The sequence below is a fragment of the Xyrauchen texanus genome, chromosome 27, assembly GCF_025860055.1.
Source record: "Xyrauchen texanus isolate HMW12.3.18 chromosome 27, RBS_HiC_50CHRs, whole genome shotgun sequence".
Taxonomy (NCBI): domain Eukaryota; kingdom Metazoa; phylum Chordata; class Actinopteri; order Cypriniformes; family Catostomidae; genus Xyrauchen; species Xyrauchen texanus.
In genome coordinates this window covers 23,308,809-23,374,208 of record NC_068302.1, presented here as the reverse complement: position 1 = coordinate 23,374,208, position 65,400 = coordinate 23,308,809, and the positions used below count along the sequence as shown (strand labels likewise).

General features: G+C 38.7%; 2 protein-coding genes across 2 annotated transcripts; one reads left to right on the top strand and one right to left on the bottom strand.

Annotated features, from left to right (window-relative positions):
- Positions 1 to 4,862: 4,862 nt before the first annotated feature.
- rimkla (ribosomal modification protein rimK-like family member A) lies at positions 4,863 to 32,957 on the top strand. Its single transcript, XM_052093971.1, has 5 exons — positions 4,863 to 5,483; positions 17,777 to 18,007; positions 21,431 to 21,517; positions 24,878 to 25,081; positions 29,518 to 32,957. The coding sequence occupies exons 1-5, from the start codon at positions 5,321 to 5,323 to the stop codon at positions 30,030 to 30,032; spliced, it is 1,200 nt and encodes a 399-aa protein (XP_051949931.1). The 5' UTR covers positions 4,863 to 5,320; the 3' UTR covers positions 30,033 to 32,957.
- Positions 32,958 to 33,240: 283 nt separating this feature from the next.
- Positions 33,241 to 62,799, bottom strand: zmynd12 (zinc finger, MYND-type containing 12). Its single transcript, XM_052093972.1, has 8 exons — positions 62,492 to 62,799; positions 61,613 to 61,754; positions 61,348 to 61,519; positions 59,330 to 59,499; positions 59,082 to 59,204; positions 58,921 to 59,002; positions 35,200 to 35,345; positions 33,241 to 34,207 (listed from the first exon to the last, which is right to left on the bottom strand). Exons 1-8 carry the CDS (start codon positions 62,602 to 62,604, stop codon positions 34,094 to 34,096), a joined length of 1,062 nt encoding a protein of 353 aa, XP_051949932.1. The 5' UTR covers positions 62,605 to 62,799; the 3' UTR covers positions 33,241 to 34,093.
- Between the last annotated feature and the right edge of the window lie 2,601 nt (positions 62,800 to 65,400).

Genomic DNA, 65,400 nt, shown 5'->3' with positions numbered 1-65,400 from the left:
AAGAAAATTGCAAAAATCAGAACTTGTATGACTATACTATGTGGTCATTAATCTTCCCGCTCATAGAGCTTATATTTAAACATGAGTTCAACATGCTGCTCTAACAGCTCCATTGCAGTTCCAATAGACTTTTATAAACATGTGATGTAATATTTGTCACATTCTTTAAACATATGAAGAATTAATCTTTAAATGATTGTAGGCCTACTCTTAAATCTTTTTTCTTACATTTGAAATAAGCAAAACAGTAACAATGTTCATAATTATTTATTCAGACACTTATCTACTGTCAAAGAGGTTGCTTTAGGGCAATCATATTCTAGAGCTGCAATCTTCGTTTACAGTTTCGAAAAAGCCTTTAAGTGGCTTCAGATAGGCCTTCTTTAATGTGAAATATGTATGGCAATGGTTCAATACTACGGTGTTCAATATCTCCCAGGTTATATTCCATCAAATTTGACTTTGCTCATGAATGACTGAATAAATTGCTATGTTTTAAAGTTCTCTGCAGTGTTTGCTGTTTTATGCCTAATTGAATGATGTACAAGACACAAGCCAAAACCACTAGAAAACACACATTTATTCATAAATATTTTTAAAAGAAATTGTATGAAAGTTAAAGATCCAAATCAGTTTTTTTTTATACACAAATAATTATGGACTCCAAGAGTCAAGGATGTCAGTGGCACTTCAGATGCATGAAGAGCACCACTCACATGCCCACAAACTGAACATTTACAAAATGTTCAAATTAAGGGCCAGATGTGAAATGGAGGCAAGGGTGTAGATATGGCTTGAACTTTGGGGTGGGGGGTGGCTGTACTTGCTTGTTTTGAGAATCCAAAGTTCAAGCCATATCTATTCCCCAGAATGTAGGTAAAGCAGAACTATGACCTGTAACCTCTCAGTTAATGGCTCAGTCCACTATCAGAATAGGTATTTCAGATTTAAGGTCAAGGCTACTCTGACCACCCTGAAGACAAAAATGCTACACAAACAGGTGTTTGTGTCATATTCAGAGATGGTGTGCCAAACAGAGCACCTTGACTTTTCCCAGTGAGCAGCTTGAAATATAGGAAAGCTATCAAAACTGAAATATTTAAAGGATCAATACATTCTGACATTGCCAGGCCAATCCATTTGGGAAGCATGAGGCGCTTCCCGGCACACAGCACTTAGATGTACATTCCAATTCTCATTTGTATATTCACAGAAGTTTTACAGGATTACACCAGCTCAATTCCACCCACCCCTCTCAGAAAAAAAATTGTTCAATTTAATTATGATGCATTTGCATTGAATTAAGCTACTTCAGACATATCAGGATACAATGAAAATCTACATAAATGAATCAGATTACGGAGTGGAAAATACTTTGTATCAGGCTGTAAGTCCCAATCCATGGTCATATTCTTTACAATAATTTAAGAATGTATAATAAAACATAGATGTTAGAGGACAAGGTTTATTAAAAAAATTATTTACAGTTAAATGCTAATGACCCATGGGCCGTGAGGACCAAGTATTTAAAGGGATTTTCACCCAAAAATGTGAAAGTCACATGTGGTGCCTGTTTAGTTTCACTTTCACAACTGAAAGTGAAAGTGGAGATTTTTAGTAGGCTAACAAATGACTTAATTTAATTAATTTAATTTAATTTGACCAATTGTCACACATTATACATACATTTCTGCATATACATGGTGAAATTATTTATTTTTCACATATCCCAGCTAAGCTGGGGTCAGAGTGCAGGGTCAGCCATGATACGGCGCCCCTGGAGCAGATAGGTTCAAGGGCCTTGCTCAAGGGCCCAACAGTGGTGTCTTGGTGGTGTTGGGGCTTGAACCCACGACCTTCTGATCAGTAACCCAGAGCCTTAACCGCTGAGCCACCACTGCCCCAGATTCTTTAAGACTTAAAGATTGTTGTTTCTCACAGACACCTATCATATCACTTCAGAGGTTATGGATTTAACCAGTAATGTAGTCTAGGGCATACGCTGCATGCCCACTTATCTTTCTTCTGTGATGCTGCTGTACTGTTGAGCAAATGTTGTTTTATTTTTAATAAGTGTATGAAGGTTCTCTCTAAATATGCACGGAGTTGTGGGAAGCGGGAACGCAAATGATGGCACAGACAAGACAGTCCAACTCAGCTGATCCAACAATCAGAACGATCATTTCAGACACGATTGGATGTTTGCTAACCAAACATATTTGACATTTCAGTAAGGGCGGGACATTTCCAGCCACTCATGCTGATGCACAAGCATCCCTGGAGTAACCATAATTTGCGTGGAAAATGTATTTCACTGCTAAACGTTTATATATATTTATATACTGTACTGTGCAAAAGTTTTAGGCACTTGTGAAAACTGTTGCATTGTAAGGATGCCTTCAAAAATAATCACTTTCTTTTATTAAAGTCGAGCTAAAAAAAAAAAACTAAATCAATATTTGGTGTGACCACCTTTGCCTTTAAAACAGCACCAATTCTCCTAGGTACACCTAGACAGTTTTTCTTGGTTGTTGGCAGATAGGATGTTCCAAGTTTCTTGGAGAATTCTCCACAGTTCTTCTACCTGTTTAAGCTGTCTCTTTCTGTAATCTCAGACTGTCCCGCTGTTCAGTGGGGGGCATTGACATCTGTTGCAGGGCACCCTGTTCTTGTATTCTAATATTTTCTATTTGCAAAAGAAATGTTTGGAAGTCTAAAATATATATTTTCTATTGACACACTAAAGCTGAAGATATAAATATCCATCTTAAGACAAATGCTTTTGTGAAAGACTTTTGCACAGTACTGTATATTTACATTTAAATTGAACTTATGCAGGTAAACTTTGTGGACATACTGCATGTTATTGCACCCATGCAAGTTTTTGATGCTCTTCAACTGTCTCTTGTAATTATATCAAATTTATTTTTCTTGCCCTTTTTTCTTTTCCCTTTTACTGCTGTCAGTGGTGCCTTTTTCTCATGATATTGGAGTGTTGGGCTTCATAAATTCACAGTATGCCCACCTCTTCAGACACTACACCACTGGATTTAACCACTGGAGTCATATGGACTACTTTTGTGTTTTCTTTATGTGCTTTTTAGACCTTCAGATTTCAAAACTAACTTGCATTGTATGGGCCTACAGAGAGTAAGTCATATCTGGGATGGCGTAAGGGTAAATGAGAGTATTTTCCTTTTTGGGTGAACTATCCTTTAAATACAGAATTGGTTACTTTGGAAGAATGACAATTAAAACGTGATTTTTCATTCTTGATAATTAATTTTATTTTGGGCGAATGTTTATTGTTACTTATACTTTGGTAATGTAAAGATTGCCAATAAAGTTTCTTTGATCCTAATCTAGGAGGCTTTTAACACTGCAGTGGTATGCTGCTGTAAAGCGTTTGTTGTTTTAATTATAATATCCACTGGATGGCAGCATTGACTACCCGCATAATCACACACACAAAGAAATTCACATCAAATCAACGGCGCCCACCGCATCAATTGAGTCTATTAGTTTTCATTATTTAAAAATAATGGTACTGTATTTATATAAACTTTCATTTGACCATAACATTAAAATTATTTAGTCAAAGGAGGAACTCACAATTTTAACCGCATTAATTAGGCTATGTAATGTGTATTGTATTGGCATTCACAAGAAATAACGACGAGTATCACGCCATGGAGGCACCGCCCCGTAAACATTTTGTGAGAGCTGATTGGCAGAGAATTTTGGCGCTGGGGGTTGATGGACTTGGTGAGTCGAAATTGGCGCGGGGCCAATCAGTCATTTACGTTAAAATTCTAATATATTGCGTCGTCTTTATGTGCAGCCTCATGTTATCCCAGTGAACTTTACAGATCAAAATACAAGACGAATTCTATAGAATTAATTTGAAATTACGCATGGTTTGCTTTACTTATAGGCATCCTCCATCTACGAGCCTGTATAATCGTGCCTATCCTATAATATTTTTATACGAGAGAAGTGAACCACAATCAGCCTGTTAGATGCTCGAAAATCACATCTAATGCCTCTTTTCATCCGCCCCCTCTTTCTGGGTATAAGCAAAGCCAAAGTGGGTCATTTGCCGCATCCTTGACGCATCGGGTGAATTCACCGATGCAATTTATTTTTCTCGTTAGAACAAAAGAATTAAAGAAATACTTCAGTTAAAGCTATAAACATTGCATTCGTGCCTCAAAGACTTTAATTTCTAAACTGACCAGATATACATATGGGGCATCTGCCTTTCCAAGAACACAATATTCAGCGTTTTGTTGTTATTAGGTTGCCACGATACTAAGAAAGAAGGCCGTTGGGCTACACAAAAGGATGCGCCAGCAGACGCGCTCATTTCCCCCGCCTTCCCAGTGCGCATATACTTATTCTGTCTCTTCTCAGGATGTGGGGGGAGATTCTTCACTGAATCATTTTTTTCTACCGTTTCAACACGTAGCATGAGCGAGACAGAGGCGTTGGTATCCAAACCAAACCTCCCTACGCCCGGTCTGAACCGGTTCAGCGGCAGTGCGCGCTCTAGGAGTCTCCCTCCCTTCTGCCTTGCAGCAATTCCTGCCACGCGCTCACACACAAAAAAACAAATCCTAACAGAGCGCGAGAACGCGCGTATACGTCACCCCCTCACCCTATGCCTTGTTCTCCTGCGTCTTCCATTGGCTAACGCGGACCTCTCGAGCCTCCCCTTGTTCTCTCCTCCGATTGGTTCTAAGAGCTGCCGCGGTGAGGGCCATGGACTACGATTGGTCGGTGTGAGTGCGAGCCCTTCTCTCCCATTGGCTCTTGCGGGCCGTGCATGTGCGCGAGGGAAATAGTTGTAAACGCGAAGCGCGTGCTGGAAAGCCGAGGCGTAGGGCTGCGAGCGGCGCGAGCACCGGAGATCAGCAGGGGCATCACTCGTCACAACATTCAGCCTCTCATCCGCCCTCACTCCATTTTGTCGCGATTTTCCGTTTTTATCGTTGAAGTCTGAATCGTGGTGAGCGATTGGAGCCGGGCTCACTAGCGAGGCTTTTGTTAGCCCGTGTTGGGGGCAGTTACTGTTGCCAGTCGGTGGGGGGCCGCATTATCATCTTTCGGTCATTTGGGAGGCAAAACAGCAGCCTCTCACCGCGTGTTAGTTAAAATCGATTTGAGGTGTCTTTGGTCTTATTCAAGTGGGATACTGGATCTGGTTAGACTGGAATAACGGCGTTTTTTAAATAACGGTGTAAAATTACTGCCGCTCTTTGTGTGGCTTCAGCTTCGTGTCCCCGTTACCCGAAGTTCCGTACTCCGACCTCCAAAAAACATGTGCTCCCGGGTGTGGTTTATCACAGACCGGCGGATCTGCCAGGAGTACCCGCAGGTCCAGATCCTGCGAGCTCTGAAGGAGCGCTGCGTCGAGGACGATGTTGAATTCCGCTATCTGCTAATGGATGAGATCGTCCTGACCATAACGGACGGGCAGCTCGGTAAATACCATACACGCATACACTCACTCCGTTTGTTTCCTCAACAAACACGGAAAATTATTATTTTGTGTTGTTTAAACTGTTGACTTGGCCAAATAACTGGCCATGGTGGTTGGTAAGCGCGCTTGCTTTGATTGTGTGTGTGAGAGAGAACGTTTTGTGTAGCTGGACGTGTGGGTGCCCACCTAACCCACTTTCAGCCTGCCAGCCTTCATAGCAAAGCCAATGGATGGGAGAGGGAGGCTGTTTTTAAATCTGTTATCATCATAAAACCGGCTTTACTGACGATAGTGTACGGATAGCGCTATTTAATTTTGCAACATGTGCGCGCGAATGAGTGAACGATCGCTGCGCCGAGTGAAAACAGTCACGAGTGTGCGGCGCGTTCATTATCAACATAAAGCCTCGACTTTCACAAATAGCGGTTATTCAGGTTTTCATCATTACACACGTGGACATTTGGGACATCTTACCGTTTTGGGAGTACATCTTTACCATGCAAACTTTGGTCGAAATCAATTAAATTAATTATATTACCGTGTCGCATTCGCGCGAAACTTCACAGATGGCTTTAATCGAAGTAATCGATTGTTCACGTGCAAATCTCGTCTGGAAGTGTGATTTTAAATCAGGCGGAAGAGTTTTGTTTGACCATGTCTTAGATATTTACAGATGTGATGGTATCACGGTCCAGTCATATTAGAAACATAATTGAAGGCTTTAGATAATGTATTGTCGTTTGTAATAGCAAAATAAACCGGGGTCCTGGTTCATACGGTTTATTTTGTGTTAACAACGGGGTGACTGTGTATTATCCTGCTTATTGCACGGCTACTAATCAAATAAATATAAGGATATGAAATATTGTTTTGGGTTGAAATTATTTTTTTTATTATATGAGAAGACTGAAGTCACTGAACAGCTAAATTCCACCTATTAGACATTTTCATCTGGAAAGCATCACAATCTTAACACCTCCTAAACATCTTAAAATATATGATTTACAAACATTCTAAACCATAAATGATGTCTCAAAGACATCTGCTGAATATCATATGGATATCCAAGACACACTTATTGACATAGCCTTATACACATTTTGCAGATGAGCAAACAACATAAAAATATGTCCTCCAGATGTAAACACACATCAAATAGATGTCTTGGTGATGTACATGTGCTATCAGGGTATCCAGCATATTACAAGACTTTTGCTAAAAACCCAAGAGAATTCGTCATGTTTTCCTCTATTTATTTATTGATTTATTTTAATAATAGGATTTTTCAACTACTTAGTAAACCAAGGACTGTGGTACACGTAACTTGACAATACCTGGACGTTTTGCTCTACAAAATAAATTACACACAGCCATACCATTTTAAAGCAGTATTGAATTCTAAATTCACGTTTGAGGTGTGTAATTTATGATGTAGAACAAAATGTCCAGATATTGTTAAGTAATGTTTACCACAGACCTTATTTATGCAGTAGTTGAAAAAAGCCATAGGAAAATCCAGGGTAACCCATGGGGAATTTACCTTTCTGGGTTCGTCAACAAATTGATGTTGCTGAACGGCTCTAATACAACACTCTGTAATTCTTGATTCTGAGTGGTCAATGGCCCTATCTGATATGTCTGAGTAACAACTACACATCTGGGGATTAAGTCATATCAGACTGATTATTTTGACTTTTGAGAGTCATCTTTCCTACTTCTTGTATTGCTCTACGATCTGTACAAGTAAACTAATAAAATAACTTCAACACAGCAGTGCATAAAATCATGCAGATACGGATCAGGAGCTTCAGTTAAAAGGGTGATCTCATTGATTTCGACCGTGGCATGATTGTTGGTACCAGGCAGGCTGGTTTGAGTATTTCTGTAACTGCTGATCTCCAGGGATTTTCATGCACAACAGTCTCACTTATCAGTGTTTCATGTCCATTCATTTATTTGGCAAGAAGTATTGTAATAAGCTAGATAATGAGCAGTCATATATATTCACAATATAAACACCATAACTCCGCTAGATGCCGCCATTGACCAATCATAATCGAGTATTCAATAGAGACATGTAATAATGTCTAATAGACTTGTGCTGTACATTCTGATATACTTTTCTCCCCTATCTCATTTGAATACAGAATCCTCTTATTCATGGATTGCTGCACCTTGTTTTCACAGCCATGTGCTTCACATTTCAAATCTAACAACTGAAACTTTGTTGAACAGACATTTCCTAAAGTTATTGTTTCTTTCAGATTTAAAGTAGTTTGCCACACCTTTAAGCATGTGCGGTAATTACTAAGCAGCTAGTTATTAACCACTTATTAACAATAATTTGACAGCTATTTGATGGTTTGAAAGTGTTATATAAAAAAAAAAATTATCGGCCCTATGATGACGTTATGCCATCTTGTATGTTGGGGTGGGTGGGGCTGTTTTTGATGTTGTCTTAAGGTGACAGCAATTTCTTGGGGGGAGGGGGGCGGATTTCGCATAGACTTGAGGTAAAGGGAGTGGCTATGCACCAATGCAGCTCTGCTTTGAATCGGCTGGTATGGGTCTGTAACCTAACGGACAGTCAATCTAAAAGGAAGACTCAAACAGATAAGTAAACTGAAAACATGTTGACCTGTTTTAATAAAAAAGTAGACGTCTAACTGCAGAGCATGACAGCATTACAACTGGAGGTTGTTGGCTTGGTGTGTTTTTTGTGTGTAATCTGCTGGACTGCATACTGTCTTGGTCTGATTAAGAGTTGCTGAACAGTTGGTCAGCTCTAGGATTTAAACCCCACGAGATTGCTACATTCTGCTGAGTTACATCATCAATGTGAGACATGCGGAGCAGAGTGGGTCAGCACATATTCATGATACACAGGGATGGAAGCTGTCTCTCTCCCACACAAATTAGATCAAGCACTTCACTTGCTTATGCTGTGATTTTACAGATAGACAGTTGTGTCAGTAAAACGCACTTCAGTTTAAAAGACAATATCTTTAGAATCTTTCAGGATTTAAAATTCTTGAACAACATTTTAAAATGATTTAATTACATTTTTATTTGTAAATCTGTTAACAGGCACTGCAGTGGTGTGTGTATGGTTATTGTATCGCTAACCAAATATAATGATCAATCAGTGGTCAGGACTTGTGATCCTGTGATTTTCACATCTTGGGATGCATCAAGTGGTGTGTGTGTCACTTTTTGATGTCTAGTGTCCATTCCTCTAAGAGATGAGAAATGTAACACCAATTTACTGTCTCACACATATAGAAACTGCCAGAGTGCTCAATTATACAAAAACATGCAGGTATTGCACATGTGACTTCATCTTTAGTTCAAGGTGTAGCGAGTTTGGCTGGAGGTAAGTGAATCTGCAGATCGATCGTTAAATGGTCTATTTAATCAACTACTTCCCAGGACATTCTTTTTATCTTATGAAATCCTATTACATGTGTGTGTGCTATCACAACAAGAGGAGGCTTGAAAGGTGTTGTGTTAAAATAGCTGTGTGTGGAGAATTCGATCTGTTTTGTCACTTCTAGATTGAAGAAGTTCCCTTTTGATTATCTTAAAGACAGGCAGAATGTAAGTATATACATGCATAAAATAGCTCTGCAAAATTGCTTGATACATTTCTATTGATATTTACTGGCCAAAGCGCTGTGTAGAACAAAAAGCACATTGTAATTTGGAAGGTCTGCCATTACTTTGGAGATTATTTTCAGATGTTTTTAAATCACTATTCATTTAAAGGGTAACTAAACCCTAAATCAACTTTTTTTAGTTAATGATCTGTAAGCATGGGGCTTTATTAGTACTGGTCATTGATTCAAGTAATTTTTTTGACATTTGTGTATAAAGTGTTTTAATTCTACAATATATGGTGTAAAAACGTGTGAGTGCTGCCCTCTTCAGGTTGAACGGTGGCTACTGCAGTTGAATTTTCCTATTGGCTGTTGCGGTACTTCGTGACGTAAGCGGTGACAGCTGACGTAAGCAGGTTCCAGCTCACCACGCCAGATTCATGTACATGTCGTCTTGCGACTGTGTGAGGAATAATAATAACATAGAGTCTGACAGCAGCTGTCAATTAATCCTTCACTACGAGTCTCAGGTGCCCCCGCTCAGCCCCGCACTCGGTTCGTTCCCTCTATCCCCGCCGGGGTCTGCCCACTTTTCCTGCATTTTCAAATATTTCTAGTGGGTGGAGTCAGACTCTGAGCAGGTGTTTAGTTACCCTTTAACCTTTTCATATAGTATGGTCTAAATTCCCCTGCAGTGCCCCCCAGAGTGAGTTATTTCTGCGTGCAACACTGCACAGCCGCTAGATGGGGGTGGAGTGTAGACAAATTATTTGTTGAATTCTTGATTTCTTGTCATTAAAAAAAAAAGGAATACTGTATATATCATGGTAAACATATGTCTACTGTATTTTTTGCATCGACGTCATCAATGACGTCGCCGCGTTGTCCCAGCCTAATATATATATATATATATATATATATATATATATATATATATATATATATATATATATATATATATATATATATATATAGCTATAAAAATAGACAAATGCCTGTGCATTGTTTGAAACTTAAGACAATGTGTGTGTGCGTGTCAAACGCATCGGACGATCGTGTTTGATGTGTTGACTGTGCGTATATGAGCTGTAACATTTTTATCATGGTACTTTGGTGACCATTTGGATGTATGAGTATAAAAGAAAATTATTATGTGCTTGAAAAGACTGTATGATTCAATATTTGTGCGAATACGGGGCTCGACATTAATGCTTGTCTGGAACAAGTGGATTTTTAAAGGGGCATGTGAAAGAGAACTTTACTTGCCCGACCGGACAAGTTGCCTGATTAAAATGTCAGTAACGAAAAATAAATGGTTATATTTGTAATATTACATAGGCCTGTGTCAATCATTACAAAGTTTATATTCTTATTCTGTAGAAAAAAATGTAACGCACTTAATTTTATCATTTCCTAGCGATTTAGTAGCTTCGTGCTGTTTGACTGACAGGCGGCTTCAGTGTGTGGTGGGCTTTACATCCACTTGTGCTACGAGAATGCTCGCACGAACGCACCTACCACAAGCCTAAAACTCAAATACATTTCAAAATTCTGGCAAAATGCCTGTCCTGAGGTGTTCATGGAAACACAGAGCGTTATGTCTAAAGTGAATGTAAACATTGGGAGAAAAGCGGATGTGTATCAAAATATAGGACATGTAAGTTTAAATGTAACCTAATAGACCTGACGCTGTCCAGTGTGTCCTTAATATTAATCAAACAACAATAATGAGAACCTCTAACTGCTCTTAGCTGGTTACCTTTGTACTATAACTAGTATAATAGTATTAATGTATTATTCATACAGGGAGGATCAGTAGTAGTTTTTTGATAAATTCATTCTGAATTTGAGTATTTGATACTGTAATTTTTTAAATAGTTAAAAAGCACTGTTTTCCAAATTTGTATTATTTTTGTTCTATAGTGTTTAAAAAAAGTTATATTCATATCTTTTCTATTGTTATTTTATTACTGAAGGTTAACTACTCTTGAACCTAATTCTTATATAATTAACAAATTAGAGATGGGCTATTGTTGTGGTATTGAAGCTGGTGTAAAATATAATCACATTTCTCTACAAACTACTGAATGTTTAGTATTGTGACTAATGTATATATTGTGTATGATAGATCTTGCTGAAATAACATGATTAAAAAGTAGGTCTAATTCCATAGAAATGTGAGCACCCCTGCTGTAAATGATGGCGATGGATGCTTTCCTTTATTTGACTACCATGCATACATGTAACACAAAATAACTACCATGTGACAATAGCCCCCACCCAGCACAGTTTACATTTCTTACATTGATTGTATAGGTATAAAACTATTAGGTTGGACATCTGTCAACATTTTTGAAAACATACAACAGAAAATTTTAAATGTTACTACTTGAGCATGTAACCAGTACATGTCCTTTTTCTCTGTGGACAAGTAACTTTTTTACTTGGACAAGTGATTGACCAATTTACTTGTCCAAAGTACAAGGACATCACAATGCTTAATGTCGAGCCTTGGAATATGAACGACAGGAGCGCTTTGTCAGCGCTAAAGCTGATTTGAATCTGGCAGCTTGTAACGTAACTGGCTTTTGCAGAAACACATATGTGTGATGCTACTTTGTGGGGGCCAGTTACATATGAATGTGTAGGTCTATATTGTGATTTATATTGTTATCAACCAAACAAATGCAAGAATATTGCAATATATATATATATATATATTTTTTTTATTTTTATTTTTCTTATATTGCCCACCCCTTGCAGAAAGTGTTTTATTTGGTTAGGATGAAGACATGCATTGGTTGTCTTGTGTGTCTTTTTCAGTGTTTGATTACACTGATGTGAATTTAGGTAACAGCATGGGTAATAATTTCAGCTCCAGCCTCACAGTATTTGTGAGAATCCTCTACCAGTCTGCAGATTTAAGATTACCAAAATTATGTGGCAGCTTAGTTTGATGGGTTGAGGTCTGTATTTTCACATGCACACATTAAAGAAAGCAACAAAGCTTAAGAGTGAATTACAAAGGAATAGAGACCAAATTCTAGCCCTTACACATACAAATTTGGGTATCACTAAATACTTTATTATGAACACCTACTTATTCATGTGGTTATTTAATTAGCCAATCATGTGGCTGCAGTATAATGTGTAAAATCATGCAAATACAGTTCAGGAGCGACAGATAAAAATGATATTTTCGACTGCCAGACGTTCTTGTATTACTCTACGATCTGTACAAGTAAACTAATAAAATAACTTCAACACAGCAGTGCATAAAATCATGCAGATACGGATCAGGAGCTTCAGTTAAAAGGGTGATCTCATTGATTTCGACCGTGGCATGATTGTTGGTGCCAGATGGGCTGGTTTGAGTATTTCTGTAACTGCTGATCTCCTGGGATTTTCACACACAACAGTCTCTAGAGTTTACTCATAATGGTGCCAAAAACAAAAAACATCCAGTGAGCGACAGTTCTGATGATGGAAACGCTTGTTGATGAGAGAAGTCAATGAAGAATGACCAGACTGGTTCGAGCTAACAGAAAGGCTTCTAATTCAGATAACCACTACAATTGTAGTGAGTAAAATAGCATCTGAGAATGCACAACATGTTCAACATTGAGGTGGATGGTCTAAAACAGAAGATGACCACGTTGGGCACTTTATTAGGACCATAGTGTTCTTAATAAAGTGCTCATTGAGTGGTTTTTTGTTTTTGACTGCAATCCAGGCTAGTGTGGAATAAGGGTGGGAATCACAAGGTAACCGGCGATTCGATAAAATATTGATATTTAGGTCATTATACGATATTATTGTGATTTTTATTTTTCGTGTATTGCGATTCAAAACAATGTTGCAGTATTTCACTCAATGTGTCTCATTTGTTTTCATCAGACTTTAGGTTTAATCGATTTCCCTAAAAGGCCTATTTTATATGATACTAAAATACCTCAGTTAATGTTACTACTGTAAAACCTTGATACATTTTGGTAAGGAAAGGTGATTGTGTAAAGCATGATAACCGCACCTTCCAAGGGACTGTTGTTGAATTTCTTGATCAATTTGGTAAAGAGAAATGTTATTCCCATCACCACAATGTTAATGTGAAAAAATATAAATAATATTGATATTGGTGTGCAAATATCGAAACAATATCATGAAGAAAAATATCTCTATACTTTAACATTTTGATATTTTTTCCTACCTTTAGTGTGGAATTGCCACTTTTTCAGATTTTCTGTATTGAATGTGGGTGAGAAAATGTATTTACCAAATATGGTAATGGACTTGGGGTAATACAGTCTTGTTGGTAGCTGAAAGATATGAAAACTCTTTCAAAATCAGGGTTCAACAATATGGATTATTTATTTTTTGTCAACTGTGTAGATTTTACTTTCCCTGCCAATGTTTTCACCAAAAATTATCAATGTTATTTTTAGCAAAAATATTTATGCTTCAATTTAGTTTTTTTTTAATACTTTTTTTTTAAATTATTTTTTATAAATCAATTCAATCAATTAATCACAATCATATATCAATATTTACAGGGATAGACACTGAAATAAAGGTAATTTAGGATATAATTAAATATTTATAAATATCATAAATAAATATTAACGGGTAAGTTCACCCCAAAAATGAAAATGATCATCATTTACTCACCCTCATGCCATCCGAGATGTGTATGACTTTTTTTCTTTAGCAGAATACAAGGAAAGATTTTTAGAAGAATATCTCAGCTCTGTAGGTCCATACAAGGCAAGTGGTTGGTGATAAACACTTTAAATCTCCAAAAAGCACAGACAATCATAAAAAAAATATATTCATATGGCTCCAGTGGTGGCTCCAGTGGTTAAAGGTGCTCTCAGTAACTTTTGTCTTTGTGTCATCTTGGACTTACACTGACTCCTTGCGACTTGGATGCAGCATCATTTAAAATCAATACTTTTCAATTTCAGATGCCATTGTAGAAATTTAGTATTCACAGTCACACAAGATTACTTTAATCAATGAGTGAAAATGTCAACTTACAGGACAGTTACTGAGATTAAGTGCGAGTAGTATACTGCTATTCATGTGATTCTAATATGGCAGCCCCCATGTGTGGATCCTCTCCATGTAGAATAAAACTGCTTTTATAAGGTTACTGATATGACTGGAGTGTACATTTTAAAGTTTAGGAGATCAACTTGTTTAATAAGGAAAAAATTACTGAGTGCACCTTTAAATTAATGGCTTTTTAAGCAAAAAAATTGCCTTGTGTGAGAAACAGATCAGTATTCAAGTCCTTTTCAGTATAATTGTTTACTTTCGCTCTCCGATGCACGTCTACAATGGGACTCTGTTAACGCTGCCTCTCGTGTGATGTAAGCGCGTTGGCATCTTCACGCAAGAACTGACTTGATACAGCTGGAAGTGCAGTTTGATTTGTTTACAAGGGAATGCTGTTCTCAACCTTTTTTGGGTTTGCTTTCATTTAAACCTGCCAGCACACTTGTGTAGGACAGAGTCCCCTCGTGAACGTGCATCGGAGAGTGATTGGCAGTAAACGATTATAGTGAAAAGGACTTAAACATCGATCTGTTTCTCACACAAAGTGATCACATAAATTTAGAAGCCATTGATTTAACTGGAGTCATATCGATTACTTTCATTATGATTGTCTGTGCTTTTTGGAGATTTAAAGTGTTTATCACCATCCACTTGCCTTGTATGGACCTACAGAGCTGAGATATTCTTCTAAAAATCTCTGTGTTCCGCTGAAGAAAAGTCATACGCATATGGGATTACATGATAGTAAATGACACTTTATATTTGGGTGGACTATCCTTTTAATTTAGATAATTCAAATCCATTATATTGTGGTAACAGACAAGCTAAGCATTTATACAATACACAATGTGGTTTTTAAAGGTCATAATATTATTTGTTTTTATTTCCGTATCATTGCACACAACCCTATTATTGGCCTACCTCCCTCTGCTCTATTTTTAATTGTGTTCTCGTGTCAGACGGATGCTTCTTGAGTGTTTCAATTTGGCTGCATCTCCCGATTTAAATTATATATATATATATATATATATATATATATATATATATATATATATATATATATATATATATATATATATATATACACACACACACACACACACACAGCACAACATTATTTTTTATTTGTATAAATTATGAAAGGGGTGTGAACATTTATGAGTCAAAAGGGGAATCCAAATTTATCTTCTGAACTATACATACTGTATATTAAACCTCAGATTAATGGGTTATTATATACAGTTTTCCTTTTCTTTGGCTTTTTTTTTTTGTTTCTGAACGGCAATCTAAATAGAGCAATTCTGTGATTTGGTGACTAAAAACAGACATTTGTCTACTTTAATGTTTCTGTTTAGGAACCAATGGCTCTCCAAGTAATTTTTTTTAGTCTTTAGCCCTGTACCTGTAAAATGGGACTTCCTTTCTAAATCTGTTGACCGTTTCAATTTCTCCCATTCATTTTTATAGAAGTGACCAGACTCTGCTAAATAGTCTCTGGTCCAGCTGCCTGCTCATTGGTTTGACAAGGCATGTTGCCTGAACAGCTAGAGCTGACTGCCCCCTTCTACATCAAGGAGGTACATGCCTTGATGGCAGGAGCATTCCTTATTACAGAATTTAAGTACAGTTCGGGAGTACAATTTGTTAATTCTGTGTGTTTTTTTTTTATTTTATGCAAGTAATTCTGATTGACAACCCTAATTTTTACATTTAACATTGTTTTCTTATAAAAACATTTGCAACAGACATTATGTTAGGTTTTAAATGTACAATTATTGTAAGTGTATGCAAATTATGAAATGCATGCATGACATATGAAAAGCATAAATCAACAGTCACTTGACATTGTGAAAACATAATACTGGCCTTATTGGGCATGTGACCATTTCGTCAACTGTTCCAAAACTTTTCTAACTGGCCCTGGGCCATTCTTTATTTTGTATTTATTTTTTAGCTGTGGTATCCCTTGATGAGTATAATTGTTGCATCTGTTGGCCACCTGTATTTAATACCAGTTCACCCCATTCTCAGAATTACCTCTGAAGTATGTTAAGCCCATGTGTATGTTTCAGTGAAAAACATGGTCAGTCTGGATTTGATGCTGGTGTTGTTAGTGTATGAGACAATATTTCTTAACCCAAAGTAAGACAGCCGCAGCAGAGGAAGTAAGGGAGATAGACAGCAAGTGAAGTATTTGTTTTGAGGCCATAGATAGATTTACCAACTGAACCTCAAGCTGAAAAACCTGACTGACATAGTTATCTTTTGCTTTCTTTTTTCATTACAGACCCATATAATAAAACAAGAAAACATATCTTATTGAGGGCTGATTTTCTGTGCTGCAGTGACCGTATGAATGTCATTTCCTCCGGATATCAGTGAGACTGGTTTGAACATCTGATTCTTCAGTTGGCCTTTCAGTTACAGCCTATATAAAACAACGTACTACCTTAAAATGTTAATTAAATTCCGGATTAATTCCTTTTCCCAGTACATTGTGCTGCTGATGTCAGTGAAATAGCTTACAAAAGTGCCATATTTGTCAGTCTTGCGAAATGTAGAGGGTGAATTATCACGCTTGGTTTTTAAACTAGAATAAGAGCATTGGGGGATTTCTGCTCTGGTGGTATACACAAAAAATGTGTTCTATTTTTTTTTCTTCTTTTAGATCAATAAAAGTCTTGTCTTTTATCTAACATTTTATACATGCACGTTTTCATGTCTTGCACTTTTAACTGCATGCATTGAAGTCTCATCTGCCTTGATCCATGAGAAAAGAGAGAGTGCTGAGGTAGCAGTTGCTAGTGAAGATGCCAAGTCCTTCATTTGTGTTGCTCCTTCCTGAGATGGTGGAGAAGCAGAGAGAGAGAGAGAGCACTTACAAATGCATTCATGTTTTGTCTTTTTTGCCTTCATGGCTCCTTTTCTGTGCACTTTATTACACTTCCTGTTATTTTTTTTTCTGTTGCTTAAAATGCTCAATCACGTGCTTGGCTTTATGCAGTCTTCTCTGAAATCCTTTCTCGATTAATTCTGCTGTTGCTTGTGTTTTGTTTCATCTAAACAGCAAAATGGTGTGTTCATTAAAATCAATGTTTCATAATCGGAGTCGAAATGCGATATTTAAAGTCTAATCTCATGAGTGCCTATTTTAAAAACTGATTTTAGTAAGTGATAAGGTTAGTGTTAAGTGAGCATTCAACGAAACTGCCACCTTAATTAAAAACAGAGCAGTGAAACTGGGTTAGTGGGTCAGCATAAACGCCATGATAGAGAAGCAAAGAAAGCAGGCAAACATCCTTATGTGTTGTGTAATGCCTCTCAGGAGGAGATTGATCTCAGCTACTTTGTATTATAGAGATAATGTCAAGTGTGTGTGTGTGTGTGTTTGTCTGTGTGTGTGTGTGTGTGTGTGGTGTTTTTGCGAACCAAGGCTAGCTCATCTGTCATATGTCGAGTGTGTTAGTGCGACAGAAGGGTTGACGCATCAGAATGAAAGACTGGTTCTCATTGGTTACCTGGTTACATGAAAGTAATCCCTCCACATATTACTGCGGTGGCTGAAATACAGACTGCTGTTCAAAGTCCCAACACTGAAAAAACACTGCAGCATGTTATACATTTTTCTCTTTTTCTCACTTAGGTCTACGGGTTGGGCAAGAGAATGTGACCTCATACCCGCAGGTTGCCGTGGTACGTGTTCCGACCCCATGGGTCCAGTCAGACAGTGACATCACTGTCCTGCGTCACCTGGAGAAGATGGGCTGCCGTCTGATCAACCGTCCACAGGCCATCCTTAACTGTGTCAATAAGTTCTGGACCTTCCAGGAGCTTGCCGGGCATGGTGTCCCTCTGCCTGACACATATTCCTACGGTAAAAAGAACTCATGGTTGCATCTAAAACACTTCAATCCCCTATGTTTAAAACAAAACAAAAAACATTTATACTTCAGTAGTTATAAAGAAATTCAGCTTTCTCTGGAGGTGCACTGGTATAGAAATTCTGGAAGATTTTTTTCATGTTCTGACTGAAACAAATATTATATACATTTCCGAATGTATATAAAAAAATATATATATTGGCTTCCAATTCTGACCGATGCTGATTTATAAAACAAAATCACCAATATTGATCATTACACACATTACCACCATTATAAACTCAATAGTTTTGAACAATATAACTTTTTATTCCAAGTGGATGCAAACTACTCGCCTTTCAGCTGAAGTCTTCTTTTCTGAAGCTAATCTGCCCAAATTGTTAGGTAAAAATTTCAAAATGTTTCTTATTAAAATCACTTGAAAGGGTTGCTTCAAGATTAAACACTTAAAGGTTTAAATGCAGCACAAAGCTTTAAATAGAACAAACATATCAACTGAAAATACATATCTTGAACAACTGTTATGATTTTCTCAACTTTTTTACATCTCATTCCAAATGTAGCACTATTTTAATAAAAGAATATATAAATCCTATTATCAATGCTGATTTTAAAAAGAAAAATCACCATTATTGAGCTTTACACATATGGCCACCGTTATAAATTATTTGTAATAAGTGGAACTTATTTATATCTTATTAACAATTCTGATGAATTAATCACGTATATAAATATTTTCTGAGAAAGCCCCATAGATAACATTAATTCAGTATATAATGAATAAATAATTATATTTATAATGTATAGACTGAAATTAATTCAGATAATTAAAATGCATTTGTGGCAGTCGTTACAAGACAATAAAAAAAGTGGCTTTAGGAGGCATTATATTGTTTATTTCCATATTATATAACATAAGCCTGTCATTGGCTTAGAGTCCACAGCAATCCATTTTGCAATTATTTTCGTCAATCTGTCCGAGATATCTAAGGGTTTGTCCAAGGATACACCTGTGTCAGATGGACACTTGGAGCGTCTCACTTTGGTTAAGTCACATCATAAACACAGCAGTTTTAGGTCGCTGTGATAAACGTATTTTGAAACTTAGAACAATGCGTCTCGAGATCCCTGCATTCGGATTTGTGCTCCATCCTGCTGTGTTTGTATGCAAGAATGCAATCTCATCTTATGCTATCACTAGTGTGAAGCAAGACTGAGTTTGGTTTGTTCTCTGCACATTGACTAATGGCGCGTTCACATACAACGCGAATCGAGCATTTTGCACAGCGAGATTACATAGTCAATGCAAAGACACGAATAGATGCGAGTGTGCGAGTTGAAATTTTTCGAGAGAGCAATTCGCATGACACATTGTTGCGAAAGCCCATCAGCATTGAGATTGTCCAGATGTCACTGATGTAGTAGCAGAAGAAAAGATGAGAAAATGGTTGTAGCGGTGTGTGGGCTCCCGGAATTGTATAGCACAACGTCAATGTATCTGGGACTTCCACAACAGTTACAGAGCAACAATCATTGTGATATCGGCCATGGTTGATGGCGGAAAGATACGTTGTCGTAGGAACCCCTCATCCTGTCCTTTTCCGGTAGAGAAGGGGGAATACTCGCGGGTTTGCGTTACTCGGGCGAACGTGAGTTTAAACACACATTTAATCCAGCGAGCAATGCGAGGTGAATTTTTATTTCCATGTTGTATGTGAACGCACCATAAGGGTATGTTCACACTTGTAGTTCGGTTATTTTGGTCCGGACCAAAAAAAGAAAATGATACATTTAGTCCTGGTTCGCTTGGCGTTCACGCTGGCATTTTTCGAACCTAAAGATACAAAACAAAAGGCATCAGGAAAATGTCACAAACAAACTTGGATAGATTTTGACGTGTATTTTGTGACTGATCTTGCCAAACATCCAAAACAATGCTGGCTGCTGGGTAAAATGCACTCGTTAGATTTATATATGTATATATGGTGGTATGTTTTACCAGCTGAGAACAAATGAAGAGCTAATCAAATGTGTAAAGGAGTCAAAACCGCACCAGGAATTCCTCCATTGTGCACTCAAACCAAGATATGCTGCAAGGACGGCTGATGGCAGTTCGCTGCCTGTACCAAGCTATAATGGGCCACATAGCTCCTATGATGAGAAGAACCAGGGATGCTTGAGGTCGGTATTAGGCTAATTTCATCCTGTTTTTGGTCCGTTTAGACATCTTTGGTCCATGCTGCGTTCATATATCAATCAAACCTCATCAGAATTTGTTTGGAAGCGGACCAAGACCCACTATTCAGGCGGTCTCGGTCCGCTTGTTTGGTGCACACCAAGGTTCGGATGGCAGCATTCACACTTGTTCAAATGAACCACAATAACAGAGTTTGTTTTAATCGAACCTGCCAAGTATGAACACACCCTAAATGCCTATACAACTGGAGTTTCACTTGCTGCCCTCTAATAAAAAAAAGTGGTACTGAAGTGGTACTTCAAGGTTGAATTTCTGAATGGTAGGAAAATTCCATATTATGGTCCGAGGACATTATTAATTGCGTTAATTTTTTTAATTTATATTATATGTATGTGTTTTTTTTCCTCATGAACAATTACTTTTTGGTTTTTTTATAATTCCAATGTATGTGTGCATGTCTGTATTTATAATTTATTCAGACACACACACACAGGCTGTTAATGTAACCGTCTCCTGTTTAGAGAACAAAAGGGAAAGCCCTCCTGACTAGCTAAATAAAACCAAAATGGAAAAAAAAGAAAGAAAGAAAAAGGAAGAGATGGGGAGGCGGCTGTGTAACGGCAGTTACATCTGCTGTGGTGACGTTCTCCTGGCAGAGGCCTGTCTGACATACCCTGCATTCTCGCTGTCTCTGCCCCCTCCCATTTATAGCTACTAGAATTCATCTGCTCAGCTCAACAAATGCTTCATCCATAAAGCCATTTTCTCTTCAAATGCATAGAGTATTTGTTAAAGGGTGCACGAGGTACAGAAATGGCTTGCATTTAAGCTTAAATTATATTTCTACCCATTCCTTTCTTTTCTGCTTTGTTTCTTTTGTTTTTTCCACCAGGATCTGTTCTCTGTTTCATCCCAGACACATGTTTGTGGCTATCATGTTTCATCTGTTGTGCGTGTTTTCCTAACAAATCTTAGAGCCATTAACCTTCAAAAAACTGGCCACGTAGTTGGATAAAGTGCTGATCAGGAAATTGGAAAAGCTGTGCGTGGCAAAAAAAAAAAGAAAATCTGTCAGTCCTTCTCAAGTGGACATTAAATGTCTCAGTGTTGATTGTTTCATTAGAGCTGTTTGCATCTGGCTCTGGAATCTCACACTCAAATCTCACTTAAAATGACATTCACTACATATTCACTAACCAACGTGTGTGTGTGTCTCTAGGGGGACATGACAACTTCCGCAAGATGATCGATGAAGCGGAGCCTCTAGGTTACCCTGTGGTGGTGAAGAATGCTCGTGGACACAGAGGTAAAGCACTGATCCCAGAACAGCTGGTGCTCATAATGATTCCTGTGAGTACTGAAGGAACTCAAAGCAGTGCTGTTACACAATTTTAGACCAGATCTGGTTGCTGCCAAACCTCCAACAGCCCTGAGAACACGAAGTTATACAGCAAACTGAATCTCTAAGTCTCTGTATAAAGAAATTGAGTAGCTCCCATTAACCATTAAAAACAAAGGCTGTCTGTCTTTCTCTTTCTCATTGCATAGAGAGCGCCTTTGTCCAGCACAGTTATCTCAAGCTTTGTGCAGTGTGTGCTGATATGCATCAGTTTTGTGCGACTACTGTTGTTTTAACGGTAGTTGCTGATCTTCAATCTCACAGAGTTACACTAAAGCAACATTGAATTAACTTCACGGTCAGAAGAGATCTCACTTTATCAACATCGAGCCGTGGCCACACCTGAACAAAATGTATACAGTTTATACCATTAATTACTTAAAAACCCTATCAATAATCGGTTATTAGGGTTCAGCATCATGCTCTTGAGGTGACATCAAATACCAGCTCCAGAACTGCCCCAGTGACTTATCATTAATATCATTTTCAAATAACTTTAAACGTCTATGATTAGAGTAAATTACCAAAATGACTGTTGTGAATGGACACCTCACAGGTTGTAATATTTAAAAATTTATATTTTCAGAGGAATCTGTTGATATGAGATGAACTGTGGAACATGCATACCAGACCATAGGTGGCTTTGTTTTTTTGAAGAGAAAGGGAACCATTTCACCCCATTTTACCACACCAGCCTAAACAAATTGTTGCCAGTCTCCGCATGTTTCAGAATGATGTTCACAGGCTTATGCTCTCATTGAGACCTGGTTCGTGGAATTGTTGTGAACTGGTTTCTTGCCTTAAATGAGGATTGTATATGTCAGGGTTCTCACGGTCACAGAAAAACAGGTGTCTTTTATATATCAGGAATTTCAAAATTGTGATTTACAGGCTTTGGTAAGTTATAGAAATAAATATTAAAGAAGTAATGGAAATGTCTTTAGTGAAATACAGGGCTTCAGACTAAACAAAATGACTTGGGAGCCATTGGCTCCTAAACTGAAACATTAAGGAGCAAATGGCTGTTTTTAGTCTCCAAATCACAGAATTGCTCGATTTAGATATGCTGTTGAGAAACCAGATCGAAAGCCGAAGAAAAGGAAGACCGCTAATAGCCCATAAATCAGAGGTTTAATAAACGGTATATATAGTTGAGAAGATAAGTTTGCATTCCCTTTTGTCTCATAAATGTTCACTCTTTTCATAATTTATATAAATATAAGAGATAAAATATAATTTCATTTAGTACTGTTCTTTGCATATAGTAGTGTGTTGTCGTCTTGAGCATGAATGAATGTTTGCACCTTGTGTAATAGTTGTGTACAAGTCAAAAGCTTGAGATATAGATACATTTATATATGTTTTAGTCTTTCTTTACTGTTAGTATATATGCAGTTTATTGTGCTACTCCAATCACAATCAATAATTACCATAAGAAAAAGTGGTACAAAATATGTGACTTAATTATAAAGAAGCCCGAAATACACACAGAATCTTATTTTTTAATGTCTGCGCTCCCAGTTGTGAGCTCAGTGATGACGGAGAAAATTAATCTGATTCAAACTGCTAACCTGAGCTCATGAGTTCAAACCCTCAGATGAAAAAGACACGGTCAAAAGAGTAATTTGTTCATTACTTTTTTCCCATTCTGTCATCACAACACAACGGGTGAAAAGCAGCGCGAGACACACTGGTGCATGGTCTAAAGATGAATTCAATAACTCACAATATGATATCTGATGAAACGTCATATGAGTGCACACAACCCAACTGTCACAATGAATCTTTTTTGGTTGCGTTTGTGGCCATTTTAGTTACAGTCTGGAGCCCTGGAGATTAAAAAAAAAAAAAAATGGATGTCTTCAAAAATAATGACATGGTTTTCATTTATCGCTTAATGTCATACAAAGTCCACTAAACATAAAAAAGCTAAATCAATATTCCATGTTGTTTCAAGCTTCTTGGAGAATTCACCACATCTATTTATTAATCAATTTATTCAGTCTCTGTGTAATCTCCGAATGAGCCGATGTTCAGTGGGGGGGCTTTGTGGGGGCCATGACATCTGTTGCAGGGCTCCCTGTTCTACTTTTCTAATATTTTCTATTTGCAAAGTAATGTTTGGTAGTCTTAACATTTATATTTCCTATTGACACACTAAAGCTGAAGATATAAATAACCATCTTATGTGCCCAAGACGTTTGCACAGGTGTGTGTATATTTTATATATATATATATATATATATATATATATATATATATATATATATATATATATATATATATATATATATTTTTTTTTTTTTCTTGACGGCTTAAAAATATTTATTTGACTAGAAATATATTTTTGCATCATTAAAAATCATCATTTAAAAATATTTATCCAATAATCACAAACAACTGGATAATTTATGGAAAAATCATGGAAATTCTTTGGTCCAAAGTAGTAGATTATGTAAAGCAAGACATTTCAGTCGAACTTCAGTTGATCAATTGAACAGTACTAAATGGATTATTACTATATTTATAATCAAAATGTATAAAAATGTATTTTGCTTTACGTTCAATCTTGGATTGATTTTTTTTTTTCTTCGACTGAGCCTGTGACAATGCAGTCTCTGGTTGCCTTTCTGGAGAAGAATATATACAATTCTACCTAATTTTTGCCATTTATTATCATGCACTTACATCAATCACAGTGTCAATGTTGTCATGTAATCAGAGACCCTCCCCTCAAAATCCAAACACAAGTGGTCACAGGAGAAGGTTTTGAGACGTGGTAATACCAGGTGGTAAAATGGCCTGTGTGTTAAGGGGATAAGTTTGACACTATTTCATGTACAGCAGCACATGGCTATCTTTAAAAAGAAGGTTCAGGCACTTAAAGGGTAGTTTACCCAAAAATGTCAATTATTTTATTTACTCACCCTCATTTACTCAAGTTATTTTTTTTACATAGAACTCAAAAGGAGATGTTAGATCTCCTTTTTGATTTTTCATGGAAGAAAGTCACAGGTTTGGAAAAACAACATCCACATGTTCTTTTTGGGTGAGCAATCCATACAAATCAGGAATGTTACAATTTGCTCCTGTTCAATCTGGTCCTCATGCAGAGAAAATTTAATAGTTCGAATAGTAGAGATTACAGCCTACATTTTTGAAATATCTTGGATACCTAAAATACATGGTTTCTTCTGAGCATTGTAGACCAAGTCTGTGTACAAATTAGTTATTTTTTTTATTGTGTGGTGTTTTTGATCTGTACAGGTAAAGCTGTGTTCTTGGCCCGGGATAAGCACCACCTCTCAGACCTGTGTCACCTGATTCGCCATGATGCCCCATACCTGTTTCAGGAGTATGTGAAGGAGAGTCATGGGCGGGACGTGCGAGTGGTTCTGGTTGGCGGTAGATTGATTGGATCTATGCTGCGCTGCTCTACTGATGGACGCATGCAGAGCAACTGCTCATTGGGTAGGCAATCACACATGCTCCCCTTTCCTGCTCTTGACATTTTATGTCAAATAAGTAATGTTAGGTCTTAAATTGGAGCAACAAGTCTTTCATTCATAAGGTCATGCATTAAACGTTGTACAAGGTATTTTCTTGTTGCGTTTAAGTAGGGTGACCGAATGTGCCGATTTGAAGAGGCGTGTCCCGACAATTCTCTAAACATTGTAATTATGTCCTGGTTTCGGCTGGTAGGCTCACTGATTTTTTTTCTACTTACATTTGATGCACTCCTTTTCCTTCTCACTTCCTTCCTTCTCGTCTTTGGTATTGTTTGCAGAGAAGAGAAGCAATTTCGAAGCGTTGCACATTGATTTGCCGATACTTCCATTCTAGTCTTTCTGCAAATCTGCTGAAATGTATCTGGTAGGGCTGCGCGATTTGGGGAAAATTTAATATTGTGATTTGCGATATAATAACTAAATGGTATCATAAGTCAACTTGCTTGGTTATCAAGGAAAATGCACAAATAGATTACTGATAATGCTGAAATGTGTATTTCTTAACTCAAACATACAAACTAGCTCAAACATACAAACTAGCAACAAAAAACACTATAAATGAACAGTGTTTTCAAATTAAAATGATATTTTTACTAAATAAAATAATAACATCTTTGCATTGCTGCAAAATTTTTAATTTCTCAATATTACACCTAAATAAAATAGAACAATAAATAAGAACATACACATTTTCATGAAATTAAGATTGTCCAAACAAGGGACATTTAAGCAGGATGAACATGTACTTTGTATAAACTCTTTTGAAAAGGAAACTGGATATAAAAGTGTGGTTCGCTCAATCAAACCACTAAAACTGTTGTTTTTTTTTGTGTTTTGTTTGTTTTTTAAATGACAACTGGTATGTCAGGGTTCTCACGGTCACAGAAAAACAGGTGTCTTTTATATATCAGGAATTTCAAAATTGTGATTTACAGGCTTTGGTAAGTTATAGAAATAAATATTAAAGAAGTAATGGAAATGTCTTTAGTGAAATACAGGGCTCCAGACTAAACAAAATGACTTGGGAGCCATTGGCTCCTAAACTGAAACATTAAGGAGCAAATGGCTGTTTTTAGTCTCCAAATCACAGAATTGCTCGATTTAGATATGCTGTTGAGAGACAACTGGTATTTCCAAATCCTCTTTCTAAAAAATCGCTTTGATCTCTTGTCAAAGTGAAATCTCACTTTTCTACTTTGTGCGGTTTCAGGTGCTGATATAAATTTGTCGTGTTGCCACGTGATGTAGCAACTTTAATTTTGCACAGTACCTCTCTCTGCTCAGTGTCGGTTATCTTAAAGCCAAAATATCGCCATATAACCAGGGTTTTTCCTGGCTTAAAGTGAGGCGGAGGTGGTACCATACTGATCAAAAAAGTGACGTTAAAAACACGTAAATGTTGGCTTTGCATTAATACACTCCTAATGACCAGGCAACTGAATACTAATGTTAATTTTGTCAGCTGTTTTGTTTTATTTAATCTTAGTCTTAATCCTGTGTCAAATGTCCTTTTTAGTTTTTATCATATTTAGTCAACCTTATCCTAGTTCTATTTATTGTTTTTGTTGTTTTGTTTGACAAAGTCTGGGCATTTTTAATGTAGTTTTTTTAGTCAATGAAAACTGTTGACATTTTAGTCATATGTTAGTAACATTTAGTTATATTGATATTTTAGCCATAAGAGCATTATTGATAAGCATTTGTCAATCTTGTCTATCCAAAACCTCTCTCTCTCTTTATATATTTATTTATTTATATATATATATATATATATATATATATATATATAATCTTATTGTTGTTGTCATTTTAGTGGTATTTTTCACACAAGATTGCTCTTATCATGATGATCTCATGATGTTGACGTTGCGAGCTGTAGACAGCGGTGGTGAGAGACGAGCGTCTCCGTGTTAGTGCGCATCAGGTGGCGGAATTTTAAATCTCTCCCGCTCAGATTGTGTCTTCCGCGACTGGTTGAAGCAGCTCTGACCGCACAGAGAATGACAGTTTTGGAGTTTGTGTTTATTTACATGTCACGCTCCCGTATTATTTGAAGCTTAATTAAGGGTGAAATATATCGCCATGCTGTGATCGGTGTTTCTATCGGACACTCGAGCTGCAGTGCTCCTCTCATCTCACGTGTCGTCATTATAGACTGGTCATCTTTTTATTAGCTGTGTAGAAAATGGGCTGTCATGTCCACACATGCACTTATTTATTTAATAAAATCGCAGAATTTTGCCGTCATATAATTGCACAGGCTGACATCGCGATTGCGATATGATTAATCGTGCAGCACTAGTGTCTGGATAACATGGCAATGACGTCATCCTGTTATTCAGCACAAGTAGAAATGCACCAATAAAAAAAATGTGTTTTCAACAACAAGCTGAATGAAACCCATCCATTTCTTCATGCAGCATGTGAATATGTAAGCAAGTATTTTTCTGTAATGTTCATTTCCCATGAGCACGGAGGTAAATCAGACAATGTCACATTTAGACAGCTACACTGCACTTTTTACGTAGTACAAGCACTTATATGTTCAAATGTGGGGGTTGTATTTTGAATTTTAGTTTTCAATTATGTGAATTTTTGTGAAGTAATTTCACAATTACACATGCAATATGCCATCATATGGGTAGGATAGGCTACATATAATTTGTACATTTAAAAAAATCTCAAATATGGTTAAATCCTGAAAAAACTAAATATAAAATACAATTTAAATTTCCTCAAACTATATAGCCTATACAGTTAAGTGCAGAAGTTTGCATAACCCTTTGGTTTTTATACGTTTCCACACCCCTTTCAGAATGTATACAAATAGAGATTATATATTTTATGTAGCTTTTGAAGGCCAGTACTACATAACACAAAATGTACTCTACACAAATCGTAATGTTCAAAAGTTTGCACCCTTGGTGGTTCTTATGTTGCCTTCTTGAAATTGTTTCCAAATTTTGTAATAGTTGTGAATTAGTCCCTCAGTTGTCAAAATCTGGACCTCACTGTTGGGAAGAACTCCAATGTGCAGAAGATGCTGAGAAACCAAATAGTTTGACTGTAGTTGGGATTTTCTTAAGAAAAATTGACATTTTTACTGCTCCGGGCAAATCAGGGATTCATGAACAATTATTACACAAACTGTCATTGATGATCAAGAAAGCAACACACCATATTAAAAACCAAGGGAATGTAAACTTCTTAACTGGATCATGTGTGTAAATTCAGTTACTATGTGGAATATATGTGAGGATGTGTAATGTCAAATAGCTTCTTCGGGGCAGTACTAAATAAAATAAAAATGCAATTAAAAAAAAAAAAAAAGAAAAGAGGGATCACACACACACATTGATTCCTTAAATGTTCTTTAGTTGGTCTTTAAAAGGTCTTAAATTTAGCTTCATTATACCTGCAGAAACTTTGGATATGGTTACAAAAAAACAGCTTGGCCTTTTTTTTTAAAGGGAGAAAAAAAATCTTCCCAAATCTTGTTATTGTCAAAGGCTATGTGTCCAATCAATCTCTATGCTATTTTTGTGCAAAATCATCTGTCACTTGGATGAAGCCAGCCAAATTAGACCGATGCCAACATGGACCGGTTTTGTGACATGTCGTCATCCTATTGTTTGTCCTATGCAGTTAATTGAATGGACATTTACTTTTGGAAAAATAAGCAAAAATAAATAATAAAATCTGGGTCCTGAAGCAAAACCAGTTGAGAACCACAAGTGTTGGGAATGAGAAACGGTTATTTTTCAGAGCACATTCCATTTTTATAATTAAAAATATTGGAACCAAATAATTTTCATGACTTGCGGTTCTGTTAATGGCTGACCGAATGTGCAATTTTCCACCAATGCGGATGGAATAGAACAGAATTTACACTCCACAACATACAACACGCTCTACCGAACAAATGAATTATCAGCACTTATTTTGTTTTTGTTTTGGTGAATCAAAAACTTCCTGAACCGCAAGTCAATCATTTTGTCATGTTTGACTTGTAACAATTACTGGATGATTGTTGATATGACACTGTAGGTAGAGGCACATTTAGTTTTGTTGTAATTTTAGAAAATGTAATGAATTAATAAAATATCTTAAAAGATCTGTGTAAACACAACATTTGCAAGAATCTGTTCTGTTAAAAATATTAAATTATCTGATCATTTGGCAACAGACTGCTGATGTAAATACCCTTGGAAGCTGGCAAGGCATAAAATCACTAACTAACTAAATTAACTGGCTACTGAGGGCAGTATATCCAATAATTTATAAAAGAAATTCTTCCTAAAAAGTTATAAAAGAATGACTATGCAGTGACATTTAATGAAACCCTACAAGGGTGTTTCCAGTAGTCTCTCTGCTCATGTTTACGTTTTCTCTTTCTAGGTGGGGTTGGAATGATGTGCCCTCTTAGTGAGCAGGGCAAGCAGCTGGCTGTGCAGGTGTGTAACATTTTGGGAATGGACGTGTGTGGGATCGACCTGCTGCAGCTGAACGACGGCTCCTTCGTGGTGTGCGAAGCTAACGCCAACGTGGGCTTCATTGCTTTTGACCAGGCATGTGGCATGGATGTGGCGGGCATCGTGGCCGACTACGCCCTCTCCCTGCTGCCAAACCGCCTCAGCAGGAAGATGTCGCTGCTATCTGTGGTTTCTAACACCAGTGAAACGAGCAGTGAGACCGAGGTGATCATTCCCACAGAGGTGTGTATCCCCAATGAGATCTGCCCACCTGGTGCTACCTGTGCCATGCCCGATGGCATCTCCAACATGAGCACAAGCTCCACCTCCAGCGAGAGTGAGGTGGATCTAAACGAAACAGGTCCTGCCCCTGTTGCCGAGGATTCCGCCTACAATATCAACTCCCTACTCGCTAGTGAGATCAAACTGTTGACTGAGTGAGCTGGAATTACAGCCACAAACACACACACACACGCATACACATACATTGAAGAGCGACACACATACTGAAGTGGACATGATATATGCAGATGCACACATGTAATCATACTAACCCTCCCTGTAAACCCCTGTCTGAGGCTGCTCCCCTGATGTTTCTTCTCCATTGACAGACTATAGAATTATTCAAATGTACAGTGCAGTTTGAAAGTGCACTAGATTGTGTACGCTCCACCCAGGCTGTAGTGCACCAGTTCAATATGAGTTTGCCACTGTAATTTGAGGGTGCATGCACTGTAGAGTGGTTTTATCTGGACTAGATTCCCAAATGTAATCTTTCAGCTACCATCAAACTGGATTCTGATGTACATACACAAACTCAAGGTCAAAGACATATTACAATCTGTATTATAAAGAGAAAATGAATGAATTTTGTCTGTTACAAACCCTTTGGTAGTACAGGGTGGCTAAAGGTAGAATGCATTGTGTGCATGGGGGAGACAGAGCAACAGAATGGACCTAAATTCAGCTGCCATCAGAGAACACACAAGCACCTAAAGGGACAGCAAAATTAAAAACTGGAAAGTTTAGTTAGATGCTCCTTCAATCTCATTAAAGCATGAATGAGTATGACTTATCTTAGGCTGTTGCAATGAATACCTGTAGTTAATTTACTGCTGTTTAGATGAGCATAGAAATTTTATTTGCTCTGCCAGTGTCAGATAGAATTGAGTGACTCAAACATTTACATTCCTAAGTGTGATGATTTGGCACACATGAACTTACCCTTAATCAATTCTCATGGGCATCTTCTACCTGGTAATTCTGTAAATTAGGTGACCATTTTCGGAATCCTTGTTGTCCACCATTTTGAACTAGTTGAAACATGTTCATGGATTGATGCTACAGAAGACAATGTGATGTACTATCCTGAATAGGACAAATATTTTAAATGAGCGTAATTTTCCAAAGTATTCAAATCTGGAATTGACCACACGCCAATCTGCATGTCTGCCGCCCCAAAGGCAAATCATTATCTCCCACATACTGGAGTCCTAGCAGTGAGTTGCATAGAGCTAGAGAAAGTTGAATTTTAAATGCTAATATTTTTACCACAGGGCTGAACATTTTGCCAACACTAAACGCTGATGATGAATAAGCTATTTGTCTTCAACAATTTGTTTGTACAAAAATCTTGCAACAATAAAACTGAAGTGTCAATTCAAAAGGGTGCTAGAGCTTCTCTTAATGCAGCCCATTGTTTTAAAGAAGTATAGATCTCTGCGGTTTCCCAATCTGTGTGCGTTTATAAACTGGGATGGGTATTTCTCAATTATCCAGTGAAAGTAGGGAATTGCAAGTAGGCAAATTGTGTAAAGTGGTTGAAAAATGCCCATTCCGGTTTGAAAACGTCCACTGATTGGGGAAACACCCATTTTTGTTCAGCAGAGACCCATGTCTTGGTTTAAAAGCCAATGATAACCAGAAAGAAAAACAGGAGTTGTATTGATTGAAGTGAATCTCCATTTATTTGTTGTTGTCAAAGATAAATTAGTACAGAGAACATTTCTCAAGTCTAATTCTTCTTTTTAACTTTAAGCAACTCTGGAAGTTCTTACTGAAATCTAAGAATCCAGATCAAATTTGAACCAAACTCCATTCACATTGGTCTTACGGTTTAAGACAGACTGCATATAACAAATGTAAAATTCACCATCCAAACCAGCTCAGAATGGTTTTCAATGTTAGAAGTCACACAGTTTAGATAAATTTAAATGCGGTTTACACTTGATTCAGAATTTCAGTGAACTTGAGTAGTTACATTTGAGATGATCCACTGTTTTAGTGTTAACTCGGGGAAGCAGCCTTGATCAAATTCCTCTCCTTTGGAACATGTGACATATTTATGCTAGACAGTCCTGCCTATGTGTATCAATCAACAAAAGGGCGAAGAATTATAAAATATTAAGAAATAGTTGCTGCGAGGCCAGATGGTTACAGACACACTTTTCTTGTATGTTTTATATTTAGTGTTGTTGTCTTTCATTTTCCTAATTTATAATTTTTTATTTTTTTGAAAAAGGAAAAAACTGGTTTGTATGCAATGATCTTGCTTGGGAAAAACAGAGGAGTGATGAAGGGTTTTAGTGCTAGTTTATCAGAAAGACATTTACCACCTGAAACACGCACACTCTTCTCACCGCCCCCTCTCAAGCGTTGTGATTTGCTGTCTTGTGTGTAATGTATTCCATAATTTCATGCATCCAGAGACCTGCTCCCTCCACCTGATCCCACACAAGAACAAGAGTCCCTGTAAAGTATGACACTTTTCAGTGTTTGGTATAACACACCATATGGTTGTCAAACGCTTTCACACACACACACACACACACACTGCCTCCCCTTCCAGTACAACACAGGAATTTTCTTCTCCCCCGTTTTCACTTTCAAATCGGTGTCACGCCAAATCAAAATACTTTGTTCAAAATTAATTCAGAATGGAGAGAGAAATTTCACGACAACAGATGTCCAGGCTGCCTGGACACTCCATCTAAATGAAGTACTGATCATTCTGATTGGTAAGGTACCAATATACTCCCTGATTTGTGTGAATTAGGAGTTTTATTCATCGGCAATTAACAGTGTCTAAAAAGGAAAGAAAAAAAAACAGCCATTGCTGCTAATTAACACATTGCTCTCTGGTATGGAAAAGGGAAATGTTTTGAGACTCAATGTGTTCATTTCATTGCCTCTTTTTTTCCTTTAAGTGGGAACCTAAATGCCAAAAAACAAGCAATGTATAATTTAAAACAAGAAATTACTAGTGATAGAACGCTAACATTGATGTTATGACATAATGACAATAATAACAGTAACAATAAAGTTTAAAAAATGTCCAGAACCTGAAAATGTGTCCGATGCTTTTCTATTTATCTTTCACCACAGAGCTCAACTGACCTTTTGCAAACAGATGGTCTTCCTCACCCCTAATAACCATTAAAGGAATATTCCGGGTTTAATACATGCTGAGCTCAATTGACAGCATTTGTGGCATAATATTGATTACCACAAAAAATTCAACCTTATTCCTCATCTTTAAAATGAAAAAAAATCAAACATCTGGGTTCCAGTGAGCCAATTACAAATGGAAGTGAAAGGAGCCAATCTGTAAACATTAAAATACTCAACTATTACAAAAGTATAGCCACAAACATCATAAACAATGTGTGTTAACATTATTTTAGTGACATAAAATCACTAACCTTTTCTGTGTAAAGTTATATCCAATTTTACAGCTTATTTGCCATGATGACATAACGCCGTAAACACTATAACAACCATAAAAATGCAGATTTAATGGCTTTACAGCTAAAAAAAAATACTCAAGTTTTAACAGAATTAATAGCTTCACATTTCTTACATTGTAAGTGCCTCACTGTAATCGTGATTTAAAGTGTTTTTTTTTTTTTTAAGAAAAGTGGGGAGGAGTTTAGAATATGTTTTGTGGTAATCAGTATTATGCCACAAATGCTGTTAATTGAGCTTAACTTGTATTAAACTTAGAATAGTTCCCTTAAAGTAGATTCACAATTGAATATGAAATTGTCCAGTATGGCCCCCTTTACACCTGATGTTAACATGTGTTTTTATTGATTCGATCACAAACGGATAGCCCATGACCACATTAAAAGCCAGCTGTAAATCCAAAAACGCATCGTCATTGGATCACTGAAACATTTAGAGGTGGTGAGGGATGGATTCCCAACTCATTCAATGGTGTAAATGAAAACGCCTTTTTTCCCCACATAAAACTTCATAATACATCACTGGTGTCTTCCATTATCTGCCAAGTGTGATCATTCTGGAGACTCCTTGGAAGGTGTAAAATGCAATCCAGCTAAACAATATCCAGATACTGTCTGTGTACGAATCACATGTTCATGTCAGGTTTAAAGCATATAGTCGGTGTGGGACTGTTCATTGTGCCGAAAATTGCAGTAATACATATCTCAAATATTTATTGTGTTATAGGAGGTCTGGAGTGTGTACTTTAGTGGGTTGTCTTATTGCAAGTGTTTTTCAGCATGTTGTAGGAGATTCTGGATGGACTCTTTCAGACTATTCTGCTCACTCAACCCCTGGATCAATACCCGAGCCTTCTTTCCATACTCCAGAGCCTATATATACACAAACATATACAAAGACACATTAAATCAATTTACATTTCTTATATTTCAAAATACACTATAGCAAGTCAGTTATCTGGAGCTGAACCAAAATAACTTTGATGAGACTTTGATGCTGAGTTTAAGAGATAGTTCACCCAAAAATGAAAATTCTATCCAGTATAACTTTCTCTGTGAAAAACACAAGTTGATATAAGGCAGAATGTTAGCCTTCAGTAATTAGCCACTTAAATTGCAGTCAACATTCAGTTTATAGTGAATGGTGACTGACTAACATTCTGCATAACATCTTTTGTATCCCATGGATGAATGAAAGACATACAGGCTTGAAACAGCATGAGGGTGAGGTTAATGACAGAATTTTCATTTATGGGTGAGCTATCCCTTTAGCTGTTGTTTGAAATGAGAACTGAAAAATTCAGTAGTAATGTGATGTGAAATGGGGGATATTTGTTGTAGTCTGACATTAGATCTGGGGGAGTTTAGGTGCATTCTATTTCAGAGGCAGAAGGAATCCTAAAGGAGTATACCGTTATGACCAGAATTGCACTGGAACAGTCTGATTCTTAATTTCCTTCATAGCTTTAGTCATTAGTGTTAATCCACAACATAAACATTCTCAAAACTAAATGTACAACCACATCTAGATTCAACCCTTCCACCTCAGCACTTTCAATATAATAAGAAGTGATGCACTGAGGAATAAGAAAAATAGCTCCATGGATATGCCCTAGACAACTTTTAGGGTGTTAATGAAAGCTATAAAACAACATCTTTGTATCTGTAGCTCTGTCTGAGCTTTGGTAAGCAGTAGTGGTTAAGGTTTGGTTATTTCCAATTGTTATTTGGTTATGTAAGGCTGTGGTGAGGAGGTGTGCATTGAATTAAGGAGTGTATTGTAAATTTGTAATATGATGGTAATGAATGGAAAATTTCAATAGCATCTTAAACTGGTATATAATTATGTGTTGTTTTTTGTTTACCTTGGTGTAGTTGTTGCTCAGCAACCACAGCATAGCCAGAGAATGAGCCAACATGGCTGACTGGTAAGGGCGAGGTTTCACACATTGTTCCTCAAACTCGAAAATACATCTCAATATCTGATCAGCTTCCATGCACTGGGACTCATCTACAAAAACACACCCATATACACACACACACAAAAGAGTAATCTTAATTTAAAATATAGCTGCAAGCAGCAATGAAAGGCCCAAGCACCATGGGTCCATATCCACCCAGTGGCTATTGGAAACCAATGCAAGGTGGACAGATGCATTTGACATTATTCTAAACAATTTTGAAGCAATATGGATAAATATAAAAGTACTATATTAAAGTCTGTAGTAAGAGCCACACTTCCTGCTGCCAAGTGGCGGCGCTAGGACCGTGACCCAAAATAGCCACATCCATGTAATTATCCCCCAAGATTAAACATACAGATGAAGTCAGAAGTTTACATACTCTTTATGTTGAAGCCATTAAAACTCATTTTTAACCACTCCACAGATTTCATTTTAGCAAACTATAGTTTAGGCAAGTAATTTAGCACATCTATTTTGTGCATGGCACATGTCATTTTTCCAACAATTGTTTACACAAAGGTTGTTTCACTTTTAATTGACTATATTACAATTCCAGTGGGTCAGAAGTTTACATACAATAAGTTAACTGCCTTTAAGCAGCTTGAAAAATTCCAGAAGATGATGTCAAAAGCCTTTAGGCAATTAGCTTCTGATTGGCTAATTGGAGTCAATTGGAGGTGTACCTGTGGATGTATTTTAAGGCCTATCTTCAATCTCCCAAAATCATGGGAAAATAAAAATAAAATAAGCTAAGATCTCTGAAAAATAATTGTGGACATCCACAAGTCTGGTTCATCCTTGGGAGCAATTTCCAAATGCCTTAAGGTACCACATTCATCTGTACAAACAATAGTACTCAAGTATAATCACCATGGGACAACACAGCCATCATACCAGACAGGGAGACACATTATGTCTCCTAGAGATGAATGTAGTTTGGTGCAAATAAATTCCAGAACAACAGCAAAGGACATTGTGAAGATGCAGGTAGAAAAGTATCTATATCCACAATAAATGTCCTATATTGACATAACCTAAAAGGCTGCTCAGCAAGGAAGAAGCCACTGCTCCAAAACCGCAGACTACAGTTTGCAAGTGCACATGGGGACAAAGATCTTACCTTTTGGAGAAATGTCCTCTGGTCTGATGAAACAAAAATGGATCATTAAAAACGCATCGTTATGTTCGGAAGAAAAAGGGTGAGGCTTGCAAGCCGAAGAACACCATCCCAACCGTAAAGCATGGGGGTGCTTTTCTGCAGAAGGGACTGGTGCACTTCGCAAAATTGATGGCATCAAAATTGATGGAATGAAAATTATGTGGATATTGAAGCATCATCTCAAAACATCAGCCAGGAACTTAAAGCTCGGTCACAAATGGGTCTTCCAAATGGACAATGACCCCAAGCATACCTCCAAAGTTGTGGCAAAATGGCTTAAGGACAACAAAGTCAAGGTATTGGAGCAGCCATCACAAAGCCTTGACCTCAATCAGATGAAAAAGCATGTGCAACCAATGCCTACAAACCTGTCTCAGTTACAACAGTTCTGTCAGCAGGAATGGGCCAAAATTCCAGCAACTTATTTTGAGAAGCTTGTGGAAGGCTACCCAAAACGTTTGACCCAAGTTAAACTATTTAAAGGTAATGCTATCAAATACTAACAAAGTGTATGTAAACTTCTGACCCACTGGGGATGTGAGGAAAGAAATAAAAGCTGAAATAAACTATTCTCTCTACTATTATTCTGACATTTCACATTCTTAAAAATAAAGTAGTGATCCTAAGTGACCTAAGTCAGGGAATGTTTTCTACAATTAAATGTCAGGAATTGTGAAAAACTGAGTTTAAATGTATTTGGCAATTAAATGTGTATGTAAACTTCTGACTTCAACTGACTTTACATCTCAATTTTAATCTAAATCACACAGTGCAGATATGAGACACTTACTGTTTCCCAATAATCCATAATTAATGTAATGCCTCACCATGGCTACATCATGCGATATATAAAAAATGTGTTCACAATTTAGCATCTTCAATGGCTTAGCATAATTTTGTCTAAATGTGGTGACAGTCTCATGAATCCCCAAGGAGGAGTATTTAAAAGTTAAAAGATTGCAATATTCAAAGAAATCCAAAATGGCAGAGTTCCTGTTGGGCGGAGGTAATAATTATAATAATGAAAGTTGTCTGGCTTAATGAGAATATGAACCAATTTTGGTGACTGTAGGTGAAAACGGGGGTGCTACAGAGGCCGTCTTACAAGCCAATTTTAAAGGGGGCTATGCCCATGCGTGAACTTTTGCCCAGCACTAATGCCAACGACTCTGATGTGTTTGCAAAATGTCATGAAATTTTAAGCATGCCAAGTGCCTCAATAACGCCCAAATATAGGAAGAAAGGAATACTAACAATTAATGTGTTGCCATGGCAACACTATTTAAGATATCAATATACCTTGATCATTTTACATCAGTAGTGTCTTGACATTATTCTAAAGAATTTTGAAGCAATTCATGCAAACACAAGATGACTATTTCGAAGTATGCTAAAAGTGCCATAGCCACATCAATGTGATCAGCCCACATTACCAAAAATACAGCTGACATTTCATAAAAATCACACAATGCACACAGAAGATATCAGGCACTTCCTGTTTCAAATTTTTTGCCATAAATGTATTGCTTCACCATGGTGACACCGTTCACAATATAAAAAATCTATTCGCAATTTAGAATCTAGAATGTCTTGGCATGATGTTGCAAAACTTTGGTGCCAGTCACATGAATCCCCTAGGAGGAGGATTTAAAAGTTCAGAGCTTGTGATTTTCAGAAAATCCAAATTGTCTGACTTCCTATTGGGCAGAGCTAATGACTGAGTATGAAAGTTATTCGGCTTGATGAGATGTACCATTTTTGTTGACTGTAGGTGAAAATGGTGGTGGTACAGAGCCCCCTTACATGTCAGTGTTCAAGGGGGCACTATAGAGCCTGCCCTGAATAACATACAACTCCATTTTGATCTAAATCACACAATGCATGCAGAAGATCTGAGACACTTCCTGTTTCCTTATTTTTGCCATTAATTTAGTGCATCCCCATGGCAAAACCATTCAATATTTAAAAATCTGTTCGCAATTTAGCATGTTGTCTAAATGTGGTGACAGTCTCACAAATCACCTAGGAGTCAATCAGTCAATTTTTTGTTGTTAATTGTTTTATTTTATTTTTTGCTATAATTTAATATAATTAATATGTAGAAGTCATTTGCCATTTTTACTTATCATTAAAATGGCTTTAAATTAAATAAACAAATGTAATTCAAGGCATTCGGTGTTAAGTAGATGTTAATATGAGCACAGAAATCATTTAGGCTTGTAATGTCACTGCAATTCTGTAGAAATAGATTTCAGTATCTTTTATTTTTGCATTTTTTCTCTGTTCATTGTCAAAATAAATGAAGTACAATAACTTTGAGTCTGCTTTCATTATTCATACACGCAACTGTTTAAATAGCCTCTAAATTAACGTTGGGCAAATAAAGACATACATTAGGTTAGAATACTGCATATCCACCTATAGAATAATTATTAAAAAGCAAAAATTAACTGGTTACCAACAAACAACTATTGATCCACGACGTTGCTACAACGTCATCATGATGGCTGGCACCATTCCAATGTTACGTTGTGCAATAAATCCAGGAATTTCACTTTTCTGGTTGTCACAACGTAATCAGTTACATTGTCACGATGAAAGGTTGACCATCAAATTACAGTGTAGACAGGAAATGGCAATGTAATTACGGTAAAATCTGTCTCACTGAAGTAAATCTCATTACGGTTTCCCGTAGCTAAGATAACTGTCTAAGCCGAGGTTATTCTAATATTTATTTTTATTCTAATATCTTGTAAACATTTTATATAACGTTGTGCAATACAATTTTTTCACTTCACGTGTGATTTGAGAGGTGTTTCCAAAAATAGTTTTATTTAGATCCCAAACTTTATATCTTACTGTCCCACATTTTATGAAAATTAAAAAAATTATAAAAGACTTGTCCTGTCCTTAGAAAAAGCTTTAAATTATTTTTTTGTATTATTGTTCTCAAATTCATATTGTTTTTATGCCAATTCCTGCCTAGTTTACGCAACCTAAAATTAGAAACAGAAATGAGGGGAAAAAATGTATTTGATCCCCTGCTGATTTTGTATGTTTGCCCACTGACAAAGAAATTATCAGTCTATAATCAAAATTATTTCAAAAGTCAAAAAATTTTATAAATTGAATTGCATTTTAATGAGGGAGTTAAGTATTCAACCCCCTCTCAATCAGAGATTTCTGGATTCCAGGTGTCTTTTATACAGGTAACGAGCTGAGATTAGCAGCACACTCTTAAAAGGAGTGCTCTTAATCTCAGTTTGTTAACTGTATAAAAGACACCTGTTCACAGAAGCAAGCAATCAATCAGATTCCAAACTATCCACCATTATTTGGCCAAGACCAAAGAGCTGTCCAAGGATGTCAGGGACAAGATTGTAGATCTACAAAAGGCTGGAATGGGCGCCAAGCAGCTTGGTGAGAAGGTGACAACAGTTGGAGCGATTATTCGCAAATGGAAGAAACACAAAAGAACTGTCAATCTCCCTCGGTCTGGGGCTCCATGCAAGATCTCACCACATGGAGTTGCAATGATCATGAGAATGGTGAGGAATCAGCCCAGAACTACACGGGAGGATCTTGTCAATGATCTCAAGGCAGCTGGGACCATAGTCACCAAGAAAACAATTGGTAACACACTACGCCGTGAAGGACTTAAATCCTGCAGCGCCCACAAGGTCCCCATGCTCAAGAAAGCACGTGTACAAGCCCATCTGAAGTTTGCCAATGAACATCTGAATGATTCAGAGGAGAACTGGGTGAAAGTGTTGTGGTCAGATGAGACCAAAATCGAGCTCTTTGGCATCAACTCAACTCGCTGTGTTTAGAGGAGGACGAATGCTGCCTATAACCCCAAGAACACCATCCCCACTGTCAAACATGGAGGTGGAAGCATTATGCTTTGGGGGTGTTTTTCTGCTAAGGGGACAGGACAACTTCACTGTATCAAAGGGATGATGGACAGGGCCATGTACTGTCATATCTTGGGTGAGAACCTCCTTCCCTCAGCCAGGGCATTGAAAATGGGTTGTGGATGGGTATTCCAGTATGACAATGACCCAAAACACACGGCCAAAGCAACAAAGGAGTGGCTCAAGAAGAAACACATTAAGGTCCTGGAGTGGCCTAGCCCGTCTCCAGGCCTTAATCCCATAGAAAATCTGTGGAGGGAGCTGAAGGTTCGAGTTGCCAAACGTCAGCCTCGAAAACTTAATGACTTGGAGAAGATCTGCAAAGAGGAGTGGGACAAAATCCCTCCTGAGATGTGTGCAAACCTGGTGGCCAACTTCAAGAAACGAAATTACAGAGACCAAATACTTAGGGTTTAGTAAGTGAATCAGACATAATTTAGCTGCTGTGTTTCATTGAGTTCATTCAGTGAAGGATTCGTCAGACTGATTCAAACCTATAACTCATGAGTTGGCGAGCTGTTTGGAGAAATTCATTAAAAGTTCCAGATCATAAGATTCATTCATTGGTTTTGAGCGCAGCAAACAAAACGCAACAGAAAAGCATGCTGTTTTTTTTTTTCATGGCCTCATTCTAACTGCAAAATCAAAACTAGTGTAAAATATAATTTCTTTAGTTGAAGCGAGAGATTCAGCGGTGGAGAAAATTGGATCAGCGGAGCAGCAAACATTGTAAGTCATATTGTAATGCTGCCCATTGTAATGCTGCTTTAGTTACTATTGGGGTAATATAAAAGGGAGAACATTTAATTTATTAACTGGAGGTTACATCAATTAGTAGTAGATAATCAAGTAACAATACTTTCAGAAAAAGAGAACCTCTCTCTGCTCTGGATAGCTTTAGCAAATCATATAAAATTGAACATCAACACAAAGAAACTATTTGTCCTTTAAATTATAAACCAGCTTAGTAAAAACAATAATTCTAATATTAATCCTTATACGGGTCCATGTTATCATTATAACCACGAGAAACTTGCACAAACTTCACAGAAGGATAGGTTGTCATGTCACTGATGTGAAGACATGCGGGGCTGAGTGAGTCTGAGTTAGTGAGTCTGCGAGCACTGAATGTTGTGCGTAATTAAAATACATTCCACCAATGATGCAAGAATTAATATTCATTCAACACTGCAAATTAAAAAAATTATCTACTCTGCTGTAGCTAAAAAGATCATTATATCAATGAACTAGGCTAAATCAACATGAATGTTTTAAAGTACCCCCTTAAAAACATCCCGCGGGCCACATTGGAGTCCTTTGCAGGCCACACTTGAACAATAAACTGCCATGGAAACAGTATTTAAGATATATATTCCTTCTTTCCTTCCATTCCTGACATTATTCTAAAACATTTTGAAGCAATTTGGGTAAGAGGACTATTTCTAAGTCTGTTTAAGTGCCATACTTTCTGCTGCCAGACAAACAAATTACCATAGCTTGAGGCAGTTACTATTGCAGATGCTGAGAGAGTGACAGTAAATTTGGCATTAATCCACTTTGGATTAATTTGGTCTTAATCCACTGCTCTCTATCTTTTTTTCCTCTTCTGGAAAGTCATTCAAATGTGATAGTGTATTTTGTCTTTTGGTCTTGGAGCAAATTGGTAAGTGAAAATAATATTTGCTGTGATCTTTCATTCACCGCTGTCAAAGTTTACCCTGCAAACGTTTACTTCCGCGTTCCAAAACCCTGAGTGTGAAAAGGGTCTATTTTGATCTAAATCACACAATGTACGCAGAAGATATGCTAATGTTAAATGCCAAATGCATATGTCCACCTTGCAAGATATGAGACACTTCCTGGTTCCCATTTTCGCTATTAATTTAATGCCTTGCCATGAAAACACTGTTCGATATATAAGAAATCTGTTCACAATTTAGCATCTTCAATTCGAGTTCAGAGACTGCAATATTAAAAGAATCCAAAATGGCCGTCTTCCTGTTGGACCTAATGACTATAATTATGAAAGTTCTCCGGCTTGATGAGAACTATATATGTACCAATTTTGGTGATTGTAGGTGAAAATAGGGACGCTACAGAGGCCGTCTTACATGCCTTTTTAAACCTGTTAACCTTCACTGGCCAACAGGTGGGAAATTTGAGTGTGGATAAAAAATTATTGCTTTATTTTATATCAAAAATGTAATGTCTTCATGACACATCAAGTCGGACAGGTTTATAAATGGCATGAACCTGCTGGTGATCACTGGCGATCAGTTCTGCGCAGAACCTGCTCATCTTAAATGAGCCTATTGAGTTTGTCCTCGCTGCATCCTGTAGCGCGATGAACTACTGGATAAAATCCAATACATACTGGATGTTTGTAACCTCCGTGAAGTTGGCACCTCATTTAATTAAATCATTACCAAATCTATACCATTAGTCTGTGCAGCAATTGTGCCGCAAAAATGTATGTTTGTGCTAGTTCGGTGCTTGAGATATTAGATATAATTTTTTGACTGTATGACGTCTCTTTCCACCCCATGTGGTCCAAATTGCTGCAAAGTGGTGTCATTCATTTGTGCTCGATTTGTGTCATTAAAAGAAACACTGTATCTATTTCTCTGAATTCCTAAGAAATAAGAATATGACGAATCCAGGGCTTGCTGAGTGACTTCAGTCAGGCTTCCCAAGCAACCAATTGACCCAGTTGCTAGGGTAGAGTCACGTTGGATTAACCTCCTCGTTGTCACTTTAATGTGGTTCTCGCTCTTGATAGGATGCATGGTAAGTTGTGTGTGGATGCTGCGGAGTATAGCGTGAAGTCTCCACATGCGACAGGTCTCCGTGGTAACGCGCTCAACAAGCCACGTGATAAGATACATGGATTGACTGTCTCAGACGCAGAGGCAACTGAGATTCGTCCTCCGCCACACGGATTGAGGCGAGTCACTACGCCACCACAAGGACCTAGAGTGCATTGGGAATTGGGCATTCCAAATTGGGGAGAAAAATAAAATAAAAAACAATTTGAATTCAGTAAAATTGACACTGCATCCAAATCACACCAAAACCGGCGTCATTCATTTGTGCTCGATTTGTGCAAATTTTTGCCATTTAAAATAGTCTTGTATCTATTTCCCTTGCTTAGAAACAACATTAAACTTTTAGAGAGCAGTCATGTCACTCTCCACCTCTTGTGGTTCAAATCGCTCCAAACCAGTGTTGTTCGTTTGTGCCGTTAAAGAAACATCATAACACGTTCCTTTTTTTTTTGGGTATTTAACAAGATAGCTTTTGGGAACCCTGAAATCGTGTAGGCTAAGCCCTATTTCAATCGCACTTAACTGTCTTCATCGTTTGTGCTCACTTCTAAGTTTGTGCCATGTTTGGTGTAGTTGAAGCATTAATTTTTGGTCAAAGATTTAATCTTTCACCACATCAAACTCAAACACATCTCTCTGTGAGGAAATATTAGATTTGGTCTGATATTTAAACCTATAAAAACGAATTTCACCAAGCTGTTAGGTAAAATTTTGAAATTGTCCTTATTAAAATCACTTTAAATTGTTACTTTAAGCTTAAATACTTAAACTAATAACTTGAAATCAGTTATCCTCGATTTATCTATACATACACATATAAATATAGCAAGATACAATACAAATAAAAAAAAAAACAGTTAAAGTTAGTAAATAAAATTAATATCAATAACTTATTGTAATAAATATAATAAATATAGCCTACACAACCAGTCCAAAGGACACTACAAAGTTTGTTTCTCATAATCTTAAAACATTTTGATCTAAAGGCTTATTGTCAAACGCTTGGGATTATATCTGTACTCAAAAATAAATTGTGCTTAATTATAGATATCTAAACAACCTTTTTATTTATTTGTTTTATTTAAAAAATGATTTAGGAAAACTAGGTTACAAGTGTCCAGCATATGAAATCATTAAATACTGTTTAAAAAGGATCCCAGGATGCACCTGTAGTTGACCGAGAAAAGTATCTGTGTACAGAACTGGAATAGACAAAAGGATACACTAAAGTTCAAATAAAAGATGTTTCTGATTTAATTTGTTTTGGTCACAGCATAATTTCGATACATTTATGTTTCTTTTAATTTTGATGATGTTATACACCAAAATCTAAAATGTGCAGTAACAAATAATAAAGAATAGGCAAGTGTGACCAAACTTTTCTACAGCGTTCCAGTCTAACACTGAGGGGCTGTTCACACGGAGCGCGCTTTTGTGTGAGTCCATGCCACTTTTTAATTGATTTCAATGTAAACGTGCAATAGATAGACGTCTTTGATGACTTGTTTGTGTTTTTAGACGCCATGTCAAGTTAAAAAGTACCAAAACTGTTAAACGTCTAGAGTTGAGACACCTACTTTTGCTCTTCTGTAGATCTGCATGTAATTTTAGTGCAACAATGCATTCCAGCATGTGAACGGTACCTAACATTTTTTTAAAAATTGCACTGAAATTTCAAACAAATATTTTGAATATTTCTAAGGAAGATAAATAGTTTCAGTGTTTCTTTTAAAGGCACAAATCAGCACAAACAAACAACACCAGCAATTTGGACAACATGGGGTGTAGAGTGACGTCACTGTGCAACATTTGGTTAGTGGAGTGGAAGAGAGCAGATGCAGGAGTAACTTTTCAGTCCTTTAATGGTAGACACTGGAGTGGAACTAATGGCATACAAGGAAAACACACTGGAGTGGGACAAACATCATACGTGGAATTAGTTAAGGAAACTCGCTGGAGTGGAACAAACGTTGGAGTGAAACAAATGCTGGAGTGGAACAAAATATGCTAAACATCACAATGTAACAATATAAGAACTGAACAAAACAGGAGGGTATTTAAACAAGCGGGTGCAGATGAGGGAATGGAGAACAGGTGAGGGGGATTGGGAAAAGATGGCAGTGTATTAGTGGAAGTGTAGTCTGGGAGAAACTTAGGAAGGATGAAACAAAACCAATTAAAAATAAGATTTCATAGAACAGAACAGGCCATATGTTTTGGACACTCGGGTAAAGAGAGGGGCAGAGCTGTCAACCGATCACCATCTGGTGGTGAGTTGGGTCAGGGGGTGGGGAAAGACTCTGGACAGACCTGGGAAGCCCAAGCGAGTAGTGCGGGTGAACTGGGAACGTTTGGAGGAGGTCCCTGTCCGCGAGATCTTCAACTCACACCACCGGCGGAGCTTTTCAGGCATCCCTGCGGAGGTTGGGGACATTGAACCGGAGTGGGCAATGTTCAAAGCTTCCATTGCCGAAGCCGCGGTGGAGAGCTGCAGCCTCAAGGTTTTAGGTGCCGCAAGGGGTGGTAACCCTCGAACACCGTGGTGGACACGGGTGGTCAGGGAAGCCGTCCGACTGAAGAAAGAGGCCTTCCGGGATTTGTTGTCCCGGAGGTCTCCGGAGGCAGTTGCAAGGTACTGACAGGCCCGAAGGGCTGCGGCCTCGGCCGTGAGGGAGGCAAAGCAGTGGGTGTGGGAAAGGTTCGGAGAAGCCATGGAGAAGGACTTTCGGTCCGCACCAAAGTGCTTCTGGAAAACCGTCCGCCACCTTAGGAGGGGAAACGGGGAACCATTCAAGCTGTATACAGCAAAGATGGGACGCTGTTGACCTCAACCGAGGAGGTTATTGGGCGGTGGAAGGAACACTTTGAAGAACTCCTAAATCCCAACACGCCCTCTATGGTAGAGGCAGAGCCGGAGGATGATGGGGGATCAGATTCTATTTCCCTGGGGAGGTCACTGAGGTAGTCAAACAACTCCGCAGTGGCAAAGCCCCAGGGATTGATGAGATCCGACCAGAAATGCTGAAAGCTCTGGATGTGGAGGGGTGTCATGGATGACACGCCTCTTCAACATTGCGTGGAAATCTGGGACAGTGCCTAAGGAGTGGCAGAACGGGGTGGTGGTTCCCTCTTCAAAAGGGGGATCAGAGAGTGTGTGCCAACTACAGGGGTATCACACTTCTCAGCCTCCCTGGTAAAGTTTACTCCAAGGTGCTGGAGAGGAGGGTTCGGCCGATTGTCGAACCTCAGATTGAAGAGGAACAATGCGGTTTTCGGTCCTGGCCGTGGAACGACGGACCAGATCTTTACTCGCAAGGATCCTGGAGGGGGCCTGGGAGTATGCCCATCCGGTCTACATGTGTTTTGTGGATCTGGAGAAGGCGTATGACCGGGTCCCCCGGAGAGACTGTGGGAGGTGCTGCGGGAGTACGGGGTGGGGGTCCCTTCTTAGGGCTGATCCAATCCCTGTACGTCCAAAGCGAGGGCTGTGTCCGGTCCTCGGCACAAAGTCGAGTTCATTCCATGTGGGGTTGGTCTCCGCCAAGGCTGCGCTTTGTCACCAATCCTGTTTGTGATATTCATGGACAGGATATCGAGGCGTAGTCGGGTGGGGAAGGTGTGCGGTTCGGTGGGCTGGGGATCTCATCGCTGCTTTTTGCAGATGATGTTGTCTTCATGTCATCATCGGTCCGTGACCTTCAGCTCTCACTGGATCGCTTGGCAGTCGAGTGTGAAGCAGCTGGGATGAGGATTAGCACCTCTAAATCTGAGGCCATGGTTCTCAGCAGGAAACCGATGGAGTGCGTACTCCAGGTAGGGAATGAGGTTTTGCCCCAAGTGAAGGAGTTCAAGTACCTCAGGGTCTTGTTCACGAGTGAGGGGACAATGGAGCGGGAGGTTGGCCGGAGAATCGGGGCAGCAGGGGCGGTATTGCACTCGCTCTATCGCACCGTTGTCACGAAAAGAGAGCTGAGCCGAAAGGCAAAGCTCTCGATCTACCGGTCAATTTTTGTTCCTACCCTCACCTATGGTCATGAAGGTTGGGTCATGACCGAAAGAACTAGGTCGTGAGTACAAGCGGCCGAAATGGGCTTCCTCAGAAGGGTGGCGGGCTTCTCCCTTAGAGATAGGGTGAGGAGCTCAGTCATCCGTGAGGAGCTCGGAGTAGAGCCGCTGCTCCTTTGCGTTGAAAGGAGTCAGTTGAGGTGGTTTGGGCATCTGGTAAGGATGCCCCCTGGCCGCCTCCCTAGGGAGGTGTTTCAGGCACGTCCAGCTGGGAGGAGGCCTCGGGGAAGACCCAGGACTAGGTGGAGAGATTACATCTCCACACTGGCCTGGGAACGCCTCGGGGTCGCCCAGTCAGAGCTGGTTAATGTGGCTCGGGATAGGGAGGTTTGGGGCCCCCTGCTGGAGCAGCTGCCCCCGCGACCCGACTTCGGATAAGCGGTTGAAGATGGATGGATGGATAGAACAGAACGGAGAATAACTGTGACACACTGCTCCCAATACAAGCTGTTATTTTTAAGGAAGGGAAATAGATACATGTTTAATTTTAACAGCACAAATCGACCACAAATGAACGAAACCGGTTTGGTGCAATTTGGATGACATGTGGTGGATAGTGACTTCACTGCTACTGAATTAAAATTCCTATTTCTAATGAATTCAGGGAAATAGATACAATGTTTCTTTTAATGACACAAACTGAGCACAAATGAATGGCACCGGGTCGGAGCGATTTAGATCACATGGGTTGTACAGTGATGTCAAACAGCCAAAAAAAAAGGTCTAATATCTCAAACACCAAACCAGCATAAACATTAATTTTTGCGGCACAAATCGGCACAAACAAACGGTATAGATTTGGTAATGATTTAATCATATGGGGTGCCAACTTCATGGAGGTGGCTTGTTTCATACTGGTTATTTATACACCAAGCATGTTAAAAATGACAAAGTATTTTATACATTAAATCTACTAATAGCTTATGAATTTATACTGCGTGTTCAAACAATCATGATGTCGCCAAAATCCACTCTGCCGCATTCGTTACAAAATCCAGTACATATTGGATCTAATCCAGTACGTCATCATGCTACAGGCTGCAGTGAGGACCTCTTGGACCTTGGCTGTCCTATATTGGACATTTGTGGTATTGCGTCTGAGCACTTTGCCACTATCTAAAATTTGGAACAGAAATGATTTTCTAGTATTTTTACATTTCAGTTGACATTTTTATTATATTTTATTTATTATTATTTAAGTTTGTGCAGTAAATCTTCATTACAATAAACTTAGAATTCTATAGCTTTTTATTTCACTTTAAAAACTGCTTTCAATTGCACAATAAATTGCAAGGTCAACAGTATTTAAGATATCAAATATCCCTTTAAAGTTTTACATCAGCAGTGTATTAACATTATTCTAAATAATTTTGAAGCAATTCATGTAAACACAAGAGGGTTATTTAAAAGTTTGAGTTATTTAAAGCCTTACTTCCTGGTGCCAGTTGGTGGTGCTATGACCGTGACCCATAAAAGCCACATAAATGCGATCAGCCCCCATTGCAAAACATACAGCTGAATATTCGTCAAAAACATACAATGCACACACAAGTTAAAAGGAATTTTCTGTTTCACATTTTTGCCTTAATTTATTGAATTGCCATAGCAACACCATTCAAAATATCAAAAATCTGTTCGCAATTTAGCATCTTCAATGTCTTGGAATAATATTGGCTAAGATTGGTGCCAGTCACATTAATCACCTAAGAGGAGTATTCAAAAGTTCGGGGCCTGCAATTTTCTAAATAATGCACATTCAATCCAAAATAGCCAACTTCCTGTAGGGTGGAGCCAATGACTGTAGTTTTGAAATTTGTCCAGCTTGATGAGAACAATATATGTAGCGAGTTTGGTTACCATAGAAGAAACTGACCCCATCACTTTTGTCAAAAGGTGGCATTTTCCCAAGTGTAATGGCCGACAACTCTCATGTGTGTGCAAAATATCATGAAAATTCAATACATCAAAAACATGTGAATATTCATAAAAAGGAATAATTACATTTTATGTATTGCCATGGCAACACTATTTAAGATATCAAGAATCCCTTCAGAATTTTAAATATGCACTGTCTTGACATTTAAAAAAAAAAATGGAAGCAATTCAGGTAAACAAAAGAGGGGTATTTCAAAGTCTGTTAAAAGTGCTACACTTCCTTCCGCCAGTTTGTGGCACTATGACCGTGATCCACAATAAACACATCAATGTGATCAGCCCACAAGGCCAAACATACGCCTCAATTTTTTATGCAAATCACACAATGCATGCAGAAGATATGAGACACTTCCTGTGTCCCATTTTTTTTATTAATTTATCACATCGCCATGGCAACAACGATATATAATTTTTTTTTTCACAATTTAGCATCATCAAAATCTTGTCATTATGTCGCCCACATTTGTAACCTTTAAAATGAATCCTCTAGGAGGAGTATTTCAAATTCCAGAGAATGCATTTTTCAAACAAAAATAAAAAATGGCTGACTTCCTGTTAGGCGGAGCTTATGACTGTCAGCACGCAAGTTGCACTTTCAGTGCTTGGGCCCTCATAATTCTTAGAAGAACAATAGGGCCTCTGCACTTTCGGTGCTTGGGCCCTAATAATAATAATACTCCTTAGAAGAATAATAGGGTCTCTGCAATTTCAGTGCTTGGGCCCTAATAATCCTTAGAAGAAAAATAGGGTCTCTGCACTTTCAGTGCTTGGACCCTAATCATAATGGTATGCAAGAGTGTCAGAGAGATATGATAGATTGTGGAAACAAGATCTCTTTTATCTACCAAATATAACCCTCCAGTGTTCGATCTTCTGAGGTAAATAAACCAGTTTTATTTTAAAGCAGTTCCACTGACTCTCTATTAGATATTCAGAAACATGATCTATCATTTATTGTTTGAAACATTAATTTACAGACCGTTTGTCCCATTTGAAGATGTTTTGAGTTGCTTGACTAAACTGCGACCATAGTCTGACATTAAAGCTTAAGTACAGTATGCAAAACAGCTTTCTGAATACGCCTCTAGTCTGCTGTTGTTCAAACTGTCAGATAGTTCTACTCCCAAATCACACCATTGGTTGTGTAATGTTGTTGGGGAGGGTCTCGGTGGGTCACTCAAAACAAAACATACATTTTTATAGTGCCACAGAGACAGAGTTAACAGTTTTAGAGAAAATTAACCTATGCCTGGCTTACTTATAGTTGTTTCTGCATATTAAGCTGGGATAGAAGAATTTTAACACTGAAAAAGTTACATAATTCAGCTTTAAGCTCCATACTGCCATGCAAATGCAAATGCAAAACTATTAATTTAGTCAGTATCGAGTCAAATTGGGTCTTTTAGACTGTAATCTGTCCTGTGACCTAAGGGTTCAACTTTCAGAGAAAAAACTATGAGATTTTATAATCAACATTCGGATGGACAATCAAAAGTTTGAAGCCATTTTTTGCATTTTCAATGTTGGCGTATGTGGAGCGGAGGGGGGTGGGGCCGGGTCGGAATATTGCGCGCCCGGTCCCCAATCGGCCTGATGAGGCGCGCGAGGAATAAAGGCGGCCGGTGACGATTGTTCGAGAGAGAGAGAGAGAGACAGAGAGAGAATTACGGGCGCCGCTGCCATCTGCCGGGTGACGGAGTAGCGCGACCGCCCGGATGCGGGGAGCGGCCATCGTCCACGGGGCAAGTGGGGACGGGATACCCCGACTGCCTGGAGCGAGGGAGCCACTGCCGGGAGCGGAGGAGTGCCCTGCTGTCCCCAGAGACGCGGAGGGGTCGAGGGAGACCGCCGTCCGCGAGGGGAGGAGGGAAGAAACTCTCCGACCGCCCGGAGCGGTAGGGCCGCTGCCAGGCATGGAGGAGTGTCCCCATTTGCTGCCAGGAAAGCGGAGGCGCGTTCTGCCCGCTGGGGGTCGAAGGTTTCACTCCGGTTCGCCCGGGGTTGGAGCGGCTGTCGTCCGCCTGAGTGTGGAGGAGTGTTCGAGGACCACGCGAAGGTACATCAGAGAACCGGTGAGTGAGCTTTTTCTCTCTCTCCTCTCTCTCTGCCTTTCGCACCATGTTGGCCTTTTCCCTCGCCTATTTTGTTGTTGTTTGTCCCCTTTTGTCTCCTCCCAGGGCGAGGAAGGCGGGGATGACCACGCGAGATACACCCCGCCCCAGGGATAGGGGGGGTGTAAGTCATGCCGGTGGCACCCCGGCCTGAGATAACGCCAGGAGGAATGTGGAGGGGAGGGGCGCGGGGCCGGGTCGGAATATCGCGCGCCCGGTCCCCAATCGGCCTGATGAGGCGCGCGAGGGATAAAGGCGGCCGGTGACGATTGTTCGAGAGAGAGAGAATTACGGGCATGTCCGCATGTGTGTTTGTTTTTTAAGTTTCTTATTAAATTATTATTTATGTTGACAAGCCGGTTCTCGCCTCCTCCTTGCCCATCCTTTAACTGTTTTACAGCGTAGTTACTATAGGTTCGCTTTGTAGCGCTCTATTCACTTCAGATATTATCTGTATGACTGTCTAGTACACTACACGGAGAATAAGAATAAACCTGTGGCGAGTCTGTGTCCCTGAATAATATTGGGTCATGCTTGTTGATGCTGATCTGTGAAATCACACACACACACACACACACACACACAAACACACACACACACACACACACAAGGACATGCAGGCTGAGCTGTTTCCTGCTGTACAGGTCAGGAGTTATATTATGTGGCTGGCCGCAGGGTGGTACCAGTGTCAGCCTACTGACTTTGAGTCAGTAGTTAAAGAAGGCAGTGAACACGAAGGATCAGTGCACACTGACCACTGAACAGACAGTATGGACACTGAGCTAAGCCAGCCACGTCACTGGAAGACTAAGCCAAAACACAGCTGAGGTTAATAGGCTTAGAGAGAGAGAACTAGGGCAGGAGCATGCAAACACACTTGAGGCCATGTCATGCTTGATCTTAGTTATCAGTGGAGTAAAACAAGTTTTGCCACAGGACACAAACTCATGACATGATTCCAAATATAAAGCAAAAATAAGCACACAAGCTTCATACACTACGCAGACAAACACACACACAAACACACACTTGTTTTTATATCATAGTGGGCACTCTCCATTGCATTTTATGGATTTTATACAGATCTAACAATAATTTCTATCCCCTAACCCTACCCCTAAACCTAACATTCAGATAACTTTTTATACTTGAAGTGTCCTCATAAACCACGTTTATAGCATAATTACGTGTGTATACTCTAGAATAGTGCTAGTGAATGGTCCTCGTAAACCATATATACCTGAACACACACACAGTCTCGGTACAGGCTGTTATGAATGCTTATACAGAATTAAATCCACACTGCACAGACGTGACATTTTACATCTGATGTATACAGGAAGTGATCATAACAACGATAAACATTAATTAAATATACAGTATCTGCCAGGATTTTAATCACATGTTTTCACTCCAAAAATATATATTTTTTTACTTAGTATTTTTGTCTTGTTTTCTAGGAAAAATATCTTGTTACACTTTACTGGTAATACTTCAACATAAGTTAATTACATTAGTAACCATAAAGTAAAAATGAACAATACTTTTACAGACATATTATTTTTGGTTACTGTTAAAGGTAATGTAGGCTATTTTTTTATGGCTTAATATGCAGAAATGTTCCTTCTACCTAAAAATTATTACTGAAATAATTGTCCTGCGATATTTCACCAGTCTCTGTGACAGAATTAACAGTATAAACAGCTAATAAAAATGTAATTGCAGGCTGTGGACACTTTGGCAGGGTTGGGAGGGTTACTTTTAAAATGTATTCCACTACAGATTACAGACTTAATGCTGTAAAATGTAATTTGTAACATTATGTTAGATTACTCAATGTCAGTAATGTATTCTACATACTTTGGATTACTTCAGCACTGGCAGTTTTGTTTTAACTTGTTTTGACTATTAAAAAGGTTAATAACAAGTGAACAAAAACATCAGCCAGTATAGTAAGACAAAATACACTTATATAAAAACTAATCCTGAAAAAAAACAGGATTTTATAGAAAAGACACAAACACAAGTGAATTTGTTTTTAACCAAACCTACAATACACTATAATGCATAGGTCTGCATCCAAACAAACACAAAATAACTAAATAAAGGATTGAATAAATAAATAATCTTTAGGACTTTTGCCTGTGTTAAGTTTATATAGGTGTATAGTGTACGCTTTACAACATTAACCAATCACGACCAAATACGCTGATAAACAAGAGCACATGACTGCCCGCCTTTACCGTAGGAACCTAGAGATAACATATTTCTGCACATAGCCACAGATCTGTCTCGCAGAAGAGTCGGAGACACTGTGAAAGTCCAAAGTGACAGCATTGCTAACACCCCGCTCATACTCCGCTGAAGCCTCCCTCACAAGTATGTGTAAATGAGGCATCAGTCTCGTGGAAGTTTCAGAATGGCTAAAATTGCTTGCAGCACTTTTCATATCAACATATACAAATACATTTTTTTTATGAACATTATGCATACTTTGGGCAATGTAGAATGAACAGTAACAATAATAATATTTTTTTTTTTATTAAAACATTAACCAAGATTCATGATATCTACAGTGCGTTCAGAATGTTTTCAGACCCCTTCATTTTGTTATGTTGGAGCCTTATGCTAAAATGCTTTAAATTATTATTATTTTTTTTTCATATCAATCTACACTCCATACCCCATGGCAAAGCAAGACACAGATTTTTGATAACTTTCAAATTTATGAAGAAAAAACTGAAATATCACACTGACATAAGTATTCAGACCCTTTCCTATGACACTAGAAATTTAGCTCAGGTACATCTCATTTCTCTGGATCATCTTTGAGATGTTTCTACACTTTGATTGGAGTCCACCTGTGGCAATTTCAACTGATTGGACATGATTTGGAAAGGCATACACCTGTCTATATAAGATCTCACAGCTGAAAATGCAGAAAATCAGAGCAGAAACCAAGCCATGAGGTCAAAGGAACTGCCTGCAGAGCTCAGAGACAGGATTGTGGTGAGACACAACTCTGGGGAAGGCTACAAACAATTTTGGTTATATAGAAAGTTCCCAAGAGCACCATGGCCTCCATAATTATTAAATGAAAGATGTTTGGAACAACCAGGACTCTTCCTAGAGTTGGCTGCCCTGCAAAACTGAGCAATCGGGGGAGAAGGGCCTTGGTAAGAGAGGTGACCAAGAACCGGATAGTCAATCTGGTTGAGTTCCAGAGATCATGTGTAGAGATGGGAGAAACTACACTCCACCGATCTGGGCTTTATGGCAGAGAGGCCAGACGGAAGCATTTCCTCAGTGCAAGACACATAAAAAAAGCACCTCAAGCACTCTTAGACTGAGAGAAAAAAGATTCTCTGGTCTGATGAAACGAAGATTGAACTGTTTGGCCTCAATTCTAAGCATCATGTCTGGAGGAAACCAGGTACCGCTCATCACCTGCGGTGGTGGTATCATGCTGTGGGGTGCTTTTCAGCAGCAGGGACAGTGGGACTGGTCAGGGTTGAAGGAAAGCTGAACACAGCAAAATACAGAGATATCCTTAATAAAATCATAGTCCAGAGTGCTCAGGACCTCAGACTGGGCAGAAGGTTCTCCTTCCAACAGGACAATGACCCTAAGCACACAGCAAAGAAAATACAAGAGTGGTTTAGGGACAACTCTGTGAATGTTCTTGAGTGACCCACACAGAGCCCGGACTTGAACCCAATCGTACATCTGTGGAGACCTGAAAATGACTGGCCACCGACAGTCCCCATCCATCCAGACAGAGCTTGAGAGGATCTGCAGAGAAGAATGGCAGAAAATCTCCAAATCCAAGTGTGCAAAGTTTGTCACATAATACCAAAACAAATTGAGGCTGTAATCGCTGCCGAAGGTGCTTCAAATAAGTACTGAGATAATGATTGTATACTTATGTCAATGTGATATTACATTTGTTTCATTTAAATAAATTTGCAAATGTATCAGTGTAGACTGATATGACCTTTTTTTAATTTATTTTTTAAAGTATTTTAGCGAAAGGATGCAACATACCAAAATGGGAAAAAAATGAAAGGGTCTGCATACTTTCTGAATTAAATGTTAAGCTTTAACTAAATGTTAACAAATAGAACCTTATTTTTAAAGGGTTACCAAATATCTAAACATCTTTGCATATTAAAACTTAATTATTTAGAAAATATATCTTTAAATGTTTTTCTTACCCCATAGGCAATTTTTCCCACATTCCCAGTGGGTCAGAAGTTTAAATACACTTTGTTAGTATTTGGTAGCATTGCCTTTAAATTGTTTAACTTGGGTCAAACGTTTTGTGTAGCCTTCCACAAGCTTCTCACAATAAGTTTCTCAAATTTTGGCCCATTCCTCCAGACAAAACTGGTGTAACTGAGTCAGGTTTATAGGCATCCTTGCTCACAAATGCTTTTTCATTTCTGCCTGCAAATTTTTTGGATTGAGGTCCGGACTTTGTGATGGCCACACCTTGACTTGGTTTTCATTAAGCCATTTTTCCACAACTTTGGATGTATGTGTGGGGTCATTGACCATTTGGAATACCCAATTGTGACAAAGCTTTACCTTTCTGGCTGGTGTCTTGAGATTTTGCTTTAATATATCCACATAATTTTCCTTCATAATGATGCCATCTATTTTGTAAAGTGCACCAGTCCCTCTTACACCAAAGCACCCCCACAAAATGATGCTGCCACCCCATGCTTCATGGTTGGGATGGTGTTCTTTGGCTTGCAAGCCTCACCCTTTTTCCTCCAAACATAACAATGGTCATTATGGCCAAACAGTTCCATTTTTGTTTCATCAGACCAGAGGACATTTCTCCAAAAAGTGAGATCTTTGTCGCCATGTGCACTTGCACAATGGCAGTTTTGGAGCATTGGCTTCTTCCATGCTGAGCAGCCTTTCACATTATGTTGATATAGGACATGTTTTACTGTGGATATAAATACTTGTCTTGCTGTTTCCTCCAGCATCTTCACAAGGACCTTTGCTGTTGTTCTGGGATTGATGTGCACTTTTCGCACCAAACTACATTCTTCTCTAGGAGACTGAATGTGTGTCCTTCCTGATGCTGCGTGGTCCCATGGTGTTTATACTTGTGTACTATTGTTTGTACAGATGAACGTGGTACATTCAAATGTTTGGAAATTTCTCCCAAGGATGAACCAGATTTTTTTTCTGAGGTCTTGGCTGATTTATTTAGATTTTCCCATGATGTCAAGCAAAGAGGCACTTGTTTTGAAGGTAGGCCTTAAAATACATCCACAGGTACACCTCCAATTCAGTACACTTCCTATAAGAAGCTAATTGGCTTATTGCCTAAAGGCTTGACATAATTTTCTGGAATTTTCCAAGCTGTTTAAAGGCACAGTTAACTTACTGTATGCAAACTTCTGACCCACTGGAATTGTGATATAGTACATTAAAAGTGAAACAATCTGTCTGTAAACAATTGTTGGAAAAATTACTTGTGTCCTGCACAAAGCAGATGTCCTAAACGACTTGCCAAAACTATAGTTGCCAATATGAAATCTGTGGAGTGGTTACAAAATTTGTTTTAATGTCTTCAACGTAAGCGTATGTAAACTTCTGACTTCAACTGTGTGTGAACACACACAAGCATACACACACATGCACACTGATGAGACAAAACATTATGACCACCGTCCTAATGTTCCTGCTGTTAGTCCTCCACGTGCCACCAAAACAGCACCGACCCGCCGAGGCATGGAATCTACAAGACTCCTGAAGGTGTCCTGTGGTATCTGGCACCAAGACATTAGCAGCAGATACTTCAAGTCTTGTAAGTTGCAAGGTGTAGCCATAGTTGATCGGACTTGCTGGTCCAGATTGAGATCTGGGGAATTTGGAGGCCAGGGCAATAACTTGAACTTTTCATCATGTACCTCAAACCATTCTCGAACAATGTGTGCAGTGTGGTAGGGTGCATTATCCCGCTAAGAGGCCACTGCCATCATGAAGGGGTGTACCTGGCCTGCAACAATGTTTAGGTAGGTGGCACGCATCAAATTGACATCCAGATAAATAGCCAGACCCAGCAGAACATTGCCCAGAGCATCACACTCCCTCCACGGGCTTGTAGTCATTCCACAGTGCATCCTGGTGCCATCACATCCCTGGTAAACTGTGCACATGTACAAGTCCATCCACTTGATGTAAAAAGAAAACAGACTTTCTTCCACTGCTCCAAGATCCAGTTCCGACGCTTGTGTTCCTATTGTAGGTGCGATACACTGTGTGTGTGTTGTGACACATTCCTCTGGTAACCATCATTACAATTTTCTGTGACTTGTGCGACAGTAGACCTTCTGTCGGTTCGGATCAGACGGGATAGCCTTCGTTGCCCTCGCATGTCGATGAGCCTTAGGCGCCCAACACCCTGTCGCCAGTTTGTGGATTGTCCCTCCTCGGACCATTGTCAGTAGATTCTCACTAATGCTGACTGGGAGCACCCCACAAGCCTTGCCATTTCAGAGATGCTCTGACCCAGTCATAACAATTTGGCCCTTGTCTCATATATATATCCATCCATCCATCCATCTTCAACCGCTTATCCGAAGTCGGGTCGCGGGGGCAGCTGCTCCAGCAGGGGGCCCCAAACTTCCCTATCCCGAGCCACATTAACCAGCTCTGACTGGGCGACCCCAAGCGTTCCCAGGCCAGTGTGGAGATGTAATCTCTCCACCTAGTCCTGGGTCTTCCCGAGGCCTCCTCCCAGCTGGACGTGCCTGAAACACCTCCCTAGGGAGGCGGCCAGGGGCATCCTTACCAGATGCCCAAACCACCTCAACTGACTCCTTTCAACGCAAAGGAGCAGCGGCTCTACTCCGAAGCTCCTCACGGATGACTGAGCTCCTCACCCTATCTCTAAGGGAGAAGCCCGCCACCCTTCTGAGGAAGCCCATTTCGGCCGCTTGTACTCGCGACCTAGTTCTTTCGGTCATGACCCAACCTTCATGACCATAGGTGAGGGTAGGAACGAAAATTGACCGGTAGATCGAGAGCTTTGCCTTTCGGCTCAGCTCTCTTTCGCGGACTAACGGTGCGATAGAGCGAGTGCAATACCGCCCCTGCTGCCCCGATTCTCCGGCCAACCTCCCGCTCCATTGTCCCCTCACTCGTGAACAAGACCCCGAGGTACTTGAACTCCTTCACTTGGGGCAAAACCTCATTCCCTACCTGGAGTACGCACTCCATCGGTTTCCTGCTATATATATATATATATATATATATATAAACAATGATTTGCATCTCAAGTAAATGTATCCTTGTTTAAGGATGTTTAGATATTGTTACTGGAAAACAAGCTTAAAATACACAAGTTAATTTCTTAAGTTAATTAAGTTAATTATTTGCATCTTAATTTTTTTATGTAAACATAGGCATATAACTAACACAGTTTGGATTTACAAATAGGCAAGAAGAGAAATGTGTGTGGTGGTAATAGGGGCAGAATTAAAAAGCTGGTTGGATAATTCATGGAACCTTTTTTTGCAGTCAACAGAGACAAGGCTGTGTATGTGGATGTGCCATTTTGTGTCAGACAGGATGGTCTCTGTGCCACTTACCAAAGCACTCCTCTGCTTGAGTGCCACTCTGACTGATACCTTCCATCAGCTTACACAGGTGAGTGTGCCAGGAATCGGCCACCTGTACACATAGACAAAGCGATGAGAGGCATTTCATAGGGACAGATGGCATAGTGTGCACTGATGGTAGGTGTGTCTACCTCTGTATAGAGCGAGCAGGCAACATCAGGCTTGTTTTGCTTCAAAAACACATCGGCCATCAGAAAATATCCTCCACATGTCACAGTACTTCGTAAACCATACATCTCACTGGCATAGTACACCTACACAAGGAAAAAATGATTCCTACCTAATCATAATGACAATACATATTACCACACATAAACACATCAGCGATAATAATTACACGCATACCATCGCAAATCGCTTCACACACGTTAGGACTTACATCATTGGCAAAGTGAGATAGAGCAGATGTGTATTCTCCTGTAGCAGTGTGCAGTCGGCCCAGGGTTCTGTGTAGCTGATGAAGGACCATGCGACTGCAGCCTGGTGTTTTCATAACTGTCCATTCAGCTTTAGACAGATACTCATGTGCCTGAGAGAGAGAACCTAAACCTAAATGTGAACAAATAAACATAGATTGAGTGAAGAGAGGGTCCTTGAGTGACTAACTAATAGTGATCAAACTAATAAAGAAAATATTTTATATTTTCTGTTGGAATAGATCTCTTAATAATGCTCCTCTTCTTTAAAGATACATATCGTGTGTTCATTTGTCTAAGGCGGAGGTTGAAATCTGCCACTCTCCCATCAGGTATGACTTACAGTTTTCAAATTTTATTTGTGCATGTGTCATACAAAGTTTGACATAACTGAAACCAAATGCATTTAGTTCTTGAATGTGTCTTGCAGGGTTGGGGAGTAACGGAATACGCTTAACAAATGTATGCATTTGAAATACAAAATATTAGTAACTGTATTCCATTACGGTTACAATTTAACTTACGTTGGTAATCAGAATAGTTACATTCAAAAAGTATTTTGAGTTCTGAAAAGATTACTTTGCATTTTACTGTAATTTTTTTTAATTAATATTTAGTCAAATCAGTTGGAAAACATTTATTCAAATTGTAACTGATTGTAATTGAAGCACGTGTGTTCAAACGAGAACTTCGTTTAGCCCTTAAAATTCAAGTTCTGCATAACACTGTGAATGAGCTTCTCTCATAGTGCTCACAGAGGGGGATCTCTTTAAAACATCTCCTTTTGTGTTTTACATAAAATGAGTACGAGTATGACACTTTTAATTTTTGGGTGAAATATTCCTTTAAGAGCTTTCAGTGCAGACATTTTGCTCAGACTGAACACATCTGCACTACCAGTCTGTCACATCCTGAATTAAATAACAAAAGTGTCTTCCACACTCCGTTCATGTCCAAGCGCCGCCCTTGAGCCCACCAACGGATCATACCACAGGAAGTAAACAGGGATTAATGCCAGCCTTGGTTTTAGCAAACATTTGTTTCCATTCTGTCCTGAAGTGGAAGTTATTGTGTGTCAGCCTCCGGAGAGGTTCGGAAAGTGAAATGAACTGTGGAGTGTACTTGTGATTTTGTATCTAATGGATTCTGGAGAGCTTTAAAATTTGTACGCCCTCCTCCATTTTTCTTTTAGAATGATGGTAGATTTCACAGACCCTTAAAGGGATAGTTCACCCCAAATTAAATTTCTCCTATCATTTACTCACCCTCATGTCCTCCCAGATGTGTATGACTTTCTTTCTTCTACTGAACACAAACTAAGATTTTAGAAGGAAATATTAGCTCTTTAGGTCTTTTCAGTGCAAATGAATGGTGGCCAGACATTTAAAGGTCCAAAAAGCACATAAAGGCAGCATGAAAGTAATCCAAATGACTCCTGTGGACAATCCATGCCTTTAGAAGCAATATGATAGGTTTGGGTGAGAAAAATATTTAAGTACTTTTTTTACTATAAATCTCCACTTGTGAAAGTGGAGATTTATAGTAAAAACATATTTAATTATTGATCTGTTTCTCACCCAAAGTGACTGTATCGCTTCAGAAAACATAGGCCTACTGTATATTAAACCACTAGATTCATATGGATTACTTTCATGCTGCCTTTATGTGCATTTTGGACTTTCAAAAGTCTGGCTACCATTTATTTGCACTGAAAACCCTACAGAGCTAAAATAAAATTCTAAAAATATTAGTTAGTGTTTAGTAGAACATAGAAAGTCATACACATCTGGGATGGCATGAGGGTGAGTAAATGACGAGAAACGTTTCATCTTTGGGTAAACTATCCCTTTAAATATTTGCTTGTCTGTGTTTCCCCAGTTCAAAACCAACAAATAACTCTCAATCTTTTTTTGAAATGTGTGTTCAAGTCTCCCTGGGTGAGCTCTTTGCAGATGCAAATGTGTGTTTTTGTATATCTTACCTATGTTCGCTTGCGCAAGCTGTAGATAAGCTGGTACTAGTTCAACATCACAAGACCCATAAAGCCGCATGGCCCAGCGTAGGTGGAGGAGAGCAGCCGGTAAGACATTTTGAAACCTCCTTTTGGACACAAACCTCTGTTCCTCTAAACGAGCAATCTCTATTAGTTGTTCCTAGTGTTGTTCAAAACACACACTAATCAGACATCTGATCTTTTGTCATTCACATGCATCACATTGTATGTGCTGGAGTAAGTGTATGCAAACCTTTTTCTTCAGGGTCTCTGCGTGATAGTGGTCTCGGGCGGCCTGCAGGGCGTGAAGCGGTGCAGGTGTGTGAATAGACACCAGTAGTAGACACACTTTTTCATGTATACTGGTCCAGTCCGCGTGCTGGTGGTCGGGGTGACTATAATTGAATTTGAATTCAGTAAAAAAAACTTTTGCAAAGAAAATTTTGCATTTTATGATATTAATTAATTTTATATTAAACACATTGCTTAAAAATTGCTTAAAAAGCTTGATTGATTGTGCTTTTGAGGCCAGAGAAAATATTGGCAGAGCAAATAAAAATCTGGATTACCTACTGATTTTATTTGTGCGGCTGACTGCAGTACTGCACTAAAGGTTTGGTTTTGGGATGAGTGCAGATTGTCCTTTAAGAGCTGCTTGTCAGAGAACTGTTTGTTCCTCTTAAGACAAAAAAACTGACCTATCGACTATATACGTTGACATTGAGAGCGTGAATATACGTTGTGAGGATAGTGGCGTCTTTAAAATAGCAAGTGAAACCTCGGCGAATGGACACAAAACGCATAGTTTTTTTCCAGTCATATTTCTTTTTTTTCCTGGTTGGTTTTAAGCACGCACGGCTGGTTATTCTCTTCCCTCTCTACATAATTTCTCCTCCAGCTGTTTGAACTCGTTCAACCTTTCCATCTCCGCAGCAACACGGCCAAGAATGTGTATTTGGAAATATGAGCTTATAGTGCCACCTGGTGTCTATACGCGCAATTACCCAATGGTTTTGTCGTTCTTATCAAGCTGCAGTTGTATCCATATTTTCCCGGTACTAATTTAAAGTGCTCTCTGGTTAGTACAAAGACAACAACTCATAGATAAATAACCCGAAAGCTCCAGACTCACCAGTAAAATGTGACTCGGCATTTTGTGCACCGAAGTTTTGCAGGTTTCTGGCAAAGTTCGCACAGCTTCTTCACTCCTTTTGGATTTGCGAGCGGGTTGATGGTCGCCGACATCCCAAATAAAGTTACGATTTAAAGTAATACATTATATTTTTCAGTATCAGATTAAGCCACGAGAATACGTGTCCACCTGATACAAAGATTGTAATTTTAACGATTAACTGTTTTTCATTAAAAACAACTCACCTAGTTAACGTAAATATTTGAGGGAAATGAAAAGTATTTTGTTTGTGTCCGAGTACTATTGTGTTCTTCCTTTGTTTCCGATTTGGTCACCATGGAGATGAACTCGCGCCGCCGGTCAAGACCACCCGTGTGATTTCCATTTTTTGTATTTTTCATAATTTTACTTATATTTTTATGTATTGCAATTAGGTTTACCTTTAGATTTTAATAGCTGTAATATCGACTTTATCAAACTTCGTTCACAATCTTTTTTAAAATAAGACGTAAGCTACAGGTTTGTCGCCATCTGCTGTCGAAACAATTTCGCTTCCCTGACAATAAAGGTGCGTTTCAAGCCACAGGGTCCCTACTACGCAGTGTTCACTGCTCCCTATTCAATCAGCACGGGCTATTTGCTGAAGTCCACTACACTTGACAAGATCACCGCGATGAGCACGCCGTTTAGAAATGTGTCTGAGTGAGCACACTCTTCTAGGTAAAGAATTTACAGATTCAGCTGATTGTAGGCCTAAATGTAAAATTAGAACGTGTAGAAAGAATTGTTTTTATTAATTAACCTTATCACATTGGTATTCACAAGGTTCATTTGTGAAAGATTATGCCATTTAGTAATTATGTTAAGATTCATTCTGTGTGTGTGTGTGAATATATACACTCACCTAAAGGATTATTAGGAACACCTGTTCAATTTCTCATTAATGCAATTATCTAATCAACCAATCACATGGCAGTGGCCTCAATGCATTTAGGGGTGTGGTCCTGGTCAAGACAATCTCCTGAACGCCAAACTGAATGTCAGAATGGGAAAGAAAGGTGATTTAAGCAATTTTGAGCGTGGCATGTTTGTTGGTGCCAGACGGGCCGGTCTGAGTATTTCACAATCTGCTCAGTTACTGGGATTTTCACGCACAACCATTTCTAGGGTTTACAAAGAATAGTGTGAAAAGGGAAAAACATCCAGTATGCGGCAGTCCTGTGGGCGAAAATGCCTTGTTGATGCTAGAGGTCAGAGGAGAATGGGCCGACTGATTCAAGCTGATAGAAGAGCAACTTAGCCTGAAATAACCACTCGTTACAACCGAGGTATGCAACAAAGCATTTGTGAAGCCACAACACGCACAACCTTGAGGCGGATGGGCTACAACAGCAGAAGACCACACCGGGTACCACTCATCTCCACTACAAATAGGAAAAAGAGGCTACAATTTGCAAGAGCTCACCAAAATTGGACAGTTGAAGACTGGAAAAATGTTGCCTGGTCTGATGAGTCTCGATTTCTGTTGAGACATTCAGATGGTAGAGTCAGAATTTGGCGTAAACAGAATGAGAACATGGATCCATCATGCCTTGTTACCACTGTGCAGGCTGGTAGTTGTGGTGTAATGGTGTGGGGGATGTTGTCTTGGCACACTTCAGGCCCCTTAGTGCCAATTGGGCATTGTTTAAATGCCACGGCCTACCTGAGCATTGTTTCTGACCATGTCCATCCCTTTATGGCCACCATGTACCCATCCTCTGATGGCTACTTCCAACAGGATAATGCACCATGTCACAAAGCTTGAATAATTTCAAATTGGTTTCTTGAACATGACAATGAGTTCACTGTACTAAAATGGCCCCCACAGTCACCAGATCTCAACTCAGTAGAGCATCTTTGGGATGTGGTGGAACGGGAGCTTCGTGCCCTGGATGTGCATCTCACAAATCTCCATCAACTGCAAGATGCTATCCTATTAATATGGGCCAACATTTCTAAAGAATGCTTTCAGCACCTTGCCATGACAACAATCAATGCCACGTAGAATTAAGGCAGTTCTGAAGGCGAAAGGGGGTCAAACACAGTATTAGTATGGTGTTCCTAATAATACTTTAGGTGAGTGTGTGTGTGTGTGTGTGTATATGTATATATATATATATATATATATATATATATATATATATATATATATATATATATATATTAGTACTGAGCAAAAGTCTTAGGCACATAAGTTGTTTCACAAAAGCATTTGTTTTAAGATGGTTATTTATATCTTCAGCTTTAGTGTGTCAATAGATGACAATAAATGTTAGACTCCCAAACATTACTTGTGCAAATAGAAAATATTAGAATAGAAGAACAGGGAGCCCCTGCAACAGATGTCATTGAACATTGTGTCAGTCTGAGATTACATAGAGACAAAGCAGTTGAGATAACCTAAACAGATAGAAGAACTGTGGTGAATTCTCCAAGAAACATCCTATCTGCCAACAACCAAGAAAAACTGTGTCCAGGTGTACATAGGAGACACAAGTGCCTAAAACGTTTACACAGTACTGTGTGTGTATATATATATATATATATATATATATATATATATATATATATATATATATATATATATATATATACACATACATCATGTGGCTTGACTGGTCGGCATATTTTAGATGCTGTCAACGATACGCGCCAGTTTAGTCAAAGGTAGTGATCGCACACTGACATACTGTATTAAACACATTGCTTCCAGACATTAGCTTTTAGCAGGCTACCCGCACCTAAACTGAATATATAAGCAAAAAGTACAGTTTAATTTTACACTGTAAAAATGGTCCATTCAGACATTTACATTGTTCTCTCAGGGGATACCCCATCCCCATACAGTATTTTTTTATCTGTCAAAA

Excerpts from the sequence above, each read along its gene's own strand:
- rimkla (XM_052093971.1), top strand. The coding sequence starts at position 5,321 with ATGTGCTCCCGGGTGTGGTTTATCACAGACCGGCGGATCTGCCAGGAG. Across the intron at positions 21,518-24,877 it reads GAATGCTCGTGGACACAGAG|GTAAAGCTGTGTTCTTGGCC; the intron begins GTAAAGCACTGA and ends TGATCTGTACAG. Across the intron at positions 25,082-29,517 it reads GCAGAGCAACTGCTCATTGG|GTGGGGTTGGAATGATGTGC; the intron begins GTAGGCAATCAC and ends TTCTCTTTCTAG.
- zmynd12 (XM_052093972.1), bottom strand. The coding sequence starts at position 62,604 with ATGTCGGCGACCATCAACCCGCTCGCAAATCCAAAAGGAGTGAAGAAG. Across the intron at positions 59,500-61,347 it reads GCTTGCGCAAGCGAACATAG|GTTTAGGTTCTCTCTCTCAG; the intron begins GTAAGATATACA and ends GTTCACATTTAG. Across the intron at positions 34,208-35,199 it reads TGAGCAACAACTACACCAAG|GCTCTGGAGTATGGAAAGAA; the intron begins GTAAACAAAAAA and ends GTGTATATATAG.